Source organism: Peromyscus californicus, unplaced genomic scaffold (assembly GCF_007827085.1).
Source record: "Peromyscus californicus insignis strain IS unplaced genomic scaffold, ASM782708v3 Scaffold_10__1_contigs__length_136768540, whole genome shotgun sequence".
Lineage (NCBI taxonomy): Eukaryota > Metazoa > Chordata > Mammalia > Rodentia > Cricetidae > Peromyscus > Peromyscus californicus.
Window position 1 is genome coordinate 110,026,466 of NW_026294391.1, and position 65,629 is coordinate 110,092,094.

Below are 65,629 nucleotides of genomic sequence, written 5' to 3' on the forward strand. Positions count from 1 at the left end.
GGCAGATTCAGCTTGTTTTTTTTAAAATGGGAGTAGCTTTGAAGTTTAGAATACAAAGATAAAGAGGTACCTGAATTTCAAAACAGTGTCCTCAAAACCAGCAGGGCTACTGAAGTTTTATAAATTCTACAAGTAGAATGTGTAACCATCCTGTTCCTTGACCAATTCCAGGCAAGTGAGAGTACCTTGGAGGAATGCAACAAGGTGGTATCCAAGAAAGGCTATTTCAACACTCTTAACATGGGCAGACACCCCCATTTTTCAACTTGACACAAAGTCAACAAATGTTATAACCTTGAAGAGATCATACAGGATTGGACAATGAACATACCATCAGTAGTGACCAAGCTGAAGATTGGAGAGTCCAAGAAACCCAGTAGTTATCATGAGTCAGGGGACTTCAGTAAAGTCTGAGATTGAATTCTCTATCAAATATAGATGAGGTATATAGTTTGTGAAAAGATTTAATCATATATAGTGCATACAAAAATATATTTACTCACTTCTTATTTTGTAGTGAAATACATGCCTATTATAGGATTTAATATTGGGGAGTCAAGGTAGAATGTGGCGAAGCTCTTAAAAGAGTTTGAACTGAGGGAAGCAGTTAAAGATGCAAAGCAGATGCTCAGTGAATAAATGAAGGAAGGAAGGCAGGAAGGAAGGCAGGAAGGAAGGAAGGAAGGAAGGAAGGAAGGAAGGAAGGAAGGAAGGAAGGAAGGAAGGATCCAGGTTTTCTGTAGCCCATGCAAACTGCAGAACTGCTCTCCTTCTCTCATCTCACCATCTCTCCCACCGGAGAGAAACACAGAAAGTTGGGTTGCCTTGACTTAATCTATTACTTCCCAGCAGTGAAAGCAGGCCTCCCAAGTGGCTGCCAAGGTTGCAGGGGCAAAAATGTGCTTCACGCTTAACTGAGAAAGAAGGACTTCTTTGAGTTATGTGTCATTAGTGAATCCTAATGTCATTAGGTACAAGAATCAGAATTTGCATAGAAATCATTGCAGGGAATTGTTTCTTCCCCTTGCCAGTATTGATTTGCCAGCACCGTTAGCTGCTTAATGCTACTGCTTTTAATTGATTACTCCTGGGGAGTCCCTCAATAGCAGGCTTCTTCAATTGAGACACTAGGCCATTCATTGAATGTGATTCGACAACCCCAATTGACTCTGGAGACCTCTGCCTATCTATAGCATAATCACAGGAGCCTCACACAGTTTAATAAATAATGTGGCCCTTCCAAACGCAACACTCAGGTGATGGCCCAGTTAAAAATATGAACCTGTCCAGTTCTGTTCACATGCTAAAAATCGATGATCAAGCCACAGATTGATAACTACTTGCGAAGTTGAGTTTCTGATGCCTATTTTAAAACTCGGCTTGTTTCAAACTCTAAATGTGTGAGAGGCCTCTGAATTCCTGAGCTTACTCTTCTGTGTTAGGAAGTAGTTGAGTGAGTTTACGTAGAATCTCCTTAGGCTAACCGGTGATGTTGCAGTGTGCAGTGTTTGGGACAGCAGTGTCACGATCAAAGACTAGAGAGCTGAGCAGTGTTGGAGTAAAAGCACACTGAGCTGAGGACAGCTCCAGAAGCACTCCACCAATTCCAGGACCACCTCCTTGTGTTCTAATTTGAGTCTAGCTCGACCGCACCCACTGAGGATTATATTATTCTTATTATCTAGGGCTTGGCCCCAAAAGCCAGGTTACAATGCCTCTGTTAAGGGACATACCAAGGACTTACTCTTTTATTATCTCACTCCTTCCTTGTTCCACAGAATCGTCATCTAGTTTGAGGACAAGAAACTAGTTTTGACTGGTTCTACATGCTTTCAAATCTACTGTGGATAGCATTCAAAGATATTAACACAAAGCCACATATGACACTAAACCTCTCAGTGAATTCCAGAGAGAATAACAGTAGTTAAGTGAAAATCAAATGATTTTTGGTCATTCAGCCACAGTTCCAAGTCTCATACTCCCTGAAAGAATGGGGCTCCAAACTGACCAAGGTATAACAGAAACATTCTTATGCATCTGAATTGCAGGTTGAAATTTACAATCACTCTCACTGAGGCACATTATATTTATTTACTTGTACTGAATTAATGAACCAGATCTTTTAGCCTGAGGCCAAAACTTAGGAAGAAGTGAATGTATCCTGTCCTTTTTGGGCCAAGCCTCAGGGTAAAGAAACACTATAGGTGAGGAGGGTGTAGCAGAATCTGAGAGAAGATGAGCCTATGCCTTGCTTCACTCCGTAAAGGAGGAAGCAATAAGCCCTGTACAGTTCTCAACACAGGCTGGCACCAGAGCACTAGAGTTGGTGGGATGTGTTATCAGATAAGATGGGGCTTGAAAACCTGTTATAAGTCCTTAGACTCTTTCGGGGTATTAGAAGAAAGAGGTATTTTTAAGATAGCCACAAAGAACCCTGACACCTGAGAGAACATGAGTGAACTGGAGGTTGAGGAGGCACAGCATTGACCTCCATCTACCTCTGACTGAGACCTGGGAGTGTTTGCCAAGTTCTTCAGAACTTGGACATTTGAAATTCAAATTTCTTCTTCCAAAATCCTAAATAGGCTTTTAAAACTCAAAAGCTAAACTGCTACTGGTTTTGTTTTCAGCTTTCCTACTACATCAACCTTTCTCTAGGGTGATGAATGCCTTTGCTCAATATGGGATAATTTTAACATGTACTATAAATTAAGCCATGTTAGAAACTAGACGACACACTTAAAAAAAAAAAAGGAGGCAGCCTATGTGCTAAAGGAAAAATAGTTTCATTATTGAGATTATGGTTTTTATACCAAAGACACAAAATTATACACATATATGACATTGTGTCATATAAGTAACTAATTCAGAGCAAGCAATACTATAAATGCTGCTACAGCCAATGAAGAGAACTATTTAGACTTCTGATTCACTACATCCAGTCCAGGGCAGTTCCTGGAAATTTGCATTCCAAAAGAGTTCACAGGCATACTTGTGGTTCCTACTCAAGCAGAAGACAATAACATAACGGCTAAGAACTCACAGGATTTACAGTCTGCCAGCTCCAAAGTTTGAATCCCTGATAAAGAAACTTATTAGCTATCTATTCTAAGTACCTTACTTACTTGGATTCTCAAATTATTATTTATCTGTAAAACTTGATACAACAAGACTGCAAACATTTTTGAGAGCTGCTGTATATCTTGGTACAGGAGAAATAGCAAAAAAAAAAAATAAGATACAGACTCTGTTGTGATAACCCTTAAGCACAATTATCAAAGGTGTCTTGTCTGATTAGCATTGTGGTTAATGTTTCAAAAGGGGGCAGGGATGTGCTATGGTAACAGAAAATAAGGAAATCTAATATAAACTGAATCGTCAGGAAAGGTATGACTGAAACCTGCAGATGCTGAACCACAGTAGGAGGGACCTCACTCACTCTTCAGTAACAGCAATGCAATAGTGCTGCTGGTATTTTGGAGCTGATAGATGGGTAAGGGTGGATGATGTGGTTGGCCTCTACATATGAGTAGTAGAAAGTGATAAAGAGATAGGGTAAGGAAGAGACTAGGTTACAGAAGGGGTAAGTGAGGCTAGTGGTGAGTGGGACTACAGAATATTGGGAAGACAAAGTTTGGTGGATGTGGCATATAAGAGGTGGTGGGCTCACTGTATATGCTGGGCAAGATTAGTGAGTGTGACTGATAGTATTGATTAGAATCACCATACAATTTCAGAACTGCATGTCTCACTAGAGATATGATAATGAATGAAACTTCCTCCAATGAAAGAACAAGGAAGAACCTGTTCCTAACTGGCAATGGAGTTAGTAAAGAAAGAAGTCAATTCCAAATGGTGCATACCAAGACAGTGTGAGGTTGAAGTCATTTAGGGCAGCAGGGAGGAGAAGGGGTCAGTACTTAGAACTGGCCTCTTCCCTAACTAATTTCGCTGCCAGTTAGGACCAGGTTTTGCCTTGTGCTTTTCTTAGGGATCTTCACACCACAATAATGCACTTCAGTAATTCAGCTGCATTTCCAATCAACTTGTTCTTGAGCTCAGATGGGTGGAGATTGAAGGCCAGCTTCCTTCAACTCTAGACTTGGCAAAGGAAAATAGGAAGTTATCTGGGAAGGGAGAAAAATTAAAACTGAAGGGAATCCAATCATTCTTCAGAAATAAGAGTGGCATTCTTCGGTTGCCAGCTCCTACTTGTTTAGCACTCTGTGGGACAACAGATAATCTGAGACTTAGTGCCAGTAAATCTCTACAAGCCCCAGACAATGGTAGCAGGGACATGGTGCTGAACAGTATAGAGATGTCCAGTGGCATGCCTTCCTCTGGTTTGTGTTTTAAGCAGAAATTCACACAATAGATTCTAGTTACTGTGTACTTACTTACTACCTGTATACCACATCCCAGCTGTCCCGTCCTACACAGTCTGCTCCAAACTAGTGAGAGAACATGTCTCAAAAAACAAGGTAGACGGCTCCCAAAGAATGACAACTGAACTTGACCTCTGCTTCCACACACACACATATGTGCACAAAGGCACACACACACACACACACACACACACACACACACACACACACACACACATTCACAAGACAAAAAGATGAAAATAGTTTCAGTGATCCAATTCTCTTAATTGTGTGTCTCCTCACCCCTCTATTGTTTGTCTTCTCTAACCTTACAACTCCATAATTTCACTCTGTGGACCTAAGACTATTTTTCTTCTACCTTCAGTTACTCCCATTTTTGTTCTTCAATGTCTTCCTGACACTTCATGAACATGGACTCCTACTCCGTCTGCTACTTGATACCCTCACCTATTAACAGGCATTACACTACCCTACCCAAACCTGACAATACCCTATCCAAACAATACAGCCTGACTGAAATAGGAGACCATGAGAAGCAAATAACTGGCAACCACATGGTGGCAGCATACTCAAATTCAAAGAGGAAATACTTTTCTCTAAATGAGAAGGAATAGCCAGAAGTCAAAAAACTAAAGTTAGAAAATGCAAAATTTGCAAAATTGAAGTTAGAAAATGATAGCCATGTCACATCTGCTCAGTGATATTAGTTGACCTTAGGAAGACTGAATTGATTGCATTGCTATCTATAGTTAAAAAGAAGAGAAACAGGGTAAGTAGAGAAAGGGGGAGGGAAATGGGATGAGAAAGGAGGAAGAAGAAGAAGATGAGGAAGAAAGGAGTTGGAGGAAGGATGGAGGAGATGGGAAGAAGAGAGAGAAGAAATAGAAGTCAGTTTTGAAAGTATTATGGGGTCAAGGAGTGCATGCTCACTCAGGGTTAGACCCAAAAGACAGAAAGCTGAGCTGAGTAGTTTAACACTAAAAGTAGCAAACCTCTCCAGTATCCATATTCCCCTATGGAAAATTAAATTATTTGAACCATCAAATAATCCAGACCATTGTCAAGAGTGAGGAGCATAACGAAAATGCATCTACAGAATTTTTATTTCTAAACCAGTAATATAATAGGATACTTATGAGAACAAAAGCAGTATCAAATGTCAAATGATATCCCACTTAGGTTGAAGGCAATCAGTAGGTATAGATGACTTCCCAAGGTGCAGAATTCTATAAAATCTTGGAGACTTGTTCTGGTTGTTTAACAGACAAGATATAATTATCAGCAACCCAGAAATAAAAAAAAAGCCAGATATTTTGAGAAATGTGGGGCTCAAAATCATTTTCGAATTGACCCCTTAGTCAATGATGTCCGGCTGATTAAGGAATGCCTATATCTTGCATCCTAAATGTCCAAAAAACAAACAACTTCTTCCTCTCTCATTAGTGCTTTTCTATTTCTCAGAGACTAAATCTATAGTCGGCATTTATCATAAGAAACCCAAAGCAAGAAATTCAATGGCAAACACTAATGGAGTGTGTTCGCTCTGCTGGTCACCCCCCCAAATACGTTTCAAGCCCCAACTATCTACCCCCTCTTCTGCCAGATGTTACTGGGTAAATAAAAAATACTAGCAGGATTCTTGGTTTCAATGCCTGTAAAGGAGTTGGAAGACAAAATTAGCATATAATACAACTAGACAAGAAGACTGTGTTTGGAACTAGATTATTCGGAGGTTAGATGCTATGGTGTTGAGAAAAGAGGTGAGAGAATGTGGCTCAAGTTGTTACAAAGAGCTGTGAATAATCTAACATTTACCCTTTGCCAACTAACAAGTTAGGGTAGCAGAGTTTTATGAATATGGGTGAAAATACGAGATTAGAGGTGAAAGCTAATTTATCATTCAGAGTAATAACACTAACCAGGGTGTCTATGCTTTCACAACAATTTTGAATTCCAAATTCTCACAGAGCTATGAAAGGTAGGCCAAATGCCACCTGCAGCTGAAGTAAGCTGCATTATAGAAGAAGTCTGAACTTAGGGAACTCAAGCTTATAGAATCTTCTATATTGTGAAATAAACATGCTTGCACCTTCACACAACAGGGAGATATCATCAATACCATCAAACATTCCTATACAAACATCATAGAAAAAAATAGGAACAGCAAGCAGATGGTGTCTTGCTTGTAAGACATTCAAATATATCACTTTGAATCAGGCAAGGTTTTGTGGAGCCATGGTTTCAATAGGGAGATACCATTCACAATAGAAATGCCTCATGCAAATTCATCTCTATTATAAAGCACACTTCTTTAAATGGGTTATTTCCTAAGATGGTAAGTAAAATACAGCCATGAGTTGTTTAATGGCAGGGATGCATTCTGAGAAATTTGTCATTAGGTGATTTCATTGTTGTACCAACATCATAGTGTGTGCTTACATAAACCTGGATGATATAGGTGAGTCATTCAACTTAGCCTCCTAATACAATCAAGAGATCCCATAAGCATCAGATGTTTGAAGCTAATGCTGGATCAACATGAAAGAATATTTAACTGCAAACATTTTCCATAAGAAAGAATACACTCTAAAAATGATGATAAAATTATAGCCGTCTAGATATATAAACATGTAATGGGCATTTGAGATCATGATCAAATGTTCTGAATTGTATGTATGGTTTTGTATGAGTAGCAGTGCTGTGGGTTTTTATAGCATTATCACCACAAATATGAGAGTGATGTATTGTGCTTTGACATTGTGATAGCTCCATTGTAATCTTACGAGACTACTGTCATATATATTCAGTCTCTTCTTGACTGAAACTTTGTTATGTGACACATTACTGCACTAAAAGGCTCAGAGCTTCAAGGCCTTGGTGCAGCTTGCTCACTTTACAGAAATGTAAACTGAGACCTAGAGCTCAACTGGTCATAATTGTATTGTGATAAACAACTGGCAATTTACGTATGTCTAATCACCCCGGTGCATTCTGGGCCCACAGAAAAGATCTTACATTTGTAGCAGGATACTGATCAGAAACCTTATTAGAAACCAAGTAATTATCTTCACCACATTTACACTAATGTATTAACATCATGGAGTTTATTAAATGAACAGTAAGTCTGAGGCACTGAAGTTATTTTCTATTGAATCAAACCAGGCTCCAATCAAAACGGTTACCATTAATATCTACTTGATGCCTAGCATTCTCAGAGGCTCTCTGGATATATCATTTCACACACACAAAAGAAAACTACACTGTCAGAAAATAGTGCTGACTAAACAAGCCACACTGCAAGCATACTTACCTAGAGCTCAGTTAAAGGCAATAATCAACCGAAATGGACTAGTTGGTGAAGTTATCTAGGGTCTCAGTGTTGTTTACTAACCTGCTTGTACTTCACTACCTCCCCTGGATTCATACTGGCCATAAATCTCATTATGTACCTTGTTTAATACCTTCAGTCTTTCTCACTTTCCATAGCAGCAGAAACGTGGGATTGGGTAAGGGAGGAATGTAAGCACTATCAACAGCATTTAAACAGAACCCACCACAGAGCTACAGGTAGACCTTCTTCCATTCATAGGGAATCTAGATAAGAATAGTAATCCCAGAGAAAGAAGGTTAATTGGGCTTAAACATGGTTTATGATTGAGTTTCGTTAAATGTCGCTGAGAAAATGAGAAGCAAGTGTTGAACAAGTGGGAAAAAATCTACTTGTGTGTTTCTGATTATGTATGCAAATCCATACAAGCCACAGGATGAGGATATATAATGACTTTCAAAATTATGAGCAAAATGAAATATAAAACCCAACAAGGAATGAAGTGTGTCCCTCAACCTCCACCCCCTAGATTTCTAGTGCCATAAGGTTGATTAAAAACCACTGGCACCTGTTACTAGCTTAAGAAAAATTAGCTCTGTCTAGAGATGTAAAATACCTTAACAGAAGACTCATTTTTGAGAGCAAGAGAGGTGAAAATTGCACTGGACCGGATAGACCAAACCTAAAACATCTGTATTCAGTGGTAGACACAGTATGTAATAAGGGACTTTAGGAACTGTAGTGAATCTAGAAAGGAGCAAGCAACATAACCAGAGACCTTGAAGTTTTAGACTTTAATTACTTGTTGAAAGGCCTAAGTGTGGTTAACCCAAAGACTTAGTCTGCCTCAACCCTGAGAGGGTTGTTTTAGTTTTTACCCTGGGTTTATTGAGGTATTGGCAAGTATAGATAGATCGATAGATAGATAGATAGATAGATAGATAGATAGATAGATAGATAGATAGATAGATAGATAGATAGATAGATAGACAGATAGATAGATAGACAGATAGATAGATAGATATTGAACTGATTACTACAATCAAGCTAATGAACACATCCACTACCTCACAGTTACACTTGTATGTCTGGTAAGAACTTGAGAACTATTCTCTCAGCATATTTCAAATACACGATACATTATTAACTTATCACCATGTTGTATAATAGCTCTCCAGAACATTGATTTCACAACTATGAGTATGTAATCTTAGCCCAACATCTTCCCTTTCCCACACCTCCCAGCATTTCTAATAACCATTCTACTATCTGTTACTCTGAGTTTGACTTTAGGAAATTTCTGTATAAATGTGAGATCATGCAGTGGTTATCTCTGTGTCTGGCTTATTGTACTAAGCATAATGTAGTAAGGTCAAAACTGAGACAATTAGTGTGGTTGGATGTTTAAAAGGAAAGGTTTCTCCTCGGTACAGAAATAACTTCTAAACAATTAAATCCATCTAAAAATGAAAATGTCCACTGTCATACTTTGCTTTCTGTTGCTGTGATAAACACTGTAACCAAAAGCAACTTGAGAAAGGTAAGGTTTATTTGACTCACACTTCCACACCACAGTCCATCATTGAGGGAAGTCAGAACAAGAACTCAATCAAGAACCTAGAGGCAGGAACTGAAGCAGAGACCATGGATGAACTCTCTTTACTTGCCTGCTTCCAGGATCATGTTTTGATACACTTCCTGTGCAGCCCAGGTGCACCTACCTAGAGATGATACCTCTCACCGTGGGCTGGTTCCTTCTACATCAATCAGCAATCAAGGAAATGCTCCACATGGGGACTGAAAAGGGCTCAGCAGTTAAGAACCTAGGCTGTCCTTGTGAAGGACCTGGGTTCAATTCTTAGAACCCACATGGCAGTCTGTACTGTAACTCCAGTTCTGGTAGATCTGATGGTCTCTTCTGGCCTTCATGGGCACTGCACTGATATTGTGCAGACATACATCCAGGCAAACCACCCACACACAATTTTTTAAATGCCATCTGATGGGGGAAATTCTTCCGTTAAGGTTTTGACAACCGAAGCTAACGATGACACTAACCAAGTGATGTAGGATGAATTTTTCAAATAGAAGTTATAGGGCTTAGCACATTCACAGGATCTGGAAGTTTGAACATTCCACATGCATTCTTCTCATGCTTTTACTAAACACCAGGGCCCCCAACCATCTGGCTATGAAGTCTCTGGATCTCTGGATTTATTAGGTTGAAAACAACAAATCTCTGAGCTTAAGTCAGCATACTGAAAATGTATCTACGTTTGTCTTAGAAACTCCATTTTATAAAGGCACAGGAAAGTGGAGGAAAGAGTCTTCTAATGCCATGCAAGCTTTCAAATACGTCTGAATTTTGGACTCTGTAAATTAAAGATGCCCAAAAGGGTTGCAGAACAAACATATGTGGACAATTTGTAATGCTATTCAATTGACTGAAGTTATTCTTGACTTTAATTCTACACACTCTAGAATCCTCTCAAAAAACAGTTTCAACTTTCTTTGTGCCAAGCTGATTGCCAATAGTTTTACTCTTTGATGCTTCTAGCATCTTCTCTCAGCTCACTGACAGCCAAGCAGAGTTGTTGTCCAATTTATAACATCAATTCTTTATGCTCTACAGGCAAGACTTCCTGGCACACATAGTGCAATATTCTTTGTAGCTGCTGCTGGGCTTGGACTCTTTCCCATATCTTTCTTCTGGTTGTCTGGACCACACAGAATATTACAAGCATTCCTTCTGCTTCAAAGAACCTCACTTCAAATGTAATAGTTCTAAACATAGTTCCTGTACCACTGGAAACCAAGGTGGTAGATCTTTCTGTCTTGCTACACTTTCTACCCACTTAGTTATGCTAAGGCACTCTATGTTGGCTCAGAAAATATCACAGGGTGAGTAGGAGAAACTGAGGTGCATATATGGCTGCTCTTTACTCTCTGAGTTCTTCTCAAATTGTAGACCTTGAAGAAAGGGCTTTTTTGCCCATTTCACATCCTATATCACCAAGACTGGATCATGATATGCTAAAGGAGGATATTAGATAATTTAGAAAACTCCACTTGATAATGTCTAGTTCTCAAATTATTTTTCTGTATACCATTCTATTTTGAGTGTTAAAAACAGTAAGTTATTTACTTTCATTTTATACTCAATCACATTTATTGAGTAATAAATGGGCATCTTAAGCAAACTAAGAAAACCATGTACCTTCAAATGCATATGTGATACGTTTTCTTTTTTTCCTTTTATTGAAAACAGATTTTTTTCTCACATAACATAGCTGATTATGGTTTCTCCTCCCTCTACTCCTCTCAACTACTCCCTACTTCCTTGCCCATCTGGATCCACTCCCTTCTCTCTCTCATTAGAAAACAGGCTTCTTGCAGACCCACAAGCAAACATTAGTAGAGCTCAGGAAATCCTGCAGAAGAGGGGGATAAAGGATTGTGGGAGCCAGAGGGGTCAAGGATACCACAAGAAAACTCACAGAATCTACCAACCTGGGCTCATAGGGGCTCACAGAGACTGAACTGACAACCAGGGAGCCTGCATGAGATTGACCTAGGCACTCTGCATATATGTTACAATTGTGTGGCTTGGTCCTCTTGTGGGACTCCTAACAGTGGGAACAGGGGCTGCCTCCAACTCTTATCCTGACTTTTGGGACCCTATTCCTCATACTGGATCGACTTGCTCAGCCTTAATACATGGGGACATGCTTAGTCTTACTGCAACTTGATATGTCATATTTTGTTGATACTCATGGGAGACCTGTCCTTTCCTGAACCAAAACAGAGGAGGAGTGGATTGGGGGTGGGAACAGAGTAGGGTGGTGGGGAGGGATGGGGAGGAAAGGAAGAAAGGGGAAACTGTGGCTGGGATATAAAATAAGTAAATAAATAATTTTAAAAAACAGACTTCTAAGGGTAATAATAAGATAAGATAAGATGAAATAAAACAAAGACAAAACAAACAGAAGGAAAGAGTCTCAGGAAAAGGCATAAGAAATAGATATACATGCAGAGACCCACTTGTTCTCACACTCAGGAATCCCATTTTAAAAAACACTCAGCTGGAAGCCATAATATATACACAAAAGACCCGTAGGTCAAAAAGAGAGAAAAAATGTTTTAAATATATAAAAGTAAACAAAATAAAAATAAAACATAAGATAATTAAATATGTGGGAATCCCTGACACTATATTATGAGACAAGAAACCTCCAAAGATGGCATTGATTTCATTTTCTGTTGGCATCTGCTGCTGGGCATGCAGCCTACCCTTAAGAGTAGTTTGTTTCCCCAGTGAGACTCCTTTGTAGAAAACTAAATTTTCATTTGCAAGTGGTTATCAACTGAAGATTGCTTCTGGGTTAGCGATGGAGCCCTGTGCAGGCCCTGTGCATGCTCTCCCAGCCTCTCTGAGTTCATATGTGCATCAGTCTTGTTGATTTAGAGGCCTTGTTTTCTTCGTGTCCTCCATCCCCTCCGGCTTGGACACTCTTTCTGCCTTCTCTCCCACAGGGTTCCATGAGAGAAGGTATTTGATGAAGGCCTCCTTTTTTTCATCAAAATCTATTTTTATTTAATATTTTTATTTTATAATTAACTTAATTTCACATATCAGCCACGATTCCCCCGTCCTCCCTCCTTCCACCCCCCAGACTTCCCCCCCAAACCACCCCCCATTCCCACCTCCAGGGAAGGCCTCCCTTTTAGGGCTCAGTGTTCCAAGGTCTCTAACTCTGTATAATGTCTGACTATGGATCTCTGTATTTGTTCCCATTTGGGGCAGGAAAAAGCTTGAGATATATGTTTTCAATCAACTTTCTCATCACATGTATTAATTAGGCAATATGCATTGATATGTATTAGATCAATGCATAACTCAAGATGTTTTTCTGTTTGTTTGAGAGCAATGCAATTCAAACTGTTCAAGAAACACAGGGACTCATAAATTTGAACATTTACGAGATAGCCTGCCTCAGACACAGATAGACCCAAGAGCATGCTTTGTTCCTCTCAACTCTCTTCTGGGCAGTTGGCTCACTTTTTGACAGAATCTCTCCACATACAAGGGAAAATGACTGCCCATGTGCTCCCAATTTAGACACAAACAGGAAAAATAAAAGTTTATGTTCCTCCCAGCATCCAAAAATCAATGCAGACAAGGCATCTGTTTGGCACTGTTTAGAACTGGTGCCTACCTCTCTACCAACAACTGTTGGCAGTAGATAGATTCTATAAAATGTCCAGATTAGAGTGTGCGTGTGTGTGTGTGTGTGTGTGTGTGTGTGTGTGTGTGTGTGATTAACACTAGAGCAGGATTGGAAGTATCGTGATGAATACCTCCACCAAGATCACACAAAATAAGAGAAGACACTCTCTCAAAGGACAGAAAATTTTGACAAAACAAAATATCAAATTCCAATCTCATAAATATCACCTCACTCCTTAAAAACTCTTCAAGGTATTCTCATCTATTTCAACTAAGCTAAAGAAATTTCTCAAAGTCACATTAGCTGTATGACCAAATGGGAATGTAAAGACAGTTGTAACAGTTCGCCAGTGTCTTTGCTCTTTCTACTACATCTTGTGCTTTTTTTAATGCCATAGACCCCTGAGTAATACCCAGTGCCCTATGATTCCATCTGTAACACCAACTGAAACATGATTGCAGAGAAGCAGTTCACAAACTCATTCACATTCAGCTGTCTGACACTGACTGATTGAGATTTGGGTATTCCTCTAACGGAAAATTAAAATTTAGCATGCACCAAATTTAGGTGGCAAAATGAATTGATAGTTAAGCAACAGATTTAAGAGTGAGGCAGGCATTAGTTATAGCCTTGCCTCTGATATTCGCTAAGTGCGTGATCTTGGGAAAGTTAACTAACACTCTGAGCTTCAGGCTACTTATCTGTCAAAGAGAGATAATAGCACATATGAAACTAGAAATGTTATAATGATTAATGGAATTAGTTCTGTTAATTACCCACCCTACACCATGTCAAATAGTTGATGTTAAGTTAATATTCATTTGTCCCTATCCTACAAGGATAATTTAAGTCTTTTTGACCTAATTGTCTTTTTTTTAAATTTTATTTTATACTTTAATTTAATTTAATTTTACATATCAGCCATGGATTCCCTTGTCCTCCCCCCTCCCCCCCCCCCCCGCCTTCCCCCCAGCCCACCCCCCATTCCCATCTCCTCCAGGGCAAAGACTCCCCTGGGGATTGAGTTCAACCTGGTAGATTCAGTCCAGGCAGGTCCAGTCCCCTCCTCCCAGGCTGAGCCAAGTGTCCCTGCATAAGCCCCAGGTTCCAAACAGCCAGCTCATGCACTAAGGACAGGTCCTGGTCCCACTGCCTAGATGCCTCCCAAACAGTTCAAGCTAATCAACTGTCTCACTTATCCAGAGGGCCTGATTCAGTTGGGGGCTCCTCAGCTATTGGTTCATAGTTCATGTGTTTCCATTCGTTTGGCTATTTGTCCCTGTGCTTTTCCCAATCTTGGTCTCAACAATTCTCGCTCATACAATCCCTCCTCTTTCTTACCAACTGGACTCCTGGAGCTCCACCTGGGGCCTGGCCATGGATCTCTGCATCCGGTCCCCTCAGTCATTGGATGAGGTTTCTAGCACAACAATTAGGGTGTTTGGCCATCCCATCACCAGAGTAGGTCAGTTCGGGCTGTCTCTCGACCATTGCCAGCAGTCTGTTGTGGGGGTATCTTTTTGGATTTCTGTGGGCCTCTCTAGCACTTTGCTTCTTCCTATTCTCATGTGGTCTTCATTTATCATGGTCTCTTATTCCTTGTTCTCCCTCTCTGTTCTTGATCTAGCTGGGATCTCCCACTCCCTTAAGCTCTCTTTCCCTCAACCCTCGCCCTTCATTACCCCACTCACGTCCAGGTTGTTCATGTAGACCTCATCCATTTCTCTGTCATTGGGTGATCCCTGTGTCTTTCTTGGGGTCCTGTTTTCTAGGTAGCTCCCTGGAGTTGTGAGTAGCAGTCTAGTCATCTTTGTTTTACATCTAGTATCCTCCTATAAGAGAGTAAATACCATGTTTGTCTTTCTGAATCTGGGTTACCTCACTCAGGATGATTTTTTCTAGATCCATCCATTTGCCTGCAAACCTCATGATGTCATTGTTTTTCTCTGCTGAGTAGTATTCCATTGTGTATATGTACCACATTTTATTTATCCATTCTTCAGTTGAAGGGCATCTAGGTTGTTTCCATGTTCTGGCTATTACAAACAATGCTGATATGAATATAGCTGAGCAAGTGCCCTTGTGGTATGATTGAGCATTCCTTGGGTATGTGCCCAAGAGTAGTATAGCTGGGTCTTGGGGGAGATTGATTCCCAATTTTCTGAGAAAGCACCATATTAATCCATAGGTGAAGGCAGTTTGAGGAAAGCCAGAAGAACTTTTGTTCTTCTGAAATCAAGGCACAGAAATACCTTGTATATTAGTTGCTTTTATCATCACTGAGACAAAATACCTAGGTTTATTTGGGTTCACAGTTTGTGAGGATCATAGTCTATTGTACAGAGAAGGCCAAACAGAGCAGCTCAGTCAGTCAATGATGATGGGAACATGTGCTGACACAATAGTGGATCAGGAGCAGAGATGGCAGACTGGTTAAACCTTCAAGCGCCCACTCCTAGAGGCCTATGTCTGCAAGCCAGGATGATCCCCCAAAGGTTCCACAGCCTTCATATTTGCACTACAAGCTGGGGACTAAACATGAAAAATGTGAATCCATCAGGGACATCTCAAATTTAAAACATAAGAACTCATATGTACACAGCCTTGGCACGTTCACTGCTCATATACAATAGCTCTTTTGATCATTTTAATGGCTTTAAAAATATTTTATTAGAACTTTATACATGAGCACTGTATCCACATCACTCCCACTCCTCCCTCTCCTTTCAAATCCTTCCATGTTTCCCCCTCCCAAATTCATGGCCTCTTTTAGTTATTAGATATATAATACACACATATATTATATATTACATATGTAATACAGATACTCTGTGTGTGTGTGTGTGTGTGTGTGTGTGTGTGTGTGTGTGTGTGTGTCCCTGGAGGAAACTGATTCTCCTCTCAGTATCCATTGAGCACCCATAGTTCATCTAGGAGTGGGATATTGTGAAATTTCTCCTGTCCATGTTGGCATATCAATTGATACCAGTATGCCCATCTTGTTCAGGCAACCATACTGTTGAGAAAATATGGGTGAATTTTCCCTTTTCCCTGGCATTCTAGAGAACACTGTCTCACAGCAGGTGTCCTGGTCCTCTGGCTCATGTCATCTTTCCATCCCCTTTTATGCAATGTTCCCTGAGTCTTAGGTGTAGAGGTGGCATTGTAGATATATTCGTTGGGAGTTAGCCCCCCAAGGTCTCTTATTCTCTACATTTTGACCTGTTGTAGATCTTTGCAATAGTCGCCATTTGTTTAAAAAGAAGGAGGAGGAGGAGGAGAAAGAGGAAGAGGAGGAGGAGAAGGAGGAGGAGGAGAAGAAGCTTCTTTGATGATGAGTGAGAGCTACACTTATATGTGGGCATAAGGATAAGTACTTAAATTATAGTTAGGTATTATATTAGTTAGGAAAATGGCTGTAATATGTTTTCCTTTAGGGTTTATAAATTATCTAGCTGTGGGTAGTTGACTAGGTTTACAGCACCAGTCATTAATTCTCTCCTGTTGAGTGGGCCTTAAGTCCAGTTAGACAGATGTTGGTTACTACCAAGAAAAAAGTGCCACTATTGCAACACTGGGAGCTTCTTTCTGGGTCACTCATTGCTGTAGTTCATAGGCTCCATAACTGTGTAGGACTATTGATTATTCTATTCCCTTGGCAGCTAGCATAGTACCCTCTGGTAATATGAGGGCCAGTCATCAGTAAAGATGCACCCAGGCCTGTTCCAACTTGATTCTTTGAAGCCCTGTGGTATATCCAGCAATACAGCCCTTACCTTCAAGTTCTAGAAGACAATGAAGAGCAACGATAACAGTTCATATTGTTTTGGGAGACAGTTGTAAACTCCCAACCAACAAGTTAAGGGGAGGTTTCCCATGCCTGGCACTGAGGTTAGATAGTGCATGGCTCTTGGGGTAAGCACCATCATCCCATGTGGCATAACTCAATTAAAAACATACACATATGCATACATACATATGTACATATATATACATGTGTATGCATGTATGTATGTATGTATGTATGAATGTATGCATTTTAAGTAAGTTTATAATATGTTTCTCTATGGCTTTTTCAAGCATCTTTGGTGTTATTTATCACTCCTTCCTATATTAACCTTTTACCCACTTCTGCAGTTAAAGTCTCCCTATTTTCCCATTAACTTCTTCATTGCACCGGCCTCCTACTCTCCCCCATTCTAGAGTTCCCTTTTCATCCCTCTCTATGACCCCTTTCTACTTCCCTGGCTTATTCGATTACCTCGTGTTGTATATGCAAATCTAAAGATTCAGAGCTTGGAACTACAAATAAGAGAGAACAGGCAGCATTTGTCTTTCTGGATCTGGGGTATCTCACTCAGTATATTTTCCACTTGTATCTATTTACCTGCAAATTTTATGATTTCATTTTTAGCAAATCATGTTTTAAATATTTGTTTTTATTTTATGTGTATGTCTCTGTGTGCATGTCATATGCATGTGAGTATCCATATAAACCAGAGGGTGTCAGAGACCCTGGAGTTAGAGTTTACAGGCAATCGTGGAGCATCCACTGTCAGTGTCAGGATCAGAACTCAGGTCCTTCAGAAGAGCAGCAAGTTCTCTTAACCACTGAGCCATCTCTCTAGACCCTTTAACAATTCCAAGAGAGTCAAGGCAGAAACACATAAGTCCAATTTCATTGAGTTGAAAACACAGGTTCCAGCAAAGTTGGACCACTTTTTAAAATCTCAAGTAATATTTAGCAGAACTGGAGCCAAATGGTTTTTTTGTCTTCTAATCCAGGAGTGTCCATTTCCGCAAACATGAATATTTTTCTTCTTCTTTCCTCCCAACTAGATTGTTAGCTCATGGGTAGAACCTAGAGAGGAAGAACAGATAAAAGATAACATAGGTTTTACCTAACAGATCTAATAAAGTTTCTCAGAGAAAAAGAATAAATGGGAAATATAGAACTATACTATATATTTATAATGCATAAAGATAGTAGGATATATAATATATGTGGTGGTTCGAATAAGAATGGCCCCATATGTCTGAATGTTTAGTCACCAGGGAGAGGAACTATTTGAAAATATTAGGAGGTATGGCCTTGTTAGAGGAGGTATGTCACTGGGGGTGGGCATTGGGGTTTCACAACCACAGAACTGTCCCCCCCCTTGTCCTTTTGCCTATGGATCAGGATGTAGAATTCTCAGCTCCTGCTCCAACACCATACCTATCTGTGTGCCACCATGCTCCCCACCATGAGGATAGTGGACTAAACCTCTGAACCTATAAGAAAGCCCCCAACTAAATGCTTTCTTTTATAAGGATTACCTTGGCCATGGTGTCTCTTCTCAGCAATAGAACAGTGACTAAGACAGTATAATAGTATATATGTGCTTATTATAGAATACATAGTATAGGTGTCCTATAAGGAATTGGTTAAACCAGTTAAGGAGGGTGAAAAGTCTCAAGTCCTGTAAGGGATTCAGAAGAGCTGATGTCATTTTCCATCAAAAGACAATAAGGGTGAAAACTGAAAAGTCAAGTAAGTCCACATTCTAGCATGATGTAGGGAGGGTTTCATGGCTTAGAATAGTTGATGGCTTCTAAGGGAGGGAGGGAGTCACTTTTCTCTAAGGGTGTGGCTCCTAGCAAATCAACCACACTCCAGTGGATGGCCTTAAACTCATGAGTATATGAGCAATACAAATTTAAGTTCATGGATTATTACATAGAAAAGATAAAATGAAGTTGGGTATTGGTAAGGTAGAGATGGATATGGGGGAGTCACTGGGAGAAGCTGAGGTGAATGTGATCAAAATACATTGTATGAAATTACAAAAAAAGTAATTAAAATATTTTTGAAAAATAAAAAAGGGAAACCAATAAGAGCCAATATTTCAGCTTGCATCCAAAGGTGGGGGGGATCCAATGTCCTAGCACAAAGGATAGACTCCCTCTTGCTTGGTGAGGGTCATTATTTTCTATTCGGCCCTTCAGCTGATTTAGTGGGGCCCATCATTATTAGGAAGAACAACCCATTTTTCTCTGGACCAAGCAAATGTTAATTTCATCCAAAATATCTTCACAGACACACTCAGAAGAATATTTTACTAGACCTGTGGGCAGCCCATGGTCCAAACAACTGAAACATAAAATTAAACATCACAACTATTAAAAAATCTTCTTTGATCTTCGCATATCTAGGATCTGACAAATCCTTTATTTCATGGGGCATGTTCCATGGTTCCTCAAAATAGCCCCAGTGAGGCCTTTCAACTTGTTTTACATAATATATTTTCTCTAGTTGATACTAATGCATTCAAGGCTCAGGTGCAAGGCATTGGACTATTGGACCCCACAAAGACTCTCAGGAGACCAAGTATGTTCAAATATGCTTGGGAATTTTTTTAATTTATTATTTGAGAATTTCATATAATGTATTTTTTAATTCTTTAGAGCAACATATACATGAGTCTCAAATTTGGTCACAGAAAGTCTTTATTCTTGTCCGTGAGAATAGAGCTCAGTTGGAATAAAGCTTTTTTCTCTCTCTGATCTCAATATAGCAACAGTTTCTCTTGCTAGAATGTGTGCCCATCCCACAAACTCAAGGCTTACAGGTCAAGCTTGCCATAGGGTTTTATTAAAGCAGCTATTTTGCTTGACTGAAGGTGGAAGACATCACTTTCTCCACAGTAGTGGTGGGAATGAGGGCCACAAACTCTTCCTCCTAAGAAACTGTGCTGTCAGGCTCCTTCAATCTCAATACATTAGCATCCTTGCGGTGAGCATTTAGATAAGGACCACAAAAGCAGTTCTTACCACCACCTTTGGTTTAAATGACAAATTTTATATTGTTTTAAATGCAGGATTTTGTTCTGTTTTGTTGGTTTTTATTTGAGTTTTTTAATGAATAAACTGAGAATGTAAAAACATTGAGAGCTACTATCACCCTGCCAATTTCAGTCTAGAGATATTTGTCATAAGTGTGTCATAGGTTCCATTAAAAACATCTTTTACACACACACACACACACACACACACACACACACACACACACACACACACACACACACCTTACTTCAAATGAAAGAGGAGCTCCCCTTTAATTTTTGTATATGTTTTAGCTTTCTGTCACTGTGGTAAAATAAACAACTTACAGAAAAGAGAAACTTAACTTGGGTCCACGATTTAGAGGCTTCATCCGTAGTTGGCTGGTTCTGTTGATTTGGGGCCTGTGTTGAGGGAGAACATCATGGAGGGACTTGGGATGAGGCAAAGTTGTCTACCTCATGGTGGGCTAGAAGCAAAAGACAGAAAGAGAAACGACGTGAAAAGAGATGGAGCTCAGATCTCAGCATCCCTTTCAAAGACATACCTCTAACTTCCTCCCAACTGCCTTCACCTATGGAAACTTCTAGAACTTTGCAATGCTACTACAGTTTGGCAACCAAGCCTATAACACATGAGCCTTTGGGGAATGTTTCAGAGTCAAACTACAGCAGCGATATATGTTTTCACTGCTATTTTAAGTGATATGCTCCCCAAAGTTATAGTTACTCAGCCTTAGATGTCACCCCATATGGAATTCATTCCTTCCACAACTCACTGCTTCTACTGCTTCCCAGCAGCATGGAGTGCCCTCAGTGGCTTGGGAGTCTCTGCTTCATTGTCTCACCCATCAGAAGGTTCACCTGAGGGCTGAGAATGTATTCGATTTATCATTCTTTCCTCAGCTCCCAGCACAGTCTGACATGCAGGGTGAGCAACTCAGCCAACGGTTGGTAAATGAAGTGATCATTACAAGAGAAAGCTGTGTGTTTTATTGATTCAGTGACAAGTAGGGGATGGCACCATGCCCTCCAGGAACTTGATGTCTACTTGAGCATATTTTATAGCCCCCATTATATGATGCTGGAGAACAGGGCCGTGCTTTAGTCATCTCTATATTCCATCATTTAGCATAATTCTTAACACACTCAGTGATTCTCAGACTTGCTTCTGTGATGGGTAAAAGGATAATAGGTAAATATCTCTAAAGGAATATCACACAATTGGTAGTGAAGATAAACTTCAATTGGAATTTTTCTTGAAATAACGGTGGTATGAACAAGATTTTTTCCTCTGCCAAACATATAGAAATGTAATATTCAGTATGAGAGTTTTGAATATAATATTTGTATTCTTTGAGAACTTCATGCAATGCATTTGATCATATTTACCCTGCACTCCTCTCCTAACTCTTCCCAGATCCATTCCCCACCTTCCAATCTCTCCCAACTTTATGTCATTCTTTTCTTTCTCTAAAAACCCATTGACTCCAATTTGTGCTGCCCATATTACCATGGCTATGGGGTCATCCAGTGTAGTGTGGTGGACTTACCAGGAGCCACACCCTTAAAGAAAACTGTCTCTCCTTCCCCTAGAAGTCATCACCTGTCTATAGTTCCTCAGTGAGGGGTAGAGGAGCATGCGTCCCTTCCCCTCCATATTATAACACTGACTAGCTTGATCTTGTGCTTTATTCATAATAGCCAGAACCTAGATGTCCCTCAACTGAAGAATAGATAAAGAAAATGCAATGCCTTTACATAATGGATTATTACTCAGCTGTCAAAAACAATGGCACCATGGAATTTGCAGGCAAACGGATGGAACTAGAAAAAAATCATTCTGAGTGAGATAACCCACAGAACCAAAGAAACTAAGTAACAAGGAGGGTTCAAGGGGGATGCATGGATCTTCCTGGGAAGGGGAAATAGAATAGATTTTGTGGATGAACTGGGCATGGGTTGGGGTAGGAACAGGAAGGGATCAGGTGGGAGAGATGGAAGGGGAAAGTATTGGAAGAGACAACTGGAAAGGAGAGGCATTTCAAGGTGATATAGAAACCTAATGCAATGGAAACTCCCAGGAATCTACAAGGGTGACCCTAGCTAAGACTCCTAGCAATAGGGGATACATAACCTGAACTGCCCATCTCCTATAACCAGGCAAGACTTCAAGTGGAGGGATTGGGACACCAAACCAGCCACATAACCTTCAACCTACAATTTGTCTTGACTACAAGATGTGCTGGGGTAAAGGTGGTGCAGAAATTGTGGGAGTGGCCAACTAATGACTGGTTCAGCTTGAGCCCTATGATATGAGAGGGAGCCCATCTATGACACTTCCTGGAGCACCAGGACCCAGAGGCTGGATAGCCCAGAGACGTAGCATAGAACCAAACATAACCAGCAAAAAAAGTCAATGTAATGATGCCAAATGATATTCTGTATACCAATAGATTGGTGCTTAGCTCAATTGTCATCAGAGAGGCATCATCCAGCAACTGATGGAAACAGAGACCCACAGCCAGACATTAAGCAGAGCTTGAAGAATTCTGCAGAAGAGGGGGAGGAGAGATTGTAGGAGCCAGAAGGGTCAAGGACACCACAAGAAAACCCACAAAATCAACTAACCTGGGCTCATAGGGGCCTGCAGAGACTGAACCCACAGCCAAGGAGCCTGCATGGGACTGACTTAGGCCACTCCCCATATATGTTACAGTATATAGCTTGGTCTTCCTGTGAGACTCCTAACAGTCAGAGCAAGGACTGTCTCTGACTCTTTTGCTGGTTTTAGGGACCCTATTTCTCACACTGGGTTGCTTTGTCCAGCCTTAACATGAGGGTAGGTCCTTAGTCTTACTGCAACTTGATAGTCTATATTTGGTTGATATCCATAGGAGGCCCGCCCTTTTCTGAATAGAACTGGAGGAAGAGTGAATGAGGGGGCCAGCAGGGGGATGTGGGGGGAGGGACTTGGGGGAGAGGAGGGAGGACAAACTGTGGTCTGGATATTAAAAATGATGATGATGATGATGATGATGATAAATCATGTTTTAAAAAGGGAAGTGTGCACCCAAAAACCCTCTTTTCCTTATAACTGACCCAGTCTGTAGTATTTTTGGCATCACACAACAGACTAGGATAAATGACTTAACAGAATCACTCTGTCCCAGATGTAAAACTTTGATTGACAAATTAGGCTTGTCAATAGGAAAATGTAACCTTCCTTGGGTAGTGGAGGTAGGAAAGATATAGGAAGGGTTAATTTTAGTCAGACTTGGAGAGCTTCTGTGGCTCAGTCACAAGCCCTACCAAGAAGTGTCTGTTCTAACACTGGGTCTGACTATGTCACTGTGGTATATTTTGGGCCCATAGTAAAGGGACTTGGTAGATAATAAAGAATAGAAATCCTGGATTTTCCTCATCATTTTATTCAACTGTATGTTCATGTTATGCTCTTTAAGTCCATTTGACTATTAGTTTGTGTCTTTTTTAAACTCCTTGAATTCTTCAAGTTTATAATTGTTCTTTTGAATTCTATGTCCTGTGATTTAACTTAGTAATTTTCATTAGAGAACATTTCTATAGGTTTTGGGAGAGATGTACTGTCTTGACCTTTCATATTGCTTTTTCAATGATACTGGCCATATGGGCATCTTTCATTGGTTGTATATATCTGATATAAGATTTTAGGCTGACTCAGGCTAGGCCAGCATACAGGCTATGTGGCAAGGCCTAGAGATTGAGGATAGCACCATTAGAAGAGGTTCTAAGGATTCATGGGGGTGAATCTTTGTGCAGATGTGAAGCTCAGGATAGGCCTGGAAATTAGATATAGTACAGGTGGACTAGGGGGTGAGGGATCATCAGAGTGGACCTATGAACAGGGTATGCTACCAGAGATAAACATGGCGACTGAAGAGGATGAAGGCAGGTGCTGCTGATGGGTCTGTAGGTAAGGAGGGACCCTCATTAACTGTTGGTGAGTTGGAAAACTGATGCAGTCATTCTGGAAATCAGTTTGGAGAATTCTCAAAACATTAAAAATAAATCTGCCATATGACCCAGCTATATCACCCCTTGGTGTATGCCCAAAGGAGCTGACATCCTAACTCCATAGGTACTTGCTCAGCCATGTTCATTGCTGTTCTATTTACAACCTAATTGTCCTTCAACTAATGGATAATGAAAATGTGATACACATACATAATGAATACCACTCAACTGTAAGTAAAAATGAAATCCTGAATTTTGCTACTAAATGGATGAAACTAAAGAGATCATATTGGGTGAGGTAACCTAACCCAGACTCAGAAAGACAAATGTCACATGCTATCTCTCTCATTTGTGGTTCTTAGCTCTCAATCTATAAATGTGAGCATATAATATGGAGTAACCACAGAAACAAGGAAAATAAAAAGGTACCAAGGAGGTGCAGAAGGAGTCCTAAGGTGGGAAATGGTGAGTGTTATGAAGGAAGAAACTGGATAATGGGGTTGAGGCTTTAACTGGGAAGAAAAACAGAGGGTAATATAGAAGGAGAGTGAGGGAGGAGGGATAAATAACACTAGGAATGCTTGAAAAAGATGTAAGGAGTCATTATTTTATATTTCCCTAAAATTGTATATAATACACAAGTATATGAGTACACACACACTATATACATATATATATATATATGAAGTTATAGATAGATAGATGATAAATAGATAGATAGATAGATAGATAGATAGATAGATAGATAGATAGATAGATAGATATAGATATATGAAGTTATGCCACTTGGAGTGACAATGCTCCCCATTCCCCACAAACCATGGACTATCTAACAAAAATCCTACTACTGTTCATGAGAAACATCTCAAGTTGTTGATCAGGGGAGTTCAAGATATCCCCCAAAACAATATAGGCTATTACTGTTACCCTTGGTTGTCTCCCAGAATGTGAAGGTAAGGCTCTACTGCTGAAGACATGAATTTGGAGGAATCAAGCTAGAACTAATCTGGAAGCCTCATTCTTAAGGAGTATCAGAAGGTACTGTGCGAGCTTCCGAACAAGAGGGGTATTCTGTAACCCTACTCAACTACACAACTGTGAAGCCTATGAACTACAACAATAATTGGATTGGAAACATTTCCACAATGGTGCAACAATAATTGGATTGGAAACATTTCCACAATGGTGCAATAGTGGCACTTTTATCTTAGGGGTAACCAATAGCTAATTGGAGGTAAGACCCACTCAACAGGAGGAAAACCATGTCTTGTACTGACTGGAAATGTAGCCATCTACCCACGGCTGGAGAGGTCATAGACATTAAAGGAGAACCTAGTACCACCATTTTCCTAAACAAGCATAATTTTCTAACTGCACTTTACATATTTATCCTTATGCCTACAGATAAGTGTAGCTCTAACTTCTCATCAAATAAATTTCTCTTTGCAATAGGAGACAATTATAGAAAATCACAACCAGTCAAAATACAGAGAACAAGTTATCACGAAGTGTCCACTCCCAATTGATACATCTACAGCACAACTCCTGCACCTAAGGTTCAAGGAACAACGTGGAAGTGTGTGGTGATATTTTGTTTGTGCCCTCACAAATAAAACTTGCCTTAGATCTCAATACTTGGAAGGCACACGCCTTTAATCCCAGCACTTGCGGGGAGGAAACAGGAAGTGATATGACTGGGTGGAAAGAGGAAGTATAAGGCAGGATGGGGAGAAGAGCTTGGCCCCTTTCAGTGTGAGGATTCCTAGAGGTAAGCAGTCTTTCTGTGGCTGCTGCTCTGCTTCTCTGATCTTTCAGCTTTCACCCTGATATCTGACTCTGGGTTTTTATTATTAAGACCAATTAGAACTTGTGCTACAGAAGTGGGGCAGAAAGATTGTAAGAGTCAAAGGCCCAAGATGTCTACCGTGAAATTGTGTATCCTAGAAATGACGAGGAAACTTCTCCCACATCTCAAAAATATGGCTGCCTGAAGGATGCCTGAACAATTCCAACAACAGCTGACAACTTAGCACAGATAGGGAAACTTTCACTGGGTCCCACCTCTAGGTGAAGAGCTACAAGTAACTAACAAATGCTGAGAGTCAAGGATTAGACTTCCTTAGGGATAAGCCTTAATTGATTATCCAGTATGAAACAGTCATCCCTAGGAACATACACATGCAGGCAACACCAAACAACTGACTCAGCAAGTTGTATGAATGTATTTATACATTTTTACATGTATATAACAACAATGGTTTGTAAAAGGGAGGCTGTGAATTTGGGAGAGAGTAGGGGATATGTGGGAGGGTTAGGAGGAAGGAAATAGAAGGAAGAAATGATGTAATTATATTTTAATTGAATAGAAGAGTAGAAAGACAGGGCCACATGATGACATCATTTGAAGTCAGTGTTGTACAGAAAAGTTAAACCAAGACACCATTGAGATTAATTGATGGAATTTTTTTTAAAAAAGACATTTCCAGGAAGCCAGCATTAACTATTCTAAGGCCCATTTTGTGCTATTTATTTTATAGCCTAGGCTGGACCCTGAGGACAGTCATTTCTGAGTTCCCAACCTAGGTTATAGTTGGAACACTAACCCCATCTCTCATTATCACAAGGTAAGTAAATAGCTGGTACCAATGGAACAGCTAAAATAGTTTGAGGACATAAAATAGTTTCTCAATGTTATGTGCATATGAATCATGTGTATTTCTTTTTAAGTGTTTATTCATCCATTCATGGAGAAGAGTGGGGACTCACCTGCCATGTACACATGTAGAACTCACAGGACAACTTCAGGAAGTCAGTTCTCTCTGGTTACCATGTAGGTCCTGGAGATCAAACTCAGGTTATCAGGGTTAACAGCAAGTGCTTCTACATGCTGAGAAATTTTGCTAGCACCAGATCTCTTTTTTAAATATATATTCTGAGATCAATTATGTTAAGTGAAATAAGCCAATTATCAAAAAGAAAAGTGTGACATTTTCTCTCATTTGTGACATCCAGGGAAAGGACATAAAAGCTAAAGAGAGACTATTAGAGATTTAGGAGGGAAAGGGAAGGGGAGAGAAAAGAGGATATAAGATAATAGAAGGAGCCACAAATATCTTATGCATATATGGAATGTGACAACAAAACCTATTTCTTTTTACAATTAGTATATGTTAATACAAATCACATATATTTTAATAAATAATAAAATAAAATGCACATTGTGCTTCATTGGGTCTGGAGTAGAAAGATTCTGCATTTAACAGAACATGGTTTTTGTTTTTTTTTTTTTTTTTCTGATACAGCACTCTTTCCACCAAGGCTTAGCTCCTGGGTTCCCATAATTTTATAGTCTCTGTGTAAGGGCTTGAGATTTCAGAGGAAAGATACAATATAAATTTAAGGTAATTGATTTTTTTAATCCATGCTATCATTACACTGAAGTACTTTCTTTTAAGCACTGCACACTACAAGTAATCCTGTCTTCCTTCCTACAACATATCAGAAATACATATTAAACCAAGAAGAAAAAAATCAAACTGTAAACAACAAAAACAAGTATAATTTGAGGGTGGGGGCCTAGAAAAACATCTCAATGCAAGCACATGCACTCATGCAAAATAAACACACACACTTATATATGATAATTTTTTTAGAAATGAATGATTTTGGCAAAATTAGGTAACTAATAATAATGACTTAAGGTATTAATATAGATCTAATGTAAGTACAGTGATAAAGTAACAAAATATATTTTACCTACTATTTTGCAGGTATTAGAAACACAAACAGCAATCACTATAATGAAGGAGCAGTGAGCCACCTTTTCATTCCCCTTCTCCTTTAAATATTAAAGAAAGGTCACTCTCTCAAAAGGTTCCATAATTTCCTATAGATCTTTAAATGACTCTAATGTACAGTGTAGACGTTGTGGAGAGCCAATGTGAAGACTAAACCTCTTTTTTTACACAGAAAGAATCTGAGGCCAAGAAAAATTACATTATTCCTTAGTAATCAGAGGTTTGACCTCCCAACTCATAACTCAATGCATGGGTGGCATGTACCTCTGCCTGACTACAAGATTTTACAAAAGGGGATTTTATAATATCTAGACCTAGTAATAAATTAATGAAGAATAGGTAAGGGAGTATAAACAAAGCAAGGGTCACAATGAAGTGATGATAGTTAGAGCCAGCTAATGGGTATATGGGGGTCCTGGCACTGTTCCCTCTACTTTTCTATATATTAAAAATTATCTTTAATACTACTGCTGTGGGATGGTCTGTATGTCAAATGTGTTGCTGATTGGTCAATAAATAAATCACTGATTGGCCAGTGGCCAGGCAGGAAGTATAGGCGGGATTAACAGACAGGAGAATTGAGGGAACAGGAAGGTGGAAGGGAGACACTGCCAGCCGCCACCATGACAAGCAGCATGTGAAGATGCCGGTAAGCCACGAGCCACGTGGCAAGGTATAGATTTATAGAAATGGATTAATTTAAGATATAAGAACAGTTAGCAAGAAGCCTGCCATGGCCATACAGTTTGTAAGCAATATAAGTCTCTGTGTTTCCTTGGTTGGGTCTGAGCGGCTGTGGGACTGGCGGGTGTCAGAGATTTGTCCTGATTGTGGGCCAGGCCGGAAAACTCTAGCTACATACTACTGCTTTTTAAGATTATTGTATTTGATGTGTATGAGTGTTTAGCCTAAATGCATATATGTGCGCCATAGATCTCAGAAGAAGACATTGGATCCCCTGGAACTGGAGTTATAGATATTTATGAGTTACTGTGTGGTGCTGGGAACTAAATTCGGGTCCTCTCCAAGAGCAACAAGTGCTCTTAACTGCTGAGCCATCTCTGCAGTCCCCAACACTGCTTCTAATATCAAAAAAAAGCTAAAGGAGAATTCTGTACTTCTGCCTAACTCTATATCAGTGCATCAACTGTAATTAGCTTTTATGAGTTTGAAAAAACTTCCCTGCTTAACTCTAACTGGAAACATGACAACAATCTGTCAGCCTCTGTCACTCCCTGTAACTGCAATCAGTGTCAATTTCTGGGGTGTAATATTCCCTAAAATAACAAATGAATAGCAAACAACAAAACAAAAAGTTATCTCAATTCATTTCTAAACATGTTACTAACAAATTGAAAGGTTCTCACTTCAAATCAGTCATAAGTTTTGGAAAGTCAAGTACATAAAACAGACTTGACTTTGGTGAGATGAAAAGTATCCAAGACAGAAGCAGCAATAATATATATGAAAACATTATCACATTGTTGTTGGGTGCTTTGTCCTATAAACGTCACTTAGGTCAATACAAATAACTTGCAATTTTTCTCTCTTGTTTCCTGTTTTTCAAAGTGGAGGATTGATATGTCCAAATATTATTGTTGAATTGTCTATTTCTAAATCTAATTGTGTCAGTATTTGTTTAATGTGCAGGGGTTTTTGGCTTATAATTGTATTGCACGCAGATGAACCCATTCTGTTTGCTTGCTTGTCTGTCCTATTTTCATTTGTTTGTTCTTATTTTCTCTTATTTTATTATTTTAGGTGCCTGTTTGTTTTCTAATAAGAAAGAGAAAGAAAGGCTATAGAGTTGGGTGGTGGGGATGTGGAGATGTGGAGAGGACCTGGGAGGAGTTGGCAGAGAGGAAATCATAATTAAAATATATTGTATGAAAAAAATGATTTCCAAATAAAATAATTGAGGAAAAAAAGAAAGTATCCTAAAAATATATTCAATATACCTGACATACTGTTTGGCTACATGAACTTTTTCCCTGTGAGCCTCCCAAACCTTCATTTCTGAATGGCTTTGACTATTACTAATCTTGGCAGTTTTCCATGAATCTTAATTACAGACCCTTAAAAGACACCCAAAGGAATCACCTTGTTTCAAACCTCTACAGGGTCCTCTGTATTCCAAACATGTACTTTCTTACCTCCACTCAGAGGTAGCATTCCAATAAGGTAGCCAGGATAAGTCACCTCAACCAGCATCATAGGCTCGTTCTCCACCTATTATAGATTCAGAGGAATGAAGAGTCCAAAGTGTCTGGCCAGCACCCTTAACTTTAGTAACATGATCACTGTTGTTTCTTCTGATGAAAGAGTTCCAACTATGACTTTTACAACTAAGACTTTTGAGCAGGAACAGCATAAAGCCACAAGAATAAGAAGTACAATTTTGGCTACTAGATCAGTGGAGACAATTGTGGGTGCTGCTGTTCTCGCTTCTACCCCCTTGATTCCTGGACGAGTCAGTCTTGGACATGGGAGCACTATGGATGCTGTCACAAATTATACAAAGCCCTCTAGAAGAATCCTCCTGGATATGCAAGGCATTGCTATATACATGACAGTGTAACTGAGACTTTAAAAGGCCATCCAGTTTTATCAAGCTAGCTGGTTCAGGATACGTAGCAGAAACTTCTCCTGTTGTGGACCCCACCAAAAATGAGCAGACTTTAGATCACTTCACTGCTGGTTAGGATAACCCACTCAAAGTGATAAATGCATTGCCTTCAAAATTCAGAGCCCTTCTTTTAGTTGCAGGAGAACTAACATGCAATCAGTTATTCTTCACCTTAGAAGGATATCTCTATCCCATACCACCAGACCTCTAGAATTTTCATTGATATATAAGGACACTGAATTCTTGTCAGATTTATTTTTCATCCTCCTGCACAAAAACGATATTGCTTTTTTATTAGGTTTGCTCAGAAAGCATACCAAATTGTAGTTTTCATTGTGGCATTTTCAGTTATGCATTGTTCTTATTCATCTCATTCCCCTCTCCTGTCCAGCTGACCTCTTCCTGTTGGTGCCTTTGCTCCCTCGCAATAGCCTCACTGCCTCTGCTTTCATGTCATATGTATTCCATTACCTTTTCTTTCTTCCTTTCCATCATCTTCTCCCTCCCTTAAAGGTTTTTCTCCCCTCCCCCATGTTCTCCTTTGTAGTTTCATAGCCCACACCTCACTACATACATATATACATACACATAATACATACAAATTACAGTCTAAGATCTGCATATGAGAGAAGACATGCAATATTTGTCTTGGAGCCTGGCTTATTTTGCTTAACAAAATGACTTCCAATTACATCTATTTCCCTACAACTGTCATAATTCCATTTTTATTTATGGTTGCATAAAGTTCCATTGTGTATACATACTGTAGTTTTTTCATGCATTCATCTGTGAGTAAATATCTGGGCTGGCTTCCTTCCCTAACTATTGTGACTAGATCAACTGTAATCATGTATATGTAAGTATCACTGTGGTAGAACTTTAGTCCTTTGGGCACAGATTCAAGAATGACATACCTGGGTCTTTGGTAGCTGTATTTTTATTCTTTGGAGAAACATCCATACTGATTTCCATAATGACTGCACCAGTTTATATTGCCCACTAGCAGTGAGTAAGGGACTCCCCTTAACGCATATCTTCAGCAACACTTCTCATTAGCTTCCTTAACGTTAGCTATTCTGACTGGGGTGAATTTCAAACTAATTTTAATTATAAAAAGTGTTCAATATTATGAAAACAGCATTGCTTTTAGTTTACTGCTTTTTCGGGTATAGGCAGTTCTGCTGGCTTCTATTTAGCCTTTGTTACATCATGGCTCTCATACATAGGTCAATGAACGAATGACCTATCATGGATTCTGACAAGGGTTAAGTGCATCTATTCCAATTTTGTATTCTGAAACTGACACGTTTCCACAAAATGGGTTCAAGGAGTCATTTTATCAACTGTGAGATTAGCCATGAGCTAAAATTCCATTTATCATCTGAGCTTCACTAACCTCTGGTCAACTATTAGTTCACACTGATATTTTTAGTCTCCTGGAACTAGTGTCAGTTCAGAACCAATGTTCAATAGACTCTTAAAGTTATATTATTAAAATTTCACAGTATAAAGTTACCCTAGTAAAATCCTGTAGGTTCCCTTGGGGAAGACTGGGAGAAAGATTAGTGGTGTAACTTTTGGGTGATATACTTATTGAGTCCATATTCATAAATTTTAATCCAAGTGTATGCTCCTCCCAACATTGTCTTATATTCTTAGTATCCATTCCTATATTTTCCTTCTCAGCAGAAGCTTGTAAAAATGAGACAACTTGAGTGATTATTTTGGAATTTTGCCTACTTCTCCATAGATCATATTTTGAACCTTATATTTATAGGTCTGTAGGGACTTAATAGTTATATGTTTGCAAGCAAATAGGGGTTGTAGAAGGTGGTGAAGATAAATATTTTATTCTTAGTAACTGTCTCAGAGTTCATCATAATTTCTTCTGGTAACTCCAGGTTAATCCCCTTATAGAGGGATAGGAGGGATAATATGACCACGGGTGGTATTCTATTGGCTACTCTCTAAGTCTGGTGAGGAGACCACTTCCACTAGCAAAGATGACTCACTAGAATTTATGGGCTCAGAGTTCTAACTTTATCAGAGTTGTCTCATACATCTTCAGTCAAACTTACAGGATCTTGTTCCTTTTCAACCAATGCCTTCATTTCAATATGGCATATCCTACAGGCCTGAAAGTTCAGCATGTGTGGAAAGTCATCCAGAGTGATCTTCAGCAGTCTTAGTCCTGAAGATACAGTAACAAAAGGTCTCCCTCAGGGCACACATTTTCATGACACTTCAGTTGGAAACTCAAGTCCTTGAGTTCAAGTTTTTCTTTCTGAACTTTGTCCAGTGACATTAGGAGTAAAAGGCTGATTTTATTTTACTCACTGGTTTTCCAAAGCTGTCCTGCTGCATTATATACACATTTACCCAAGCCCTTCATTCCTATAAGTGGTAAATGGCTGATTAAGAGTATCCAGTGCAGAAATGTTGTGCATCTTCTTTGCAAAGTTACATGTAGACAACTGATGCTTTCTTCATTACTACAAACAGAATCATTAGCACCTTAAATTTCACTTTATATTTCAGAGCCAGTTCCATAAACCCTAGGACCAATTCATAAAACTCACCATCAATATTTTATCTAGAACCAACCTCAATACCAAAGTCTGTTAGTTACAGTTCTCCACAGGATGAGAATAGAATGGAGATGACAGATAGACAGGCAGGCAGACAGATAGATAATAAACATCTATTTCTATAAAATATAAAGAGATGTATTATAAAGTAACACAATGAGTGCTTAGAAACTGATTTTCTGGGGATCTCCAAGAAGGAAAATAAGAAGGGACAGGGGGATGTGCATAAAAATGATGACATATATATGTATAAAAATATCACAATGGATCTCATTTCTTTGAGAAAAAGAGAAGCTGGTCTTGCTAAAGAGCACTAGCTCCTTACTTAAACCCCTCTGAAAACTACAAATGGGATGAAAGCCAGCCATCTCTGCCTTCAGTTTGTGTCTGTCTCCCTTACTTTGGGTAAGATTCCTGCTTGAATCTGTATAGACATACTAAGGTCACTCAATCAATCAATGTATTTGCCTGTTTGTGTATCTGTCTGTCTGTATGTCTTATTCCCCTTCAAGGAGAAAAGCACAGAGAAAAGTCATTGCCCTAAATCTGTAGTCACCTTGAATTGCAGGACTAGCAAAGCCTTGCAGGACATAACTCCTTCCAAGTGAGGGCAATTATATATGGTGTAAGACTGTATCCTGGAGCATAAGTAATTATCTCATGGGAACCACATTGCTCCTTTCAAACAATGACAAATGACAGGGATAGCAAGATAGCTTCTTCGGACTATCTTGAAGAACCAGAATCGAGATAATGATCAACCAGACCATACATATACTGAGAGACTAGAGGCATAGCTCAGCAGTGGAATGTTAGCCTAGCATGCTCAAGGCCCTAGGTTAGATTCACAGCACTGCTGAGAAAGAGAAAGAGACAGAGACAGAGAGAGTGATCACAGAGTGACTAGAACTACTTAATCATGCATGTCTCCTTTCCCCAGTTCTTCCTCTATTTAAATCTAAAGCACATTGAAGATGAACCTCTAGTCACTGGACTTCTCTGTACCTCTTCACAATGCATGCATTCATGAAATTTCCTTTCTCTACTTTTCACCATTACTCAACTCCTTAAGTGACATAGCTGGATAGCTGGTGGAGTCTAATTGGTTAGGACTGCCAGGTCAGGGCCTTTGTCCTAAAAGTCCTATTACAATGAGCTATGTAACTGTGGTGGCTATGTCCTCCAAACTGCCACCTATAAAGTGGAGACTCAAGAAGGCCACTAGTGTGGTTTGAAGACCCAACAGGCAGAAAGCTAATGGAATTGATTCTAATTCAAGTCTGGAGAGCTAAAAATAAAGAACGCCAAAGGAAAGAATACTATGTCCCAACCCAAGCAGCCAGGGAGGAATGAATTCAAACTTCTATGTTTTTGTTGCATTCAAATATACATCAGATGGAATGATACTCACCAACAATGAGGAGGCCCATCTATTTCATTTAGCTCACCAATCTGAATGCTGATCTCTGCAAGATATACCTCACAGACACACCAAGGAATATTGTTTCATGGAATATCCATGTAACTTTTAGTCCAGTCAAGCAAACACCTTAAATGAAATATCACAAATATTTAAATCCTATTAGGAAAGTATGGCACTGCCCATTTATACTTACTAACTTATTTGTATGTCTCTGTGTGTATGTGTGTAGGTGTGTGTGGAGCACAGAGGTGGCTGTGTATGTATGTGTGTAGGCACATGTGGAAGTCAGAGAGAAACCTGCAGGAGTCAGGTCTCTCCTACCATTGGATTCCAGGAACAAAACTCAGATCAGCAGCAAGCACCTTTACCTGTCGACCCAGCTTAGTAGCTCTGTCCCTGTTTTTATATTACCTAAGCTTTGAGTGATAGAGGGTAGAAGCACTTTATGTATTCACACATCACAATCAGATATAAATTAGTTTTACTTCACCAAGAGTTGTGGACCATCTCTAAAGATACACATTTGAACTAAATGCACTTCTGTATAGTATTTACCCCATTTCACAACTGGACACACATCGGAAATAATGTTTGTCAGCACATGGAGGCAAAATGGGCAATGGCTTGAACCACTCTAAAACGAGACCCACCTAAGGCTGAGAGGTCAGCATGTCTTCACACCAGATTGGAATCTCTGTTCTACTACTCTAACACTCTCCTTTAAAAGAGAAACATGGAGTCTACATAACACTGGGTATTCCCTTTATCTCTCACAAATGAGACTGCTTCTAAATCTTCCTTTACTTCCCAGCCTAAAGTGAAGGTCATATGAGATGATGAATATGAAAATGTCTTGTTCGGCTATGGAAAAGATAAGAATGCTATTGTTCAGTCCAGGGGGGTGCTATTTAAACTCTAGAGAGAAGCTTCATCACTACAAACTAGAAACCAGTGTGTTTTATATGGCCCATACATGCTGCCCATTTATTCTGCAGGTGCTTACTGGGTGCTCTGTGCTCTAAAAATACACTGTGCTAAGTGATCAGTGATGAACATAAAATTGTTCTTCCCCATTAAGACTGATTTTCCTTTCAGCATAGTAGCAAGTATTGCCCAGAGCTAGTTATAAACACAGTCTTTGGTCAGTGACATTTTGTATTCATAATCATGGTTTTTGAAAGCCAAACAATGAACAATAGCCCAATATTTCAGAAAGTCAGCCAATCATAGCAGACACACTCCAGCAACCTTGTTTCATGGATAGTTATAAAGTCCCCAAACCCTTTTTGCCTCTAAAAGTTCAGTAATTCAGGAACTTTTGGTATTTTCCAAAACACTATATATGGAAAACCCTTTAGTAAGAGGTTTATTTTGTCTCACTTAATTGGGGATCTATGTTTCATTTCTATTATTGAGTAGTATTTTCAACTGTACTAACAAGTGTTATATTAATGAGCCTAAAAATATGTATTTATCTTATGCTCACTTCCTCCCAGCAAGCTGAGACCTATTACCTCAAAAACCAATAGACAATACACTCCAATATCTACTCATCTAATAGTTTTTTAAATAAATCCCAAATAGACTGATCTTTTTGCCAACATAAGTTCCTTCCTACTCTATATATCTTGCAAAACTACACCTAACACCTATTGACCACAAATATGGAAAAACATTGAGATTGAGTTTATAAATGAAGACGTTTGCTCAGTAGGTACAGTCCTCGCTCAACAAATCTGAGGACCTGAGTTCAGGCCCCTAGCACCTACATAAAGGCAAGATTCAGAGGTATGCACCTGTAACCCCAGTAGTGGGGAAGCAGATGAGAATATCTGGGAATTTCTGGCCAGCTAGTCTAGCCAAACTGGTGAGCTCCAAGTTCAAAAAAAAACTGTCTCAAAAAATAAAGTAGATGATAGTACAGTCACTAAGATCAACAATTATAAATGGGACTTCATGAAACTGAAAAAGTCTGTATAGCAAAGGACATCGTCATTTGGACAAAGTGGCAGGATACAGAATGGGAAAAGATATTTAGCAACTACACATCTGTTAGAGGACTAATATGTAAAATACATAAATAACAATAAAAATTGGACATCAAGAAAACAAATAACTGCTGGGCAGTGGTGGCACACACCTTTAATCCCAGCACTTGAGAGGCAGATCCAGGTGGATCTCAGTGAGTTCGAGGCCAGCCTGGTCTACAGAGCAAGATCCTGGACAGTCACCAAAACTACACAGAGAAACCTTGTCTCAAACACCCCCACCAAAAGAAAGAAAACAAATAACCAATTTTTAAAGTGGTGTACAGAAAACTAAGAAAAGAGTTCTCAAAAGATGAAATACAAATACATGAAAAACACATAAATAAATGTTCAACATCCTTAGCCATCTGGGAAACATAAATTAAAACTACTTTGAGATTTTAATTACCCCAGTCAGAATGGCCAAAATCAGTAAAACAAATAGTACCATGTGCTGACAAGGATTCAGGAAAGAGAGAACACTTACTCATTGCTTGTAGGAGTGTGAACTGGTATAGCCACTATGGAAATCAGTGTGGCAGTTCCTCTGGAAGCTAGGAATAGATCTATCTAAAGATCCAGCTATGTCACTCAGGCATATACCCAAAGGACTCTAGATTCTACCTCAGAGAATTACTCATTCATGTTCATTACTGTTCTAGTCATAATATCCTGAAAATGGAAACAGCCTAAATGTCTATCAATTGGTGAATGAATAATGAAAATGTGGTACAATAAGACAATGAAATATTATTCAGCTGTTAAGAAAAAATAAATCATAAAATTTGCAGGTGAATGGATGGAGCTAGAAAAAATCCTGAGTGAGGTAATCCAGACCCAAAAGACAAATCTTTTATATTTTATCTTATATTTGGATGTTATGTGTGATACAATCTGAAAAACCACAGAGGTTAGGTACCTAGTAAGGGACCAAAGGGCAGGAGAGGCTCTTTGTAGGAATGAAAAATAGAATATAGTATTGTGGAGATACAAATGGAAAACTAGAATAGTAGGGAGTTTAAATGGGTAGTGCATGGGAGAAGAGAGTAAAAGAGGGAAGACAGAGAGGTCCAACTAACAACTAACATTAAAGCCTTGCGAACCAAAGGGAAACCTACTAATGTAGAAGGCATCCCAATGGAATCACCATATAATGGAGGAGACAATGCCACCAAGTAAAACATCTACTGCTAGAAATGGGTTACATCTTGTTGAGTCATTGGCCAAAGATATCCCGTGGAATGCCCTAAACATCACAGGCTATTGCCAAGGCTACTGGTTGTTCTACAAAACCTGATGGTGAGGCCCTACTGTTAAAGACAACGTTTACTTATGTTAGTGAACACAGAAAAGTTGAGCTGGTGCCAAACTAGCAGTTTCACTTCTATTATTGGCTAGCACTCACAGAGCTAAAAGATACTCTGCATGCTACCAGAAGAGAAAGGTAATTATCAACATCACCCAGGTACAAGCTCCATGATCTGCAACAGTGATCTGTCTGCAAGATATACTAGTCCAATAGCAGCACAAATGTTATGGAAATAACCAACCACTTTTTGGTTGGATTTAAGGCCCACTCCATAAAGTAGAATCCATATCTGACACTTCTAAAGAGGCGAAGAACCTGAGAGTAGATAGGGCATGGGCCTAGGGAAATACCCAATACTATTATTCTGCTAAAGGAACATAGCAAAAATTACATATTGCTCTACACATAGATCACTCAAACCTCATCAGAGAAGAGTCTTCTTGCAGTAGATGGGAATTAATACTGAGACTGACAACTGGACAATGTGCAAAGAGTAAGAGATTTTGGAACACTCAATCCTAGATAGAACGTCTTCATCAAACCCCTCAAGGCTCAGGGTTCTATACAAAAGAGAAATTGGAAAGATTGTAAGAGCCAGAAGTGATGCATGACTCTAAGAAAGTAGTGCCTTTCAGACACAAGACTTATATACTCATCAGCCCTTGGGGACTGTGGCAGCACTCATAAGACCAGTATAGGTTCATGCCAGATAGAGCCTTAGCACTTCAAGAGGGAATTAGACAAGGAGTGCCACCCCTAACGAAGAAGCAATTGATACCCACTAGCATAGGAAAAATCTGTTTTCTCCAATGGTGTGTCATTGGGTTTAGCAACTATATCCCAGGTTCTATGCCAGTAGTAAATGGTCCACCACACAGGTCAACTCCACAGGGGTTTTGTTTTGATTGTGTATGTGGGGGGTCACATGTGAGCATGTGGACTTTTTGCTTTGACTTTTCTTTTTATTGAGTTTCTGTTTGTTTTGATTTTCAGGGTTTTTTTTACTTCTTTCTTTTATTATTATTAAGAAATTTTCTATTCATTTTACATACCAACCACAGATCCCTGTCTCCCCCCTCTTCCCGCCCCCCAGCCTTCCCCCACAACTCACCCCCCATTCCCACCTCTTCCAAGGCAAGGTCTCCCATGGGGAGTCAGCAGAGCCTGGTACATTCTACTGAGGCAGATCCAAGCCTCTCCCCTCTGCACCAAGGCTGCACAAGGTGTCCCACCATAGGCACTGGGCTCCAGGAATCCCACTCATGCACCAGGGATGGATCCTGATCCCACTGCCTGGGGCACCCCTAAACAGTTAAGCTAAACAACTGTCTCGCCTATCCAGAGAGCCTAGTCCAGATTCATGGGGGCTCCACAGCTATTGGTTTACAGTTCATGGCTGGCCATCTCTGTAAGTTTTCCCATCATGATCTCGATGTCCCTCGCTCATAGAATCCCTCCTCTCTCTCATTGATTGGGCTCCTGGAGCTTGGCCTGGCACCCAGCTTTGGATCTCTGCATCTGCTTTCATCAGTTACTGGATGAAGGCTTTATGATCACAGTTAGGATATTCACTAATCAGATTACCTGAGGAGGCTAGTTCAGGCACCCTCTCAACTATTGCTAGTAGTCTAAGGTGGGGTCATCCTTGCAGACTCCTGGGAACTTCCCTAGCATCTTGTTTTGTAAGGGTTTTTTATTGGGTTTTTATTTGTTTTGATTTCTATTTTTGTAGGGGTTTCTTTTGATAAAGAAAGAGAGACCATAAAGTTGGGTAGGGAGCTGGGGAGGATCTGGGAGGAGTTGGGGGAGGAGAAATTGTGATCAAAATATATTGTATGAAAAAATTAATACAAAAGAAAAAATCAGAAGGAAAGTGACTGAAGAAGATGCCTGGCATCAACCTCTAGCTTCCATAGACATGTGCATGTACATTTATTGACAGCCATGGGTGTGCACACACACACACAAATGTACATAATGTACACACAAATAAAAGAAAACAAATAAATACATTCTGAAAGATGCTGGGTCACTTCTGATTTTTTCAGAGATCTCTGACCTGGAGGTTCCCCAGTGTGCCACTTACTGAATGACAACATTCAGAAATGTAAGAACTCCATTCCTTTCTTCTCTCACGTAGATGTTCCTTGTTCTCCCTTTCTTTGTGGCTCCAGTACCACAGATTTTAAAGGTCTTACACTGTGAGGGGCTTTCCCATGTTCCACACACAAACCTGTCAATATAGCACTAAAATAAAACTTGTTTCATGTTTCTGCCACCTCATTGTCAATTCTTTTCCTTTGATAAGGCCTAATACACCAGCCAAGTCACTACAAAGGGAAATTATACTGGCTAGGCTTTCTACCCTAGAGCACTAGTTCTCTACTAAAGGTGGGATAACAATACATCCTAGCAGATCAGTGGCCAGACTTTAAAACTGAGGGGGAAGAAACAGGTTGCTGTGTGAATGTGTACTTATTAGGAATAGCTTCCTGGAAGAGTTTAAAGATAGCCAAGCAGAGAAACGGAGAGAGAAATAAAAAGATGAAGCTAGAGGAAACAGCCCAAACCACTTATAAATGAGGTGTTTTTAAACTAAAATTCTTAAAGGACTTCATAGAATTAGGTTCCCTATGATGAGCCAAATACTCAAAGCCAGTTTCTACCAAATGGATCCACAGCTAAGAAGTGTCTCAAAGGTGTTTTTCATTCTCCCAGTGGTCACTGGAGTATGAATGCTGCGTATGAAAGTGATTGTAGGCAAGCAATGTGTGAATCATGGTACAAAACAGCTTGATGACCCACTTTGTCCCTAGGTCTAAATTACCCTGGGGAGAAATAACCTTTATAAAATAGAGAGAAGAGATTATGTCCCACCATGGCATCTCAAACACAAAAGAAATGGTTGTAAATATTCTGTGATTTCACTGGCAACAGCAGTTGCTCTCAAGAAAATAAAACTATCTTTCTCCTGCTATCATAGGCTTTGCAAAGCTATCCCACTGCCCTGATCAGGTTATTCTCCCTAAAAAAAAGTAACTTTTAATAAAGCAAGTTGGTGGCAAGGAGAACCTGATATGATCGCACACCTGTTATAATAGGATTTAATTCTGCTTCAGATGTGCTAGTTTTAATAAAAAAAGGATTGAGCAAATCAAAAATAAATTACATTGAAAGGTCAGGCTTATTGCTTGTACAGTTATGTTAACTCCCCCACCGACACTTTTAGAGACTGTATTTATGAGACCTTTTGATTTGGTGAGGCAAGGTATAAAATACATCTACAATTTCCCTATTATTTGCACCAGTATTTCATTCTCAAGTGTCAATTCCAAGCACTTAAGTATGGCATTCTTTAACAGGAGTAAATCTAAAAAGTATGAGTTGCTTACAGAATGCTGCTACTCAATATATTAATAAAACAAGCCTTTCTATCCAGTGAAAAGTTAGGAAAAATTTCCTTCTAGAGTTTATACAGCATGATAATTCACTTTATTACACATGGAACATTTATTAAGAATATGTCAGTTACCCCTTTAACACAGTATCACCTCGTGCAGCAGGAGAGACTGCTTGATTTCCTAATCAGGGATGGATCTACTAATGACCCATGAAGGGTTATTTTCCTGGTTATTTCAACTGGGACATTCAAGTGTGTATAGGGTTTTGGTATTGTGCTGAGCTTCAACTTAACTAGAAGCATTACCATAAGGTGAGTCAAATATCCTTCCTCACTCCTAAATTAGTTTCAAAGTCTATTCAAAAAACCAGAGTTGACTGGAAAATCTATCTTCTTTTACCTCCAAATTAGTAACCGTGGTCCAATGCCAAAGACACGAAAAGGACATAAAACAACTGTAGTGTAGCAGAACTTAGAGGAGGAGAATAGGATAAAATTCCAAATCTAGATCCCTACTGCCCTGGATGACCTCGGAAAATGACACAGTAGCTCTGTGACTTCATGCAGAGTAACATAGTCTGTAAGGAAAGCCAGGGAGATTCAGAGAGAGTGGTCACAGTGACATACTTAGAAAAAGGCTAGATACCTCAACTTCTGGGAATGACTGAGAGAAACCAGGCTGCCCCTCAGTAACTATGGACACATATGTCTGTCTATTTCACATGCCTGTGAAAGCCACATGTGCCTTCTGTATATACTGAGAGCAGCTCAGTAGCAAAAGTTACTAGGTAAAAGTAAGTCTAACCAGTATAAGACCAGGGGCATCTCCCAACCCCCAACAGACATCTAGTCACCTAACTCACAGGCAGAAGGGAAAAGGATGGAGGAGGATCTCCTAGTTCTTCCACTCAGCGCTCTAGACTGCAGCATGTTAAGGAATTTTCTTTGAGGTAGATTAGATTGCAACTCTTAATGGTCTAAAGTTTAGTCACTGAAAAGAACCAGGAGGTTACAAATTTGAAAAACAACTCAACAAAGCAAATATTAAATCAATATCTGGGAAGCATGAAACATTTATATACTAATGCCCCTCTTCAGTGAACCATTTATGAATTGCCCTAGGGAGGAAAGGTGCCTCCAGAGAGGATGTAGAAGTACAGTGGTTATTCTTCATGCCCTTCATATCACAGATTACAAGCCTGTATAAATATTACGGCCTTACATCACTACTCCTGAGTTTGTCAGTCCTGGATTTATGAGTGCCTAGGACAAAATGCAGTCCCACATAAGAAATGACAAAATGGACTTTCTGTGGCTCAGTTGCCACTTGCAGAATTGGAGGAAATCTAGCCCCATCTAAATCATTTCTGGTTCAAGTCATAGTGGAGACTAGATGAGGATGGATCCTTGGGTTGTTTTGCAACTCCTGCCTTAGACCTTATTTCCACATCATCTCTGAATGCTAGATCTGGACCACACTCCTCAAAAATAATACACTGTTGATCTTCAAAGAAGTTACTGCTGTTTTCTGCAACAGCAATGATGCTGGACATGCCATCACCACCACTGCCACAGTTCTCTTCTGTCTTAATACTCTTAGTCTTCAATAGAAATACTACATCAGAATGTGCCAGTACAGTCCAGATACTTCATGCCCTCCCACTCCCTTGGACTCTGACATTTGTCCCAAAAGTATATGACTGAAGCCTGTGTCCCGCAATGCACCTAATGATCTCTCTCTCTCTCTCTCTCTCTCTCTCTCTCTCTCTCTCTCTCTCTCTCTCTCTCTCTCTCTCTCTCTCTCTCTCTCTCTCTCTCTCTCTCTCTCTCTCTCTCTCTCTCTCTCTCTCCGAATATGCTAACATTATCCTTGCACAAAGTTGGTTGTCCCCATTTCTCTTTATTACCAGGGTGAACTATAATGATTAGACATTTACTGCATCATGTAACATCAAGCACTTTGTTACTGTTGTAGTAATATATGCAATCATCAAAATTAACCTATTAGGTAATCCCTGGTAAGAATTCATTATGCCTGGAAAAAACACAAACAAAAAGTAACAATGCCTTAAACAACATAAGAATTTCACTTCCTCTCTTATTTTAGTAGAATTGATAAGATACCCCACTGTGTCACAGACCTCTATTTCAATTTCCCTGTCCCCTCCCTGTCAGAGCCTTCTACTGCACTCTCATTGCTAGCTCATAGTCCTAGTTGGCTGGCTATCCATTATGCTCTCATTATCATAGAATGAGGAAATACCATCATTCATTCTTAGGCTGCTCTTGTTGTTTGATTTTTGTTTGGGAGAACATTTTTGGTTTTGAAATAGGATCTCACTCTAGTCCTGACAACCCTATGTTTACTACAAAGTGGAGCTGGTGTCAAGCTTATGGAAAACTTCCTACCTCATCCTCCTGAGTTCTGTGATTACAGACAAAAGATAACATGGTACTGATCATTTGTTTGCAGGAGTTTTGTCACATTGGTCACACACAATAACAAAACTGGCTGGGAAATGTAGTCTTTAACATAGCTGGAAATATGTTATTGGTGGGAAAATAGGCATGAGTTCATCTCTCAACCTTCATTAGACAGGGAGTGATTACAGAGACAAACACCTGTACTGTCAACTTTCAGAGAATAAGAGAATATGGAGATCTCAGCTTGAACTAGGACATCCACATCACACCCTCTTCCTCAAAGGCTCAAAAATCATCTCAGAAGAGGGAGGAGAAAAGTTGTAAGAGTCAACGGGAGTAGACATCTTCAGTGAAACAATATTTACCAAATATGAACTCACAGCTGCTGGGACTGCATGAACAAGATTTGTACAAGATCAAGCCAGTCGAACTCCCAGCATATATAGGAGAGGGGCTCATGAAGTCCCAGCTCTATTTGAGGAGCTATTGGCAATGGATGGCTGCTGAGGAAGGGAGAATCAATTTTCTAGAGGAATGTAGTCCCTGAAAAACTACCCATGATCCAGTTCCCATGCATGTATAGGTAACACCAAGTGGGTCAAATGAATATCAAAAAAAAGAAAAGAAAAAAGAGAGAGCCTGTTACATTGGTAGGGGAAACTGGGTGGGGTGCGGGAGAAATCAGGGGTGGGACTTGGGGTAGATATAATCAAAACATATTATACATATGTACAAATATTAAATATTTTTATAGACGAATGGAGTGGCCTATGTGACTCAGAGCAAGCGCCAACACATGAACAAACTCAACTTAAACCAGTTGATTCACAGGCTCGTGCATAATAAATGCTTTATGTTCAAGTCTCCAAGTTTTTACCACCAATGTTAACTACTATGCTACCATATCTACTAACAGCATTTCTGTGTAGCTGCTAGCATCCTCCTCACTTTGCAACAAATTGAGCTTTTTAGTGCCTAAAGCCACACAGCTGATTGGTTAATACAGGAAAAGCTGGGATTCTAAATGAATGATTGTAGTACTACTCTAATGGGGAAGTAACTACCTCCTTATTCCCCAGTGGCCAAATGCTAAATGTTCATTCAACAACTAGCTCTCAGGAGGAAAATATACTGATGTTCAATGCTTGTTAATTCCATGGTGTAAATAGTCTTATCATGGCCAATCTCAGGCTTATAATTGATATCACTGAATACTTGCACTAGCATACTATTATACATATTTCTGTCTTCAAATTTTCAAAAGAAAAACAGGAGCATATATATGCATAAAGTCAAATAATTAGGCAATGGTGGTTTTGAGTATTTGTTACATTTGTTTTTTATGCAATTCAACCATGTTTACATAATTTTGTTATATGTATGGTATATATGTATGTGTACATGTATACACACATGAGTACAAGTACATATGCTTATGGCCAGAGGTCACTGTCAAGTATCTTCCTCTATTAATCTCCACCTTTTTTGTGAGCCAGGGTGTCTCAGTGAACCTGGAACTTTGCCATTTTGGACTAGCAAGCCCCCAGAATTCCCGTCTCCAGCCTCCTCCCCGAACTGAGGCTACAGATGTATGCTGCTATGGCCAGCTTTTAAGTAAGTGCTAAGGAAACCTACTTAGTCCACATGTTTGTACAACAAGGATTTCACTCACTGAGCCATCTCCCAAGCCCCAACTTAGTTGCATTTAAAAACTGGTTGGTAAATTTTCCAGAAAACTTAACATTTAACTCTCATGAGCTACTATGACATAGCCATAGAGCGCTCTTGACTAAGAGTCATAGTGATTTGTTAAGCAAACTCTCTGCTTCCTGTAAACCTAGCTGCCCATATCTCCACCCTTCCAGACATGTGTGAGTTAGCTGAATATTCATAGCTTTGCTTAAACTCTGAGATCTCTGTCTGCATGTCAGCATTTCTTTAACATCTCTACACATTTGGCCTAGAATACTATTTTCAGTAATTGGATCTATATTTACTCCAAACTATGTGAAGTCCTTATTTCCTTAATTTAGCATTCTGAGGTCATCTCATTTGCTTTCTAGCCTTAGGTTTTCCCTTCCTACCTTTGGCAGATCCAGCATTTAGGCAAAAGATCCATTTTCTCTTTTTTACCATACCTCACCTTTCTGATAGCAAGTCTCTGCCTTGATGAAAATCCTCTCTTCACGTGAAACAATTCTAACAATTTGTCCTACCACCCATCCCCAACCCCAAGGCCTTCCATGTGATATCTGGACATCTAACAGAGAAGCGAGTGTTAAGAGAATAAAGGGGATGGGTGCCACCTTTACTGCCTATATTTTACCCCTGGCTTTATTAACACACCACAGTAGTATTAATTCTCTGCTAGTTCATCTGGAAGGCAGAGGTTTTAGTTTGTGCTCTACGTATTCTTATCACCATGCTACCCTGAACACATAGTAAGTGGACTCTGAAACCTTCTGGGGGCCTGGAGATATAGCTCAGTTCTACAATGCTTGCCTAACATGCACAAAGATCTAAATTTGATCTCTAACATCACATAAACTTGAGGTGCTGGCAAACACCTGTATTCCCAGCACTTGTGAGGTGGAGGCAGGAGGATAAGCAATTCAAGGTTAATTCTGGCTATAGAGTGAGTTAGAAGCCAACCTGGGATACATGAGACCATGTATCAATTTTTTTTTTATTGAAAACTTTTTGGCACTATATGTGGGTATTGCTTTATACCTTCTGAACTGGTTCATGTACATCTACTCACTGGGTCTAGCAAAAACCCCAATGAGGTAAGAAATAAAGATTTATTTCATTGTTCCAATGATAAGCCAGGGTACAGGGAAGAGTGACTTACTCCAGACCATGCAGTTCTACTGTAACAGAGCCAGTACTGAGATGATCCCTGCCTGATTTCCTAGGTCCTTCCGCTGTTTCGCTATGTGGCCACAGATTATGTGCAACTTTGTCATTTTCAGAACTCTTTCCTTAAGCTTTAATAAATGATCATGCTTGCTTTGACTTTAAATGATATTATGCCTCCAGTGGCACAGCACTGACTTTAATATAGTTTGAGGTAGCTGAAGTTGAGCCTAGTGAATTTTTAATTAGGTATCAATCAAATTGAGAGACTAGTAATAAAGCATCATTTTCTAGTAAAGTCAGCAACATGGTAAATGATTTTATTGGTAAACCACGGGCTTTCTTTACATATTTATTATTATTATGTCAATACAGGTTTCCTCTATGTGTGTATGTATAGCAGTTGACAATATCAGCCACATTATTAGTTTGGTTTCCTCTGCTTGGTTAGCTTTTCAGTTGGGATAAGTGAAGTCTGCATTCCCTGTCTCAGCACTTTTGAAGAAGTGCTGGGAACAGTAAAACTTATATTAACTTGTATCCAAGTAATGAGCCTTCTGTTAATTGAACATTTTCTGTACTTGGCTCTTGTGGAAAAAGAAGCAATTGTCTAAAGATAGACTGACAAACACTTTCCCCCAGAAGCATCTGGTGCTACTCTACCCAGTCCAATTTTCTCTGCTACCTATTTCTGTGTGAAGCTCTAGATAGTAGTGGACAATCACACCTTGATCATTGCAAAGGGCCCAGCTCTCTACTGGATGCTGTTGGATTTGAAAGGAGGCAGAAAGAAACTAGTTATTTGTGAAGTGATTCGTATAAATAACTCTTGAAAAAAGGAAACAACCAAGAAATTGATGGATGTGGTGGTATGGAGGGGGCGGTGATCGCCTGGGGGACAGGAATGAGGTAGAAGCAACCTTATACTTTTGTATGTGTAAAATATTTTATCAACTTTGGAATATAATCTTCTGAGCCTATATTAATTAAAAATTAATTGTTGTATTTAAATCACAAACACAACCTTTACATGATCTAGTAAATTTTCACAATGATGCTTTCACATTATTGCTATCGCTATCCTTAGTTTACAGACAGAAAACTAAGATTCACTGAGTTTATAACACATATCCCTGTCATGAGACGAAGGTGCCAGAATCTGAACAAATGTCAGGTTCCTTCCTCCAAAACTATGCTAGTTCTCCAGTTCCTGAAAGCAAGGGGAAAAACATCTATCTTCCTCTTTCTTTTCTTTTCATTTCTTTTCTTTCTTTTCCTTTCCTTTCCTTTCCTTTCTTTCTTAGAGGTCAGACTACATGCATACAACATGTTGGGCTTGAATATGGGATCCTCTCTTCTCCACCTCGCTAGGACTAGAATCACAAGTGTATACTACCATGTATGGCTTCATTCTTTTTTTCTTTTTTTTCCAGAGCTGAGGACTGAACCCAGGGCCTTGCGCGTGCTAGGCAAGCACTCTACCACTGAGCTAAATCCCCAACCCCAAAATTATTTATTATTTTTCTTTTATGTACATTGATGTGTTTTGCCTGCACACATATCTGTGAGAGTGTTGGATTTCCTGGAACTGGAATTACAGTTGTGAGCTGCCATGTAGTCGCTGGGAATTGAACCCCTGTCCTCTGGAAGAGCAGTCAGTGCTCTTAACCACTAAGCCATCTCTCCAGCCCCCGTGGCTTCATTCTTAAAGATAATTTTGTTGGAGAACTAAGAGTTGAACCTGAAGTGCTCATTATGGTGTATCATTGATTCTAAGCAACACACTTTATTATCAGTGATTCATGAGACAACAGGATTTCTTTCACACAACAGGTTCTTGAAATCAATGGTGCCTATATAGTGCAGGAAAGCAAAAACACAAACAGCACAGATAGCTATTAAGCAATATTAGGAAACATGAGAGAGGAATCTCCTCTTCTAGAAGAGTTGCTAGAGAAGGTTTGTTGCTAATTGGAATTAAATTTCAAAGACTGGGTGTTATTTATTCAATAAGGCTATACAATAAACTACCCCTAAAACTCAGTGGCTGAAAACAATGAGCATTTCTTCAAGTCTGTAGGTTAACTAGGATGTTAGGATCTTAGCTTAGCTTGCTCTTGGGCCTATGGGTAGCTTACAGACCAAAGGATAAGTGTTGGCTAATCTCACTCCTGTCTGGAGATCAGGTAGCTTCTTGCTGTTCTAGAACAGACTAAATTTGTATGAGGAATGGTGTGGCACTTTTTCTTGTGTTTCTTGAATAAATCCAGCTAGTTAGCATAAGCATGCTCTTCTGGATATGGACAAAGAACAAGAGAAAAGATCAAAGTGAGACAAAGGAGACAAACATGGTAGCAGAATCAGGAGGATCGCAAATATGAGACTATCAAGCTCTGCAAAGCAAGCTCCAGGATGACCAGGGCTACATTAGTGAGACCCGACCCACCCCACCACACACACACACTACAAAAGGATAAAAAATAAGGGTAAGCAGGAGGCAAAATAGGACAAAACATGTCAATGATGAAGCCAATGCACTACTGATTGATGTAAAGAATTAGGGAAACTTAATGCAATCAATCATAGATATAACTTTTGAGACACAAAGACTGAAAAAAGGATGGCTTTGGTTGCTCGCTCAAGAGATCTTGCACCTGGAGTGGTGTCAGATAAATGGACTCTGTGTATATATATTGGGGCTTCTTTTTACACCAAGAAACACTGAATCAAGCAAAGTTCTGTGAGTTTATTTATGGATAATTTTCACAATTATGACATAGGGCCATTGCTTGAAACAAAGATAGAACCTCTAATCTCACAAACTCTACCTCCTCCACCTTCCCCCAGAAGCTCCAGAGACTGATTCACAGGACCCTAAATCTCTACCAAATGGAGTTGGGAAACAACTAAATGGCATTTATGATACCAGCAACAGGCATAGTCTGTCTCTTTTCAGCTCCCCAGAGCAAAGAAAATAATTAATTCATCATTTTCTGATTTCCTCATTCTTTTCTCTAGATTGGATGCTGTCTCTAACTCTTCTAATCACCCTCATCAGAAGTCTTCCTGAACTCCCTTTACATCTGGTAGCTACTAACTCAAGATAATTTGTTTTACTACCAAAATTTGATTTTTGAAAATGCCCTAATCTTAAAGAATCTGGGTGTTCCATCCCAAAGCTCGACTTCCTTCTAGTGAGCCCATCACTTCCACTTTACCATATTTCATTTCCTTTTTTTTCTTTTTCATTTTTTTAATTATTAAGAAATTTTCTATTCATCTTACATACCAACCACAGATCGGTGACTACCCTAACTGTCATCATAGAGCCTTCATCCAGTGACTGATGGAAGCAGATGCAGAGATCCACAGCCAAACACCAGGCCGAGTTCCAGGAGTCCAGTCAAAGAAAGAGGAGGGATTCTATGAGCAAGGGCATCAAGATCATGATGGGGAAACCTACAGAAACAATAAACCAAACTAGTGGGAACTCATGAAATTTAGATCAACAGCTGTGGAGCCTGCATGGGACTGGACTAGGCCTTCTGCATAGCGAGACAGTTGTGTAACTTGATCTGCTTAAGGGGCCCTGGCAGTAGGATCAGAATCCATCCCTGGTGCATGAGCAGGCTTTTTGGAGACCACTACCTATGATGGGACACCTCGCACAGTCTTGAAGCAGGGTGAGTGGTTTGGACTTGCCTCTACTAAATTACCTCCCCATGGGAGGTTTTACCTTCTTGTAGGAGGGAATCGGGGGTGGGTAGGGAGGGAGAAGCTGGAGGGGCAAGAGGAGGGAAGAGGGGGATCTTTGATTGGTATGTAAAATGAATAAAAAAATTTCTTAATAAAAACAGAAATTTTCTATTCATTTTACATACCAACCACAGATCCCCCTCTCCTCCCTCCTCTTGCCCCCCAACCCACCCCTATTCCCACCTCCTCTGAGGCAAGGCCTCCAATGAGAAGTCAGCAGAGCCTGGTACACTCAGTTGAGGCAGGTCCAAGCCCCTTCCCCTGCACCAAGGCTGTGTAAGGTGCCACATCATAGACACTGGGCTCCAAAAAGCCTGCTCACACACTACGGACAGATCCTGATCCCACTGCCAGGGGGCACCTTAAGCAGGTCAAGCTACACAACTGTCTTGCCTATACAGAGGGCCTAGTCCAGTACTATGGAGGCTTCACAGCTATTGGTCCACAGTTCATGAGTTCCCACTAGTTTAGTTTGGTTGTCTCTGTAGGTTTTCCCCATCATGATCTTGACCCACCCCCCTTGCTCATAGAATCCCTCTTCTCTTTCTTTGACTGGACTCCTGGAGCTCGGCCTAGTGCTTGGCTGTGGATCTCTGCATCTGCTTCCATCTGTTACTGGAGAAAGGCTCTATGATGACAGTTAGGGTATTCACCGACCTGATTACTGGAGTAGGCCAGTTCAGGCACCCTCCCCACTATTGCTAGTAGTCTAAAGCGGGGGTGATCCTTGTAGATTCCTGGGAACTTCCCTAGCACCCTGTCTCTCCCTATTCCCAAGAGGTCTCCCTCTATCATGGCATCTCTTTCCTTTCAGGATGAGAATTTGTAGCAGAGGAATGTTTTTCCAATGGGGGGGGGGGGGAGTGCATTGTCAATAAAGCAAAGAAAGAAAAAAATACACTGCTTTTATCTGAATTAGATTTAGGAATGAAAAGAGACCAATAGAAAATGGAACAAATAGATGATATTTACTATTAGAAATGAATTGAGATGGATTCTCAAAATAATGTGTGTTTAAAATGGCAAGAATGAGAGAAAAATTGGTTTATTTTTTTCATTTTTCTTTATTAAGAAATTTTCTACTCACTCCACATACCACCCATAGATCACCCCTCCTCCCTCCTCCCACCCCCCAGCCCTCACTCCCAAGCCACCCTGCATCCCCACATCTCCCAAATCGAGGTCTCCCATGGGGCGTCAGCAGAGCCCGGCACACTGAGCCTAGGCCAGTCCAAGCCCCTTCCCACGGCACCAAGGCTGTACAAGGCATCACACCACTGGCATCAGATTCGCAGAAGTCTGCCCATGCACCAGGGTCAGATCCCGATCCCCCTGAAAATTGGTTTATGATGACCTAGTCTATGTTAAAAAGTACATGCAAGTCTTCACAAACAAATTATATTCTTTTAGCAATTCGGTAGATTACCACCCCTGATCCAGCCTAGTGAAGTTTGTTCATGCATTTGCACATAGAAGACACCAGTATCTAGCATAGTAACAACAGTTTGGAATTGTGGGAATTCTCTTCCTGAGAAAGTTACTTTTACTGACAATGGCACTATTTCTCCAGCTGAATTCCCTCCAAGGTCAACAACACTGACCTCTGCAGATGAACTTCAAAAGGGACACATGAACAGCCTCTATCTGGTTTCCAATTTTTACCCTAATAATGGCTACAAAGCTTTCTGGTCTGTAATATTGCTGGATAATTAGCCACCTTTGAGCTCCAAATCACACTGAGGATACCCACAGCACTGAGACTTTTTCTTTTGAAAACAAACGGGAAATCAATTTTAGTCAATTCAGTAGTTCCATTTTATGAAGTTAAGGTGCTCAATGTAAATTAATGTTTTACATGTATGCCTTTGATCAATAGGTGTAATTATTGATTGGAATCACACAAAGCAGAAAGCAAAGCAATCATTCCTGACACTGTAGGCTTTATGCCATGCAGATAAATCCTCAATACAAATGCCCTAAGCTAGAGCCTTGTGTGGCCCCCTCCCAATGTTACAAGCAAACTCTTGAAAAGAGGATAAGCACATTCTTCCTCCTTCCCTTTGAAAACTGCCTCCAGATTTTTAACTGTAAGACAAAAGGAGACCACAGGCAAGGAAAAAGAGGTGTTGAGGAAGGAGACAATAGAACACATAAAATACAAAAGGGAAAGGAAGGTCACTGGTGGAGTGAAAGGGTATAAGGATAGGTCAGGGAAATGGGGAGAAGGGAGGCAAAGGGTCAGAAGAAAAAGCAAAACTATGATAATGATGGTAATCATTATTACTATAAAGCTCTTTTTCTACTCAAAATAATTTAAGGAATCCATAGAACAGAGTAAGGGGAGCAGATACTGACTAGCCAAGTGTTCCTAAAGTAACTAATATATTTCCTTGTGCTTAATAAGCATACTTCTGACAAAAAGTATAAACTCTACCAAAAAAAGAAAGAAAAGGACATTGCCTTTATGCAAAGCTAACCTGATTTCATTAATTGCACAACACTAAAGTCTACTCCCCAATTAAGACAATTTTTCCATGAACTTTTATAAGCACCCCAAATTGCTATTGTTTGTGATTAAATCAGAGTACCCAAAGGTCGGTCTCCTCTTAAGCCCCAGAATCCATTCTTAGTCCCAGGCAAGATTCCCATCTTTCATGACCGCTGGCAAAGACTCAGTGAGCAGTTACTTATAGGCTAGGCACTAAACGGAGCATGTCACATGTATTACCTTACTGAAGCCTCCCAAAGCCCTGTGAAATAAGTAATAAAACCCTTGTTCTGACTCAGAAGCCTCTGGCTTTAAGATTTTCTATCAATTAAACAAAATCTATATTAATTGTACATATAGATTTTAAGATATAGATATATGTCAAATCAGAAGTGTTCACATTAGTACCAAGAAAATAAAGACATCCTCATTTTACAGTGGAGAAAACAAGGCCAGCAGAGCTAAGAAACTAGTCTAATGTCACAAAGCTACTAAATGATGATGAAGATTTAATCACTGCTGTCTCATTCTAATGTCCATAAGCACTTTATTTCCTTTGTCACAGGTCTCAGATGCCTTGCTTGTCCCTGCCCAAGATACCACTTGCTATTAAGTTTCATGGACTTCTCATCTCAAGTCCAGCAGCACAGGATGATTTGAACTACTCCATTCCCTCCTTCCATAAAGCTTCAAACAACCAACAACCAATGATCATGTCATGAAATAAAGTATGCTGAGACATAAAGGTCCACCATCACTGGTTTGAAGATGGAAGACCTAATAAGTGCTGTAATCTCCACATCCAGCACCAAGTCCACTGTTCTATATATGCAAGAACATCCATGAAGGACACCAAATATGGCATTGATGAAAGAAACTATAGCCCCAGTCACATGCAGTACATCTCCATTAAAAATGGGAAAAAGAGTATTGCACACCTTTATGGAGTAAAAACAGGAAGAACTCAGGAATAACTATGTGATATCATTTATGTAAGATCAAACCTGCCTTGTATACCCACTCCCACCTTCTTGACATGAGCAGGGAGTAACCACAATAATAATAGTATGTATATGTCCAGGTAAGTGCTACATATCAATGTATAGGGTTGTCAGATAAAATATAGACTAGCCAGTAAGACTAAACAGAAAAATTATACAGGAAAACTCAAAGAGCTAATAAGATAAGAGTACAAAAGTACAAAGACATAGAGGTCCAACTCAGAAGAATGAGCGACAGTCTAAGAGCAGTTCAAAGGGAGAACAGACAGTATGGAGAGGAGGTGATAACTGGTGAACTAACAACCAAAAAGTTCCCAGAGTGTGAGAGTGATGTAGGTCTTTGATTGAAAAGGTATATGAAATGCCAGGCATGATAAATTAAATAATACTCTTTTCATCCATTTGGGTTGCTATAACAAAATAACAGAGGGTGGGTACTTTGTAAAGACAAAATATAAATTCAAAACAAGAATAATTCTGAAACAAAAAACATCTTTCAGATCAAAAGTAAATACCCCACCAAGAAGAAAATGATAGTTATGAGTCCTTTTGTAGCCACAAACAGAGGCTCAAAATATACAAACTGACACAGAAAAAATAGTGGTTTCTATAAACAGCAATCTTAATGGGATTTTTTTTTACATTTTCTCTGAGAAACTGAAACATCAGATAGACAAAAAGTAAGAGTACAGGTGTTTTCCAGTTTATAACAAGGTTATGGCTTGATAAGCTCGTCAAGAATTGAAAATAGGAGCCGGGCGGTGGTGGCGCACGCCTTTAATCCCAGCACTCGGGAGGCTGAGCCAGGCGGATCTCTGTGAGTTCGAGGCCAGCCTGGTCTCCAAAGCGAGTTCCAGGAAAGGCGCAAAGCTACACAGAGAAACCCTGTCTCGAAAAAACCAAAAAAAAAAAAAAAAAAAAAAAAAAAAAAAAAAGAATTGAAAATAGGTCTAAAATTAATTTTAAATGCCTAGCCTACCAAAAATCCTAGCCTAGCTTAGCCTACCTGGAACATGCCCAGAGTACTTACATTAGCCTGGAGTTGAGCAAAATCATTCAACAAAAAGCCTACTTAACCAAAATTCTGGATATCTTGCCTTCCTTACTGAATAGTGTATTAAAAGTAGAAAAGCAGAATGACCCTATGATTATGCTTTCTCACTAGTGTAATAGCAAAAATTATAAATCCAATCCTCCAGAGTCAAGGACCACTTGTAAAAAACTATTAAATAGTTCAATATATAGAACTTTATATCCACCAAATAGGTAGTAATATGCCTCCTTTTTAAGCATACACAAATATTGACAAAAATGTCCATTGGTTAGACTATAAGAAAATGTTACTAAATTTGCAAAAGATAGTGTCTCTTGTTCCTTTTTTTCTTTTTTCTTTGCATTATTTTTAGACAGGTTCTCTTGTAGGCCAGACTAGCCCTGAACTCCCTACACAGCCAAAGCTAGACTTAAACTCCAAATCCTCTTCTCTTGCCTCTACCTCTGGAGTGCTGGGATTACAGATGTGTGCCACTATGCCTAGATCAACAACATACATGTCTCCCATGCTGTGTTTATTGTCCTCTAAAATAGATCAATTACAAAATGATAGTTTCCCAAATTCTTAACGGCTAGAAATTTGTTTGTTTATTATTTTGCAATAGGCTTTCATATGTCCCACACTGGCCCTGAACTCAGTACATAACCAACAATAACCCTAAACTTCTGATTCTCCTGTCTTCACTCTCCTATTGATGAAATTATAGGTATTTGCCACTGTACCCAGGTTATGTGGTGCTAGGAATTGAACCCTGCGTTTTATGCAGAGTAAACAATCACTATGCCAACGGAGCTACATCCCCAGTTTTAACAACTGGAAATATTTAAAGAACAAAATTCTAAATAACTCATGGACTAAAGCATAAGTAAAATGAGAATTACAAAGTATTTAGGATAGGGCTATAACATAAAACACTGATTCCAAATTGTAGTAATGAGTTCTCTACTTCCTTAGTCATCAGGGGAAAACAAATCATATCAGGAATATAATGCAATTGCACATTCAATGGGATACCTAAAATGAAAATCCCCAGAAAATAGCAAGTGCTAGTAAGGAGAAAATGAAAATCTCATACACTGCTGGAGGGAAAATAACTACTTAAAAAATTATCATGAGGTTCTACAAAATAACACATGTATACCATAATCCAAAAATTCTACTTGAATGCAATACACAATGGAAATGCATGCATACATGTTCCAAGAAGACTGAAGGTAGATTTACTTATTCTAACTATAAACTGTGTATAAAAATTTCCATCAATAATAAAATTAATTAATTATAGTATATTCTTATGGAAAAATACTATGCTGCTAGGATGTTGAATAATTGTAACAATAAAAATGGACCTTATAGGTATATTAAGTAAAAATAATAATAAAATCCAGACTCAAATGTATATAAAGGGAGTGGACAGATGGCTCAGCAGTTAAGAGCACTTGTTATTCTTCTAAAGGACCCAAGTGCCCACGTCAGTTGGCTCAGAACCACCTGTAACTCCAGCTCAAGGGGATTCAACACACTCCCTTGGCCCTTGTGAAAACCCATACACATGTGTGCATACACATATGCACACAAGTAAAACAAAAATAAAATTTAAAGCATATTATACTATTTCATTCCAGTTACATCATGGTCAAAATAAGGAAATATCAGTTTGCATATTGTTCTGATTCAAGGCAGTGGGCCCTCCTGACAAGGAGGACAACGACAACTGAAAGGGAGCATGGGAGAGAGGGAGGCTCTGTTCTTTGGTAAGGGTGCTGGTTACACAAACATGCCAAAGTTGGGAGACTTCATTGAAATGTTTATGTTTGATTTATACAGTTTCTTATCAATTTTATGCATTAAAAATTTTAAAGAACAATTTAAGGTCCAGTGAGATGGCTCAGAGTTTAAGGGCACTGGCTGCCAAGCCTGATGACCTGAAATCCTCAGAATCCACATGGTGGAAGAAGAGATCAACTTCTCCAACTTGGCCTCTGTCTTGTACATATGCGTTATAATAAATGCATATACAAACACACAATAAAGAAAAATAATTTTAAATTAAAGATGGCCAAATGGTACTTAGAAATAAATTGTATATGTTATCAATAAAGCTAAAAATTAAATAGCCAGCAACTCTAGAAGGTAAAAAGAAGACAGTAAGATAAACTCAATAGAAATAGAATGAAAATATATAGATAAAACATGTTTAAAAAATATAGAACATGCAGTTGGGTGGATAAGGAAGTGGGGAGGAACTGGGAGGAGTTGAAAGAGGGGGAAACATGCTCTAAATATGTTATAGGAAAGTTAAATTTAAAAATTAAGCAAATCTCAAAAATAATAATAAAAAGGTTTGCATTTCTGAAATAATAATTTACACAAAACTTTGGTAAGTAGGATCATTTTTTTTGGTTTTTCAAGACAGGGTTTCTCAGTGTAGTTTTGGTGCCTGTCCTGGATCTTGCTCTGTAGACAAGGCTGGCCTTGAACTCACTGAGATATGCCTGGCTCTGCCTCCCGAGTGCTGAGATTAAAGGCGTGCGCCACCACTGCCTAGCTATTTGTTCTGTTCTGTTCTGTTCTGTTTTGTTTTGTTTTGTTTTGTTTTGATGATCAGTTTTAAAAGAAAGAAAACAGAATAAGTACTATTGGGAGCACGGGTGGAACATACTGAGAGATAAAAGAGCCACTAATGTAGTAAGAGAATACAATACACAAATTTTTTTAGGGATTTTATAATTTTATAATTTAATTTAATTTTACATATCAACCACGATTCCCCTGTCTTCCCTCCTCCTCCTCCCCCACCCCCTTTCCATCTCCTCTAGGGCAAAGACTTCCCTGAGGATTCAGCTCAGCCTGGTAGATTCAGTTGAGGCAGGTCCAGTCCCCTCCTCCCTTCACTCAGGCTGAGCAAAGTGTCCCTGCATAAGCCCCAGGCTCCAAACAGCCAGCTCATGCACTAAGGACAGGTCCTGGTCCCACTGCCTGGGGGCCTCCCAAACAGTTCAAGCTAATCAACTGTCTTATCCAGAGGGCCTGATCCAGTTGGGGGCTCCTCAGCTATTGGTTCACAGTTCATGTGTTTCCATTCGTTTGGCTATTTGTCCCTGTGCTTTTTCCAATCATGGTCTCAACATCTCTTGCTCATACAATACCTCCTCTTTCTCACCAACTGGACTCCTGGAGCTCCACCTAGGGCCTGGCTGTGGATCTCTGCATCTACTTCCACCAGTCACTGGATGAGAGTTCTAGCACGATAGTTAGGGAGTTTGGCCATCCAATCACCAGAGTAGGTCAGTTCAGGCTTTCTCTTGACCATTGTCAGTTGTCTATTGTGAAGGTATCTTCGTGGATTTCTGGGGACCTCTCTAGCACTTACTCACTCATAGGTGGATACTAGAGGTAAAACAAAGGATGACTAGACTGCTACTCACAACTCCAGGGAGGCTACCTAGTAAAGAGGACCCTAAGAAAGACACAGAGATCACCCAACGACAGAGAAATGGATGAGATCTACATGAGCAAACTGGACGTGAGAGGGGGGTTGTAATGGAGGGCAAGAATTGAAGGAAAGAGAGCTTAGAGGAGCGGGAAATTCCAGCTGGAGCAAGAACAGAGAGGGAGAACAAGGAAAGAGAGGCCATGATAAATGAAGACCCCATGGGAATGGAAGAAGCAAAGTGCTAGAGAGGTCTCTAGTAATCCACAATACACAAATTGATGGCAACTAATTTGAAAAACTAGAAAAAAAATTGTCACATTCAAGAAAAATACGAATTACCAAAACTGATGCAAGCAAGAGTAAACATGGGATCTTTAATAAACCAAAACTAATAGATGGAATTTTAGCAATAGTCAGATCAGTCAAATTCTCTCAAATAGTGTCCCATCTGTTGGCACATGCTATCAAAGCCTCATGAAGCCCGTGTTTGCAAGCAACTGATAAGAAAATGACTAAACAGAATTACCAGAAGTCCTCTTGGGAATGGAGGGTGAGTCATCAGAAGGAAGCAGCTCTTCCACGGCTAAGCTCCAAAGTCTGAGATCACAAAACACTCACATGCTGCTTCACTGTAGGTTGATTTTTTTTTTAACTCTTAAAGGGCAGCAGACTACTCTGAGGATTAAGTAAGAGCTTTGAAGATATGGCATCTGAAACATGTTGGATTATTCACTCCTTCTCTCTTAGAGGAGCTGGAGGCAGTCCCCCTTCTCTGTCAACCACAAGCCCAGGATTCTAGCCAGTTGCTGTTGTCTAAGAGTTTGGACTAAGGTTATGATCAGAAGGCTTCCCTCAAACTCTCCTAACCTGCCTGGCAGTTAAAATGACAGGGTTCTTTCTCCAGGGCTTGAAATTGGCTCTATCTACTTATTAAAAGTGAAAACCATGGAATTTAGAAGTTCATGAGGTTGGAATGTTAATTTGCAGCAGAGGCCTTTGATAGTCTCCTGACTCTCATCTGTGCTTTCCTGTGTCCAGTCTTCCGTCACTATGCCCATATCACCAACAAACTTTCCTGTCTCAGCAAAAATGATGTGAGATTCATAAATGATAAACAGCTGAGAAAGAAGAGAGCTTATGCCTTAGTTGACTGCATAAATTTAAAATGTCATCGGTATGTTTTTAATTTTCTTACATTTTTTAATTTCCCGAGTGGATATTTGCAGAAGTTAGGTAACCATAATTGTGAGCCAAAAGAAAAGCCCTCCCCACAGAATAACTGGCAAGATTTTTAGCCACAATCATCTTGACCAAATATCTAATCATCACATGGAAGCATGCCCTTGGCACTTGCAAATGATTTTCCAAGAACTCAAAATGAATCTTTTGAAGAAGGCTACCAAATCAAAAGAGTAAAATGTGAGAAGTGTGGCAAATTTCCCTTTGCCACCACATACTCTCAGGCCTTTTGGAAAGTAATGTAAGCTTCACACAGTTTGACTCACTCATTTAGGCATTCAGCAGATACGTTTTTAAGAGCCTCCTGCAATGATGTCAATAAAATGCAAGTTAAGAGGTCACAGCCTTCATTTCTACTATCAGAAAGTCCAACTAGTAATTATCCTTAAACAAATCCCTCAAAGTTGGGAACAAAACTGATATAGTCACACAGACCAGAGGACTGAATAAAACCCAGATTAGAAAAGTGAAGAGAAATGGTCTGACTTTGACATCATCCCTTCCCTTCTCTCCAGTAATCAAAGTGTCAGAAAAGATTTCCCAGGCCCCATGGTAAAAGAGAACCAAGGGTGAACTCTGAACTTCACTAGGACTCTGGGACACTTTGCAGAATTCCCATACCAGCCTTGCCTCATAAAGAACACTGAGAGTTCCAAATGGGAAGGCCAGACTGTCTAATGTCAAGTAGCACCAAAGTCGTGGAGTTCCCAGCAAGTAGCACACAGACATTGGTATTAGTTTTATGTCCCAAATTTGATAAGGCAACCCACAGTGTCACCCCATCAGGCACACCAGCCATCAGTAAAGTAGCAAAGTTAAGCAAGTCATTTTTGGAAAACTGCTGGGAAATTTAAAATGACTGAGTCCTTTATTAGATCAACCATCACTTTGGTATTTCCCACCCTGACAGGGAAACACCTACCTCTGCTGATTTTGACAGAATACAGGGTAGAAACACAAGACTTGGAAATCCACAGAGAAACTCTTCTCAGGCTCAGACCCTATTCTAAGGCCTTACCAAGATATAGAAGCATTGCCACAGAGTATTTTATCAGAACACAGGTATTAGACCTAACAGGAGTCCAGAAAACATCTCTGCTCATCCTCAGGGCCCAATTCAAGGCCCCACTCAATCAGGGAGTTATCTGTCTTAAGAGTATAACTTCTTGCCCCATCTCTCTTGAGCAACAATTCTACATAATCTGGCAGCCCAGCCTATAGTCATCAACTGGAGAACCCAGAGGTACCACATGAACTAGGAATATCACACCATAGTCAAAATATGGAAGCAATCCAAGTGTCCATCAGTGGATGAATGTATAAAGTAAATATGGTCTTTAAAGACAATAGAATATTACTACTGTATTTCTTAATTGAATTCCTGCCATTTGTGGCAACACAGACGAAGCTAGAGGGCATGGGATTAAGTGACATAAGCCAGGCACAGAAAGACAAATGTGGTATCATATCACCTATATGTAGACTCTCAGTCAAACTCGTAAAACCAGAATGGAACTGTGATTATCGGAAACCAGGAGGCAAGGGAAATGGAGAAACATTTATCAAAGACTACAAAGCTACAATTGAACAAAGAAAAATGCTTTTGTGAAATGTAATGAATAGTATTTTAACTGTAGATGATAATACTGCATTTGATATTTGAAATTGCTGAGAGTAAATTTCAGAAGTTCTCACAACAAGAGTAAGTATTGAGGATATGTTTTTTAGATTCATTTAGTAACTACACGCTGTATATGCATATTGGAACATCACTTTTGCCCCATAAATGCTACTGGATATATTATCTAAATTTTTTTTGTTTTAAAGGAAAAGAATCTACTATATTTCAGGTACCATCTTACACACTGAGGGTACAGGTATATACAAAATGGACCTCATCTTCAGTGAGCTTAAGGGCTAATATTAGAGATAAACAATTACAGCAGCAATGGCAATAATATGTGATGCATTCTGCATTAGAGAGAGTCTATCAAGGGGATACAAAAATACAATGGAGGGATATTTATCCTGTATTTGGAGAGGGAATAGAATTAGGAAAACTTCCCAGAGGCAATAAAGTGTCCATGCAGACCAGAAAGATGAGTCAGCCTGGCAATATGCAGACTGCAAGCATTGCATACATTGGGACTGAACCAATTTGATTACAGTTGGAATGGCAGTGTAAAGAGAGAGAGCTGATTTAAAAAAATAAGATTGGATAAGTGCTTTCTGAGACATGTTAAGAAATTTAGAAATTATCTTTAAGCAATGGGATATCACTGAAGACTTTCTGAGTTTCAAAAAGACATATTCAAGATTGGTTCCTTAGGCTAGTCAGGGTAGTGTGCTCCTGTAATTGCATAACTTGAGGGCAACAGGTAAGAAGTTCGCAAGTTCAAGGCTAGACTGGGCTACATAGTGAGTTTAAGGCTAGTCTGGACTACATAGTTACTTTTTGTACCAAAAGTTACTTTTTGCCTTTTTTGTTTTAAAGCCCCTATGGAATAAAAAGTAGAAAACTAATTGGAGGTCAGTAATGGAAACAAGGAGACAAGTTAAAAGGTTATTTCTAGTAGCACAATAGAGAAATGATGGTGAACAGGGTAGCAACAGAGAACAATGAGTTATTAGAGAGATATTTAGAAATTACAATGACTAAGACTGGTAATTGAAGATGCAGTAGAAAAATAACGAATCCTAGATACATGGTATAGGGAACTGGATGGCTGGCCATGCCATTCACTTTCACATAAAGAATACAGTAGAAGGTGAAATTGTGGGATGCTAGAGGGAGGAAAAGAAGATGATTTTTACAAATTTTCACTATGTAATGGGGCAGTGTATCTACTTGAAGATCTTCAGCCATTAATAAAATCAGTAATAAGCTTGATCTAGAATATAATCTGGGAGTTATCATCATATAGAAACTACTCATGGATCCATAAAATAACATTAGTAAATATCACTCTGTTGCTGTGATAAAACACTGAACAAAAGCAATGTAGGTGAGGAGTGAGACTATTTTAGCTTCTAACTCCTAGGTCATTATCCATCATTAAGGAAAGTCGGGGGCAGGAACTCAAAGCAGGAATCTGGAGACAAGCTCCATAGAATAACATTTACTGGATCATTCTCTGTCTTGCTTAGGGGCTCATGCTTAGCTGGATTTCTTTTATAGTTCAGGACCACCTGCCTAGGGTTGGAGATGCCCACAGTGGGCTGGGCCCTCCCCTCCCACATCAACTGATATTCAAGAAAACCCCTCACCAACATTCCCACAGGGAAATCTGATATAAGTAATTTTCAGTCATGCTTTCCTCTTGAGTAACTATAAGCTGTGGCAATTTGACATTTAAAACCAACCATCACAGAGGGCAAGTAAAAATGTCTACAACTCAATCCTGAGAAATGCAGTAGTCAAACTTTAACTGTAGAGAATGAACACGCCATGGATTTGAGAGGCTAGGAAGTAAAGTACCTGAAGAAAAAGGGAAAGGAGGGTGCTAAGCAAGAAAAAACAGTAAGCAATGCGGTGTGCTGCTGAGAAGACAGACAGGATGGGTACTAGGGGGTCTTTGAGATTTAATGACACAATGTGAGTCACAGTTTTCTCACTCTTAAAAATGTAGGAATTGAGGCAATCTAGAAGCCACAATGAAATGAGTGGCTGATTACAGTTAGGGAAACAAAGGGAACAGGAACATTTCATTACTCCATCAACTGCTTCTCTAGTCCCTAGGATCAACTTGTCCCAACAAATGTCCCCTACTATGGGAACTAGACTTCTCACTGCAACTACAATCAGAGTAGTGGCCACTACAGCTATATAAACTTCAGACTTTAGTGACTGACTTCAAACTGGTCAAACAGAGCTCTCCCAAGATATCAACCAAAGCTATACAAACAAGGATCTTATTGACAGGGCCCCAGTGACTGCAGCTAGGATCACTATCAGTGTCCCAGGGAGGAACAGCACAACCTTGGGAACTAAGCACGAAGTCTGAACAGTGTTTTCAGAACTGCTGGCATCTTGTCGGATCATAGCAACTACAGCTGGGCAGAATTTTCCTTGGCTGTCCCCAGATCACAGAACAGAGTCAATCAAGTTTACCAAAACAAACAAACAAAAAGCACAGGAGTGGATCTGGGAATACAAAAAAGAAGAACGGGATTATAAATGAAAGGAAGGAAGGAAGGAAGGAAGGAAGGAAGGAAGGAAGGAAGGAAGGAAGGAAGGGAGAGATACAAAGAAAGAAAGAAAGAAAGAAACAAAGAGAGAAAGAAAGAAGGAAAGAAAGAAAGAAAGAAAGAAAGAAAGAAAGAAAGAAAGAAAGAAAGAAAGAAAGAAAGAAAGAAAGAAAAATGAATGAACAAACAAACAAGGATTAAGGTCCAGAGCAAGACTAGGAAGATAAAGAGGCAGGAAAGTGGCAAAAGAAAAGAGTCCAGTCAAATACAAAGGCAAGCCCACCAGAACAACTGCTGAATCCAAACAGCAAAAGCACATTTTAAGAGGACAAATGCCAACCTAACCCAATATACCTGGTGAAACTGTCTGTCATAACTAAAAGCAAAAGAAAACATTTCTAGAAGTAATGTAAGGTAAAGGAATTTATGATCACCAAGCCAGTCCTACAGAGTATACTGGTGAAAACATTTTGGCCTGAAGAGAATGATAAACACACACAAGAGACTACAGAAGATAAAAATAAATAGTTAAAAGACTTGAGAAAAAGGGGGCTAAAAAAATCCTCAAATACTGCAAAGCCAGAAAAATAACAGGAAACCACATAGACCTTTTAACAATAACTGAAGATTATTGGTTTTGAGTCCCACAGCAGAAGAAACAGACTAGCAGATTAGACAAGAAATCAGGATCCTTCCTTTTGTTGCCTCCAGAAAAATACATGTCACCACCAAAGACAAACGCTGTGTTAGGGAAAAAGAATGGAAAATGATATTCCAAGCAAATAGGACCAGGAAACCAGCAGGAATTGCTAGTCTAACATCTGACAAAATATTTCAAACCAAGTCCAGTTAGAAAGAATAAAGAGAATTACTTCATACTGATCAAGGGAACAATCCATTAAGAGGAAGTTACAATTCTAAATACATAGGCACCAAACACAGGGTTATTCAATTTCATAAAGCAAAAACTACTAGATTTAAAGTCATAGATTAACCCCAACACAGTAATAGTGGGTGTGGTAGTTTGAAAGAAAATGACCCCCAGTGGGCTCACAGGGGGTGACACTATTAGGAGGTATGGCCTTGTTGGAGGAAGTATGTCACTGGGGGTGGACTTTGAGGTCTCATTTATGCTCAAGCCATGCCCAGTGAGATAAATCACTTCCTGCTATCTGCCAATCTGGATATAGAACTCTCAGCTACCTCTCCAGCACCGTGTCTGCCTCTGTCTTGCCATGCTTCCTGCCATGATGACAATGGACTAAACTTCTGAACTGTAAGCCAGCCCCAATTAAATGTTTTCCTTTTTAAGAACTGTAGTGGTCATTGTATCTTCTTCATAGTAATAGAAACCCTAACTAAGACAGTAGGTGACTTCAATAACCCACATTCACCATAAGGCAAATCAACTGGACAAAAATGAATAAATAAATATTGAATTTATTAAGTGACATTATAAATCAAATGAACTTAACAAACATCTACAGAACATTTCATCCAAACACCAAAGACTATACATTTCTTCTCAACAGTTCATAGAACCATATCTAAATAGATCACAAAGCAAAAAAAAACATAGAAAAAAGTGAAATTATTATTATCATGTATCCTACCTGATCACAGTGGATAAAGCTAGAAATCAATGGCAAAAGAAACTGTAGAAAATATACAAACTCCTAGAGATTAAAAACACAATTTAATGAATAATAGGTCATTGAAAAGACAAAGGGAGCCAGCCAGAGGCCACAGGCCTGGCCTGTGCCGTGTTGCTGGGTGCCACTACAATGAGCAGGTATGTGGTGGAGAGATGGGAGAGAAGGAGGAACAGAGCAGTTCACGTGCTGTGGAGAGAGGTGGAACGAGAGAAGCAATGGCGATGAGAAACAGGCTAACAGGCCAAGTAGTGCCTGGGCCTGTGCTTCTGCAGAAGGCTTTGTCTGGGTCTACAACCCTACCACAACTGGGGTCTGTGTTGCCACCAGGAGCCATGAAGATGCCTGTGGTTTAGACCGCCACCTGAGGTCATGTGAAGTCTGGGCCTGTACTGCCTCTGAGGGCCATATCTGAGTCTGTGGCTCTACCACAGCCAGGGTCTGTGTTGGTGTCCATGGCTCATGTTACCACCTATGGCCATATGAATGTCCGTGTTCTGTGACACCACCTAGAACCATGTTGGTGTCCAAGGGATATGCTGCTGCTGGGACCATGCTGATCTGAGTGGACTGTACTACTACCTGAGGCCATGGTGACATCTGGGCT

The 65,629-nt window shown here is 39.6% G+C and overlaps 1 long non-coding RNA gene across 1 annotated transcript; it reads right to left on the minus strand.

Moving 5' to 3' along the window:
• Positions 1 to 15,201: 15,201 nt before the first annotated feature.
• Positions 15,202 to 38,578, minus strand: LOC128110844 (uncharacterized). The gene is made up of 3 exons (XR_008218351.1): positions 26,525 to 38,578; positions 20,093 to 20,232; positions 15,202 to 17,802 (listed from the first exon to the last, which is right to left on the minus strand). It is a non-coding gene; the product is annotated as an uncharacterized LOC128110844 (long non-coding RNA).
• Positions 38,579 to 65,629: the final 27,051 nt, after the last annotated feature.